Source organism: Camellia sinensis, chromosome 6, assembly GCF_055761805.1.
Source record: "Camellia sinensis isolate YWXY chromosome 6, ASM5576180v1, whole genome shotgun sequence".
Taxonomy (NCBI): Eukaryota; Viridiplantae; Streptophyta; class Magnoliopsida; order Ericales; family Theaceae; genus Camellia; species Camellia sinensis.
The window spans coordinates 82,528,529-82,600,617 of record NC_138966.1 but is presented as its reverse complement, the minus strand read 5'-3'; the positions used below and the strand labels follow the sequence as shown (position 1 = coordinate 82,600,617).

The window sequence follows — 72,089 nt, the reverse complement described above, 5'->3', positions numbered from 1 at the left end:
ATTTAAACTAACAATGCAAGTTAGAGTGATAAACCGAGCCTCGGTGCATGCAATACAAATGGATACAAACATGAAGTATGCTAAACAAAACATGATGCCCCTAAACTAACCATCATAAGCTAGTAAATAAAAGGGAGAAAGACGTCAGGTTCGAAGACGTACACATTATTACATTCCGCTCTCACGAAGGAGAGTCTAAATGAATAAACTAAGCTAACTAGCAAACAAAAAAAGGCTAAGCGAATTAAGCTAATTATTACAACACAACTAGTTAACTACTTTAATTAATTTAAATAATTACTACACAAGTGCAATTAAAAGAATTAAGTAATCTAAACAATCTAAATATTAAGCTAATTATTCCGCCTCGAGAAACGAGGGACGTTCATGCGCATGCTCGGTTTCCACCCCGAAAAGACCACTATTTTGCTTCCAGAGAGCCTCTATTGTGCAATAGAACACACACACTGTTGCTCACTTCCAGAATAACTTTGCTCTGCCAAAGGAACACACTGCTAAAATTTGCATCAGTGGCTGGCCAGCCAGTAAGAAGGGTTGTTGGCCATCAAAGGTGGTCTGTCGGCCACCTACCGGCCACTGCTGCCCAGTTCTCCTTGCTACAATAGAGGAAAAACAGAGCATATACAGGGTATTTCAAGGGTTTGTTTGCACAACTCACCCCTCATTCTCATGAGCAAATCAAAGAAGTAGTGGGTTTGGTTCACAAACCATCAATGGATGTAATTTCATTGCATGATGACTGTGACAACCCTCACCTCTGATTAGCGTTAAATTATGATTAAGTATGATAAGCAATTGATTAAGACAAAATCCTAAATTGTTGTGTGAGTGTGTTGTTTAGAATGCATTTCTATCTGTTTGTTACAGAATAATCTGTTCATGTTTTAATTTCGAATTGCAAATTGAAAGCCTTATCGACGACCGATCCAGAAATTGATTAGTGTTATATGTTAATTAGGAATTATATGATTTTATGGTAGGTTTAATTAAAATTTGATTTGGAATGATTAAATTAGAATAAACAATGCTAAATTAATTGAATCTAGGTTAACTACATGTTTGCCATTAGTGGGCCTTACAAGACCATTTATTTTAGTCTTGATTCATATGTGTTGGCACACCTCTTTTCATCCATCTTCTTGACAAAAACATGAGAGAGAGAGAGAGAGAGAGAGAGAGAGAGAGAGAATTGGAAGAGAAATTGATTCAACAAGAGTTTGGCTTGAAAATTTAGAGGAATTAAAGGAGAGTTGCACTTTTGAGCTACCACATTTGGAATTCAAGACTTAAGGTAGGAAATTCATTCCCTTAATTATGAATTTAAGTTGTTTCTTGGTTGGTTCATGGAAAAATTGGAGATTAGAGTCAAGAATTAGCTTAAAGTGTGGATTTGAGAGTTCATTTATACATGCATGATCATATCATGGAGTCTTGAAGTTGTTTTGCATGAAATTCTTCCATGCATGTCTAGATTATAGTTGTAATCTAAGAATTCATCATGTTTTTGGGAAGAATGGCTCATTTGATCATGTGTTAGAAGCTTTGAATTCAAATAAACACATGCATGGCATATTTACATCATGTTCTTGAATTTTGGGTTGAATTTGTGTTCAATTGACATACTTTTGGGCTTTGATTTTATAAAATGATCTTCAAAACATGTTGTATTATGAGTTTCTAAGTGTTTTCCAGAAAATTGGCCCAAAAGATTGAGTTTTGGCATGTTTAATTGTTGGTTTGAGCTTTGGAAGCAAATCTGGAAAACCCAGATTTTGGCTTCCACACTCGAGCGAAGGATTCCACACTCGAGCGACCACCTTTGAGTTCAGAGCTCCGCTCGAGCGACGGAATGCTGGCTCGAGCATAGATTGCAAGCTCTCAGGTTTTAGCATGTGCAGGCGTACGCTCGAGCGACGAGACCTACGCTTGAGCGAAGAACTATGTCTCACGCTCGAGCGAGCATCGAGCAAAAAATTTTAGCAACCAGTACTTTTTGTATTTTTACAGACCGCTCGAGCAAGGGAGTCTACGCTCGAGCGACCTCTCTGTTTTGGTAAGCTCTCTTGAGCGGAGAAAGCCACACTCGAGCGAGACCCCTATTTCACCAAATTTTGAAAAATGTTGTTAAGTACATTTTTGCATCCTCATTCCATCCTAGGCATTCCTAGGCCATGTTTAAGGCATCTTAATGAGGATAATGTTATAGAACCACACCAAGTCAAGTTAAGGGGCTAAGTTATTAATCCCGAGTGTGTAATCTAGTGTGTGTTCATTCTGCAACTGTGTAGGGTTGGCACCCGAGGACGCTGATTAGCCTGCATATAGCCCAGTAATCTGTGAGTAACAATGTTGTAAAGCTATGTTCAATTATAATTATTTTCTGAACGATTGACTATACTGTTTTCTGAAATGACATTGTTTACTGAATGAATGTTTGTCCTAATTTATGAACTGTACTCGTGGCATCCATAGCAACTTACTGTTACTATTATTGTTACTGCTACTGTACTATTACTGTTACTGCTACTGTTACAGAGATCTCTGTCGGTTCCAATGTTTGGAACTACTACTATTTACTGTTTTGATGGCCATCAACTGACTGTCCGGTCTATTAAGACCTATTGTACTGTCTTGCTATTGGATGTACCACGTATGACTGCTATGATTTCTAATTGACTGATACGACATGAAATATGAGCCACTGATTGAATAACCGATCTACTGATGCAAATGACTATTTTAATTGCTGAAAGGACATTCATTCTTGACCCCTTTATGCATTTGTTATTTACTGGGCTTTAGCTTACAGTTTATGTATGTATGTAGGTGGCCAGGCACCAGACCGAAGCTAGAAGCGTCAAGTTAAGCCCACGTTTTGTCAAGCCAACCATTGTGCCTCACTTTGAGGTTCCAAGTCCATTCAAGCCAAGGCTATTTTGGGATGTTTCATATTCACCATTTTGTCCCTGTTTTGTAACGAATGTTTAATACTTTTGACTGTACAGTTATGGTAAAGGGATTGGATCCCTAACATGTATGTTATGTGTATCTGATATGTACATATGTTTATGGTTATGAATGTGGACTAGTCCATAAAAGTCCTTTTCTATTCAAATTTTCATTAGACATCTTTTATTTACTGTTTGGCTTCCGCCAGCCCCTTACTCTGTACTATTGTTATTACTGTTAAGCAGGCCTTTGGTAATCTTGGATTACTGGCTGGTTATGGTACTAAATCCTTAGGGGCGGGTTTGGGTCGTGACAATGACTTATGAAGCCAAGTGTGCAAGTTCAGTAAATGCAATGAAAATGAGACTCCCAAAACCACCTCTCTATCATGTATGATCAAGGAAAGTGATGACCTTGGAACCTTGAATCATTTCATCAACAGTAAGTGTTTCCATGTGTTCAATTAACGTCTGACTGAACACACCAAATCATTAGCTTACTCACTTTTAGTCCTAAGTTTTAGTTACTCCATTTTAAAATTATCATCCATCCTTTAATCAATTAAGTCCAAAGGGTGAGTTTAAGTCCTCTAATGGAAAGAGGGCTCAAACCAAAAGTTGTTTTAGGCATGAAAGAGGCATCATACCATTGGTAATGAACCCCCTAAGGGATTAAACCATTAATCATAACATCTCAATCTCATGTTTTCAGCAAACAAGTAGTTTGAACCACTTTCAAAACAAAACAAAAGCCAAGAAAGGAGGGAGGTTGTAGAGATGATTAAGTGCTGAAAATGAGCGAGAAAAGCATAAATAAATGCTATTAACTCAAACAAGATGGTGTCTAAGGCCTGAAACACCAAGCTCATGAGGATAATTACACTATAAGCATGCAAAACAAAGCTCAAATGCAACCGACAGCCCAAAATAGTGCTAAAATAGTCTAAAACAAGTCCTAAAACATGATGGAATTGAGCTAACAATAGCTAAATTAATATGTTAAAACATGGCACAAACTAGGCTAGTAAGCAAGACATAAGGAAGGGAGGCTAACCCTTCCAAATTTGAACTTCAAACAATTATTTTGGCCACTGAAAAAGCTCTAAAAATTAGTGTTTAAAAGCGTGGAAAAAGATAGTAAAAGGGTGGGAAACACAAGGGCTAAGGCCTCTAGAACAAGGTACAAAGAAGGATAAACCACCCCTTAACCTTTAATAGCCTTAGGACCCAAGTTTCAGCCCACAAATATTGAAGTTTTACAGTCCAAAATCAGTTGGAAAACAACAAGTACAATAGTAAAAAAAGCAAGTAAAGGGACAAAGCTTTATACCTCTTGAAGAGAAGAAGCAAATCAAGCAACAAAACTAGGCAAATAACACCCTCTAGAGCTCAAACCAAGCTCAAAGACACCTTAGCTCAAAGATGAGAATATTTGGTTAAGGGTGTATAGGCAAAGATTAAGGAATTGTAGGCAAAAGTGTAAAGATTTGGTAGAGAGAGAGGAAAATTTTTGATCTCAGAATTTTCTAACCCTCAAACATTAGAGAGGGGGCTCCTATATATAGAAAACATGAAATTCCCTAAAGCATATCCAGCCCTACATGTGGGTGCAGATGGGTGCATCTGTGCAAACAGCTGGCACAACTGGCATAAAATATCTGCAAAAGACACTGGTGACCGGCAAGCCACATAAGTGGCTGGCAGCCCAAAAGTGATGGGCGACAGTCGGCAAGCCACCAGAAGCTACAAGCTTGAAGGACTAGGGCTTGGTCCAAAAATGAGGCAACAAGGGTGTAGGGTTTGAAAGGCTCAAAGCTGTGGCATTCTGCTGAGGACTTCAAGAACTTGGTAAGCATGTAAACTCATCATCAGGTGTGCATGCAATGGTGTCCAAGTTGTAAGGGCCATCAAAAATGGGGTGTCTACAACTTAGTAAACCTATTACTCTTGCAAACACTTAGTGTGAAGAAATTTTTCCATACTTAGTGAAGTTTTATCAATGTAAAAACTTAGTCATGATGAAGTTTTGTTCATGGCAAGAGTTTTGCTTATCTTTAGAAGCTATGTAAAAGCAATGTAAAGAGAGCGATGAAATGAACCTCAAAGAATGCTACGAAACATCCATACTTTCACAAAATTCAAACTTCCAGAACATGATCATAATGTTTGAAAAGAAGTTATGACAAAGAAGAAGAAAGGAAAAGGTGTCGCAAGCGCAAGAAAAGAAAAAGTGGAGGAAGAAATCATAGCAAAGTCACAAATATATCAAATTAAACCCTTCATCAGGGAGTCCATCAAAGTCACATCTTGGGGCAATTAGGTGACAAGAGCATAGTCTTTCTCCCTGAATCGAGCCAGGTTCTGGCGGTGTTGCTCTAAGGCACCCTCACAATCTCTGATGGTCTCTTCCAAGAAGGCAATCATGGCCGCATTATCTGCATGCTCAAGGAAGTCATCAACTACTTGGAACCTAGCCCTCATCTATGACAAGTCCAAGCCATTTCTTTCGAAGCCACTAAGATTTTCCTCAGCATTCTTTACAAACTTGCCGAAGGTTGTCTTTGGCGAGGTCACGAATGAAACTGGCAAAAGACTCTAATAGTGTTGCCTGTACCATTCGCCCTGGCACATTGAAAAAAGTACAGGTGCTCGGGTGTAATGCCTGAATACAAACAAGGATGGGAGCAACTTCAGCGGAAACCCAATAGCTCATAAAAGAAACCCTCGCTGAAGGCTATAAGGACTCTCTCATACCACTGCTAGCTTAAACTACGAGAGGAAGACTTACAGAGTGGCCAAAGTTTTGGGGATGACGAACCTCTCCCGAAGATGACTGCCCAGCAGCATTGGAGTAAGTGGATGCTAGGAGGTGGCCAGGCTAGCTGATCTTGCGAGATAAACCAAAACTGCCTCCATCGCCCCGCCGCTCCGAGAAAAGGTCATCCATGTGGTAATCCCCAACGTTCAAATCTGACACAATGGTGGTGTCTATCCCAGTATCAAAGTCTTGTGATACCCTAAGATTAGCTAGCACTTCAAGAAAATAAGTAAGGTACAAATCAGCAAGTTGCTCAGAAATTACTGAGGCAATTGGGTCAAAAGTACCAGCGGGAATAATAGCACCAAGAGTGGTCACATTGGCGGCTGCCTCTGCAAGTTGAGCCAAACTTGGAGGGCCCACCTTGGAAGCGGCCGCTACATCTTTATTTTTCTCAGCAACTAGGACATTTGAAGTTATAGTATGCTGAACTAGAGGGGACTGAGGAGGGTGAGAAAAGTTCCTTGATCCAGCCTCTGTTTGGGGTGGCTTAACTTTGAGTGACTCCCTTACTCCACGCTCCTCTCTTGGAGTTTTAGAGACGATTCCTCGCAGCCAATAGATGAATGGTCAGAATGTACAAGATCAGCGGTGTTTGGAACATCAACATCCTCAGTAGGCATGTTACCCTCCGCAACTTCTACGATAGGAGGGACTTGTTCACTTTCAATTGGAGGAATATCATGGTCATCTTCCATATCCTCACCCTCTGCAACTGGCTCAGTCTCTATGATTGGCAAACCTCAGCAACTTGTTCGACCTCAACAAGTGCTTCAACCCCAGCAACTAATTCTTCCTCCGTCTTTGAGAGTACGAATCTGCAGGTTCTAAGTCTAGTGACCCTCGAAGCAATAGGAAGGCTGTCATCATCATCTAAGTCAGAAGAAAGCCTGAAAACGGTCGAAGGGCCTCCGGGGCCCGAAGATGGGGCGGTTAAAGTAGTACCGCGCCCTGAAGCTAATAAGTCCTAAAAAGAAGAAGGCAATATGACCATTAGAATGAGGACAAAAGTTCATATAAAAGAATGCATAACATGTCAAGTGTTGGTACCACTCGTAGTCTCTTCCTAGATGGGGAGGCGCGGGCCTCAACAACTGATGCCACCGTCCCTTGGGCTGTCCTTAGCCCAATACGCGTCATTCTCACTGATGCACTAATAAGGGGAAAGAAACCTGCAAAGGCAAAACATGCATCGCCTCGGCCGAAGAGGATTCCTCTACGGTAGGTAAAGATAGCAGTTTGAAGCAGCAAAATAAACTGGTATGTTTTCCACGACCAAAAGAAAGATAGAAAGATAAGTCAGGCAGTGAGATAAGTTCCACAACGGGGACCACTGGATCACTATTATAGAAATTGAAAAAGGAATTGATGTTGCGATGCCAATACAACTTGTTGCTTGGGGTGAAAGCATCTTCTCTCCTAGGCAAAAGATGCTCTATAACACCCAATCCCTCTACAAGAAAGGGAGTATGATCACGTGTGAACCGATGGAAACTCAAATGGAAGTCTGTCTGAGAAGGAGGCATGTGTAAAATGCCTTGATCCATGCCAAATTTCCCGAGGACTCTGTCTGGTCGGTAAACGACACTAGACATGCCCGCCTCGTTCCACACCGGCAAATATCCAAGTCGCATCATAGTAACCACCAGAAGAGTTGCTAGGATGTCCTCAACATAAAGGTCAATATGCCAAGCCTCTGAAGAGTAGAAGAGAACAGCCGAAACACCTGGAAAAGTCTGAGTATAGGGGCGAAACACACAATCCTCCAGCCGATCAATGTAATTTATGAAAGGCCTATTGGTATCGACGCCAAACCATCTAGAGATACGGGGAAAAGAGTTGTATGCCTATCTTGTGACAACTCATCCCTCTGCATCTAGGATGGGATGACCCTCTGCATCTAGGACCTCCTCAGTATAAAAGGGCTCGTACTTCTTAAGAGCGAGACCCATGGCAAGGAATCGTCTATAGAAAAAGGTAATTAGAAACTGAGTGTGCACAAAACTCCACACATCATAACGGTCCATGGACCTCTCTATGACTACATGAATAAGATCAAGATAGAAGTATAGATTCCCCAAGAAGAGGAGAGCCAAATGAATCTGATTGCCGCTGCAAAGTTTGATAGCAAGGGGAAATACCAGTGGATTGATACTTTTAGCAGGATTACTGGGGAGAACAAAGAAAGAGATGAAGTAGCTAACAAAAGCGGCAAGATACAAGTTGCCACAGTAACCCAGGCCAACTATAGATTCGTGATTGCCTTCGGTGATGTCACCTACCAACGGTTGCATGTCTTTGAAAAAGTGTTTTAGCCAAGAGAGATGTTGTCTTGTCTCTCTTTGGCCTCTCCTGCACAAACTCTCTAGTTTTTGGGTCGTACCAAGAACCAAACTATTGTGCCTCTCGGAAGGCACCTTGAAGGGCAGTAATTATGGTCTGCTCCACAGCAGTAAGAGATGCAAGGTCAAAAATGAAGTCCCCATGGGCACTGAGGCGCAATAGTACAACAACATCTTCTAAAGTCATGGTTACCTCCCCCAAGCAAGAACGAAGGTGTGGGTGTCACGACTCCAACAAGAGACAATGACATCGGTATTGCTCTAAACTTTCAAAATGGACAAATCCTTTGAAACCAAAACAACGTTGAAGAGGTAGGCATCCTTTAAACGGCGTGAGAAGTCATCGGCTGCCAAGATGTCATCAACCCAAAGGGGCCAGTCGACCAAAGGGCCCAAATGAGTTCGATAGTAAATGTAAGAATACGGAAAGTCACTGCGCTCAACTCAAAATCGCAAAACTGATGCAGGGTTAACCATGTCGAGGTCGTCCAAAAAGGCTTCACCAAAAGGGAGCAAGGGTTCCTCCAAAGAAAGAGCATTTGGGGTAAAACACTCAACCACCTTCCAAAATGGGTCGGCGAGCCCCCCGAAGTAAGAAGCCCTCCTCCATTCAGAATGGGGTGGGACAGCCCTGTCAGCTAAAAACCTGGTGGTGGCCATGAAAAATGAATAAAGAAAAGAAGAGAAGACTTTGGAAGATGGAGACTAGAGAGAGAAGAAGACAGTAATATGGGATTTGCTGGAAGTGGGAGACCAATGGACCCAAGGGGTCTATTTATAAAGACAGTAGTGAACGGATGCTAACACGCCTCACCAGGACCATTATAACCTATCAGTCAAACACACATTTTAAGAGTCATCATGACCCTATAGAAAACCGGCGCAACTTCTGACCCAACCGACACAACCCCTAGGTTACTTGCTGACGTCATGCACACGCGGGAAACAAGGGGCATGTCCCCACGCACGCAGGGGGAAAATCTAAAGGGTTAGAAATTAAGGTCCAAATTAAGCATGGGTCTAAGTGCTGAGGTCACCCCTTTTAAGTGACCAAGAATGTGTAAAGGAGCATGGGCTAAAGCCCAAAGGAAGTGCGCCAACAAGTGGGGCGAAACAGGTCCAACCCGCCAAAAGGCCAAATAGACTCCATGAAGGAAAATGTTTAAGCGAAGTTGCAGAGGCAATTTGAAGTTGTAGAGGCAACACTTGCAGCGGTCAAGTTGCTGAAGCACTTTACCTTAGTCCCGCCATTCCAAGTCTTGTCAAGAGTGCCATCTGAACTTGCAACGGGAAATGGCCACCGCAGCAACTACAGCCGTCGTAACTAACTTGCGAATGGAGGCACCCCACTAAGGTGATAGCAGCCCTTGGGAGAAGTTTCACCTCCGCAAGTAAAGGCTGATAGTAGGCCTAGGACTGATAGCAAGTCCCATATCTCACTGGTTGGAGCTGATAGCAGGCCCAAAGGTAAACCAGTATACCGTGGCAACCCCGCGAAGATGGGAGCAGGATAGCCCAAGTGTAAGGGACTCCCTTTCTGTTACCCAGGTCATGGACCAGCCTTAGTCAAACAGGCAGGACTTAAGGAAGCCTCATTGGGCTTGGTACTAAGGCATAGCATGGCTGATAGCAGGCTTGGCTATGGCCTTTACCTTAGAAAGCTGGGGAGTTTGTGGTTAAGTGGCTACCGATGGAGGTTTCGCTGAGGTGAACACGAACATGGCCGATCGCAGGCTATAGAGTCCTAAGAATAAATATTTGCCAAACTAAACTGAGAAGGTAAGTGCAGCAATAAGGTTTTACCACTGCGAGTGCACTTGCCAAGGCTCACGATGAGAAGACGAGTTGCAACGGCAAATGCACTCGCAGAGGCGTCTGTAAGATTTTTGTTGAGAAAACAAGTTGCAGCAGCAAACACTCCTGCCGTAAGTGCACTTGCTGAGGCGATTGTGCCAAACAGTACACAGTACATGCAGAAGGACGCGTGTTACTTCCAACATGGTAGCTCAATGCAGAATATTCCATGTGATCCTCTAGGACACATTTCTTCTTTCTATTTGGTCACTTAGTGTCTTCATGGTACCAAGGAAAAAACCTATAAATAGGACCCATTTCCCAGCCCAAGAAAAGGCAATTTTTAGGGATTTGAAAGAGATACTGCCCATTTGTGCACTATCATTGTCTTCTCCTTGAGCCACTCATTTCACCCTCACCTGACTGCTCACTCTCCAACTTCCCAGACAGTTGCTGCTACTCATTCTCCAGCCATTCTACCATTGTTGGACCATTAGCATAGTTTTGACTCTCTAATCATCTTCCTAACCTCGAACCTCCCTACAAATACTATCCTTCTTTATTTTTTATTTAGGAGACTTATGTGTAAATCTTAATAAGTGGACTTATTATCCAATAAGCCTTATGATGATTAATGTCATTTTTTATCAAACACTATTAAAAAAAAGTCACTAATTATTAATTTTCAGTGACAATTTGAAAAAATTGTTATAAAAATGTCACTAATTATAAGTTTTAGGAACAGTTTAAAAAAATTGTCACAAAAAAAAGTCATTAATTTTAAATTTCAACGACAGTTTGAAAAATTCATCATAGAAAAACGTCACTAATTGTACATTTTAGTGATAATTTATAAAAAACCTAACAAAAAAATCATTAATTGTCAATTTTTAGTGATATATGCAAAAAATCGTCACAAAAAATTATTTTTTGCGACGATTTTATCATGACTTATTTTCAAGAAGATTTAGTAGTAATTAAGTCTAACCATTAAGATTTATTGAAAGTTTACATTTTTATTTTATTTCCCATTTACTATTTATTTTCCTGAAGTATGCGTGTGATGTTCTGATATAACTTGCCATGTCATTTTCTTTGTTTGAATTGGTACAACGATTCTTTGTGCAACTATTGGCTGATCGAAAAATATTAAAGTTGCAACTCATGGTGAAAGTTGTGGCTATACAGATAATGAATGATCACATAATGATGGCATATAACTGAATGTTAGTGAGGAGGACATTAAAGTAGAAAACACTTTTAAAGTAGCAATAGATATACAAATTAGGTACTTTTAAAAAGTAACTTTTAAAGCAAAGCAATTACAGTAAAAGGGATTAAAAAAAAAAAAAAATCGAACAATAATTTTTTATTATTAAAACCAAACATCATGGTGTAATTTGTCCTAATTATTACTTGTAATAACGTGTGATGTAAAACGGGGGGGTGTTTTGGAAAGCGTTTTAAACAAAAATATGTTAGACTTTTAAATGAGAAGCGTTAGAGGTAGGTTTGACCTTATGATTTGATATTTTAATTTTTAATTTTATATTTTTTTTATATATTATTAAATTACTAGAGTTGAATTTTAACTATAATACTCTCCATCATTACTGCTTTTTAAAATAGATGTATACCACCAACAAACTCGCTTTCCACTTCGAACAGGATGATGCGTTAAATACGATAGTATGTTGGTTCCGTGTTCACTTTTCTACTCTTCCTGGGCATTTTCTCTTACCATAGCAACCTCTATCCATAATGATGCACAGTTGTGATATTTTCCGCTAAAAGCTACTTGATGTGAAGTGAAAACCCCAGTTCATTAAAAAGCTATTTGATGTGAAGTGAAAGCCCCCAATTCAATAATATCCACATCAATCTTAAAAAATTTTGAATCAAATTATAACTTAAATTCACTTTTATTATTTTAACTAATCATCTTTTTAGTACTCACTGCATTAAACTCTCTATTCTAACTCAATCTTATTAAAATATTAATTTCTTATTGTTTTTGTTATTCTTTATTTTTTTATTAAATTGATGAGATGTCATCCAAACAATTCTTAAAAAATACAAAAAAAAAAAATGCCATTGACCAGTCGGCCGATTAGATTAATTTTCAGCATTTTTCTTCTTCTGTTACAGGCACTCACGGGACATCCGGTGGGATATCCGAGAAGACATCCAGTTAGACGATCGGTTTAAAGATTTTGGCCCAGTTTTGCTTCAAAAATATAATAAAAAATGATGTACCTAAAAAACAATGCCTCAACAAAGTTATTGAGTTACTGTAACAAATTTAACAAAAAGTTAATGTACAAAAAATTTGTTGAGCCAGATGGAGGAATAATTTTGTGATTTACTAACTATATTTCACCTTTTTGTTATTTTGGCTATGCTGATGCGGATGCTCATGTAGCGTGCGCCACTTTATTGCTGTATACCATATACATCTCTATCACAAAATGTTAATTTTAGTATCGTAACCGGTCAGTAATCTTAAGATTATCGAAGGCTTCTAAGACAGATTAACATAATATTAGGGATTAGTGGAAGTAAATATCAAATATACAACGTCCATTGAGCTGTGTAGACTTATATGAGACCAAAAAAAAAAAAAATTAACTTTACATTCATGTATTTACACATCATCATCATATATATATATATATAGGCTAGACAAAAAGGGACTTAGCCCTATTTACAAAATAAACAAAAACTTGTCTAACCAATCAAGAAAACAAAACTTAAATTTTAATAACATAGTCATAACCATTTGACATATCCGGAACCTTCATGAGAAGCACATAGGTTGGCTAAAAAAACATATTCCAGGCAGACGCCTCTAAGCCTGGTCACGCGCCTGATCACCTACATATATAAATAATACAGTGAGTTGGAGCCCAGTGAATAATAACAAAATAAAGAATTTTAATGAATGATATCCATCATAGAGTCAGAAATTAGAGTTTATATCAAAAACAGATTCTTATCAGAGACAGTCTTATGCATATTCAGATTTCAATCAGAAACAAATTCATATTCATATTCTTATTCAAATCATGTGCAGAAATCAGAGTTCATGTTTAATCATACATGGTACATCCATTTGCGTTATCATGTTTGTCAATTCCATTAAGGAACCTCCGTTACCGGGAAACTTGTAACATACTTGAGCCACGGTATTATTACTCTCAGGAAAGGGCCTTGAGACCACGGTATTATTACCCCCGAGCAAGAGCCATGAGACCACGGTATTGTTTCTCCTGGGAAAGGGCCTTGTACTTATCGACCACGGTATTATTACCCCCGGGCAAGGGCCTTGTGCTAAGGATGCCACGAATCCATTTCAGAAATTTGGACAATCATTCATTCATACAAAACATCGTATTTCATAAAACTGATCATTTCATAGCATCAGAAAATAATTAAAGTTAAACATAACTTTATAGAGTTATTACTCACAAATAGCTGCAGAAGTAGATTAGACAGATTGGACAGATCAGATTAATCAGGCAAACAATAGCGTGTGACCTACACAAACACATAACATATACACATTGAAACTCAATATCAATTCCTTGATCAAACTTGACTTTTTTTGTCTTTTTCTGTCTAAGTAGTCCGAAGTTCTACTATGCTTATTCTTTCTTATTAAAATGAATCGGGTTCTCATTTCACGTATTCTTTCATTACTAAATCATTCTTTTTTGAATGAACTAATTTCTTACTTGACTTCTTAATCAATCACTACTAAGTTAATGATTTATTCCTTAATCAACTAATTAATGTCAATTGTTAGCTTATTAATTTTCAATGAGCCATAAATCATGTCTAAATTGCTTGAAAGTGAAAGAGAACGAAATCGAAATATGTAACAACTTTACAAAATTTTCTGAAACATGACTCTTCGCTAGAGCGCAACATTGGTCGCTCAAGCGGACCCCTTGGTCTGCAAAAATACTAGTTGCTTGCATTCTACGCTCGAGCGACAACTTCTTCACTCGAGCGATGGAGATGAATTATGGGTTTTCCAAAATGTTGTTTAAACTTCAAAACACATTACCAAGGCTCCAAATTTATGCATAACTCACTCGAATATGCAAAAACATTCCCAATTACATATATTTAAAGTTAATTCCACTTATACTTCAAAATTCCATGATTTTAATTCAAACTTAGACCTTGGATTTCATGTTTAAAAATCATCTTTCAATTCTTTCTTTATTTTTATGAAACTTAAAATTGAATCTACAAGGCCCTTTCAAAAATATTTGCATGTATGAAATTAAATCAAAATCAAAATAATTTTTGATTCTCAAATATAAATTACAATTTATTTTCATATTTGTCCAAATTTAAATTTAATTCATTTTTTTCATTTCAAGCCAATTTCAAACCCAAAGTGATGAATTTCTAAATTAATCTCCATAAATTGAACATAGCTCCAATTTCTCATCTTCTTTTTAATCACATAAAATTGACTTTAAGCTCTTTCTATCTTCCTTCAAAACATGAAATTAAAGTCATAAACTCCTTAGAAAATCATTCACATGTATGGAATTGACATCAAAATTACTAATTTTATATTTTTATAAATTTTCTTCATATCAAACCCCAAATTCAAACTCATAAGTCTTTCAAACACGAATTAAAGTCTCAAACTAATTATTTTCCAACTTATTTTCATAATCTTAAACTTAAATTAATTTGTAACCTCAACTTAATTCATAATCATAGATATTCCAAAATATGTTTAATTTAAATATAATCTTAAAATACATTACATGCATGGATTAAAAATCTAATTATAAAATCAAAACTCTATCTAACTTTAGAATTAATTCCAAATTTTCATAATATTGATTTTCATAAAACATTTCATTTTCTCTTCAAAATATGAATTTGAATGGCTCAATTTCTTCAAAATCCAAGATGCATGTAAATATGGACTCAAATACTCATAAAATTCCCTTATGCATGTAGCAATGGAACTTAATTTCATGCAAGATCATAAAAATCAAACTCAAAATAATTAGTTTCCATAAACATGAACTTACCTTAATTTTCTTTATCTTTTTGCTAATTCCTTTTAATCACATGATTTTGATTTTAATTTCATTTTTAATTGTAAGTGTAATGTAAGGATTTTACACAAATTAAACATAAATTCCATACCTTAAGTCTTAATTTGAGAAAAATTAATTGAATCTCTTCCAACTCTTCTTGTTCTTCCTTCAAAACCTTGAGCTCCCCTTTTAATTTCTTTTCTTCTCTTTGGTTTTTTCTCTCTTGGTTCTCTCTCTCTCTACACTCTTGAATCCACTCTCTTTCTTTTGAAACGCTCCCAGCAGAGCACTAAATAGGTCTTATACAAACCCTTTTATCTATACACACATGCATACCTCTTCTTGTTGACAACACATAGCACACGTGCACACACTCAGATTTCTCAACACACACACATACTTCTCAGCACACATACCAACATATATTCTCAAATTTTAAATCATTATAATTTAATTTATGGTTAAGATTAATTTAATTAAATAACACTTAGTTTTAATAAATCTTAATTAACACATAATTAAATTAATCATACCTAATCACAAATCCCACATAATTTAATTTGTCTAATTTGACTTCTATTAGAGCCCAATTAATGATATTTAAATTCATCATTCTAAATCAATTTTCTAATCAAACTCCAAATATTAAATTGGACTTATTTTCATCCTCAATTTTGGTTTCTCACATTATTAAGGCCTTCAATTTTAGATTAACTTAAAATTTCCGTCAATAATTTACATATTCAAGCTACATGCCTTTCAGATAAATTTAATTCAAAATAATTATAATTTTCAATTCTCATGACTTAATTAACTCCAATTCAGACCCAATTAACACTACAGGAAATTACACTTTTGGCGACTAAATTTGGCTACTAAAAAAAATTTAGTAGCCAAAAGTTGTGGAATTGGCGACCAAAAATTATATTAGTCGGCAAAAGTACAAGATTTAGCTACTAATTTTTTTTAGTCGGGTATATTGATTATTGGCGACTAAAAAAAAATTAGTTGGTAAAAATGCAACAATTGACTACTAAAAAATATTTTAGTCGGTTAAAATGCAACAATTGGCTACTAAAAAATATTTTAGTCGCTAAAAATATCACAATTGGCGACTAAAAAATATTTTAGTTGCCGTATAATTAGTTTTGGCTACGAAAATTATTTAGTCGTCAAATGAAAAATAAAAATTTACTTTTTATCTTTTACGACCAAAAGTTTGGTTGCTAAAAATTAATTTTCAGCGACTAAAAAATATTTTAGTCGCCAAAGAACTAAAAATTACCCCATAGGCGACTAAAAAAAATTTTGTCCCTAAATGTACTATCTTTAGCTACTAAAAATAATTTAGTCGATATTTAATTTATTTTTAACACTAAATTTTAGTCGGCAATTATAATTAAAAATTTTAAAAATTGGACCTCAGATTTTGGAGAAAAAATTAATTGACTACTAAATATTTCGTCAGAGGAAAGGCCTTTATTTATTATTGGCAACTAAAAAAGTTAGTTGAGAAAGAAAATAAACTAGGTTTAAGAATTACACTCCCATACGCTCTAACTCTCTCATACATCTTTGTCTGTCTCACTCTGTGACTCTCTTTCTCTCTCACGCATTTGCTCTCCTCCGGCTCTCTCTCGCTTTTGTCTCCATCGTTAATGGAGCATCACCGCCATACCATCGCACACGAGCACCACTTCAATCCACCATTGGAGCATTACCCCAGGTATGTCCTCTCTATAGTCTCTATTCCCCTAATTTCAGCCTCTAGGGTTTTCTCCTTCCGTTTGCATACCTTCACCCAAACCCAACCCCAAATCGACCCATGTTAAGGTTGAGGCATCTGCTCATTCATTGTCCTTGGATATGGAGGATATGGGTTGAATTACTAAAATGGTGGAATGTTCGCTGGGTTACACCATAATCTTTTTCAAATTTGTCACACTGGGGGTTTGGGTTTAAATTTGGGAAGCTGGAAAAGAAGATGTGGAGGCCATGGTTTGGTCAATTTGGAAGGCTCGTAATGACCTCAAGTTTAATGGAATTCAAGTCAGATGGGAATCTTTGGTTCAGAATTGCTTTGTGGGTCAAATATAAGTGCAAGGATGTGGTCTTTGGGGTGAATGATCTAGTGTTTAACTTGGCAGCGGTGAGAGGTTTTAGGGTGTCGTTGGTGTTTGGCTTGTTCTCTTTGTTTTTTTTTTTTTTTTTTTTTTCTAACTACTGCTCTTGCTTGTTTGTTTTTCTCTACCTACTACTCTAACTTGGCCTGTTTTGTCCATGCTTGTATTTGTTGTTGTCTTCTGACCCTTTTGCTCACCATGTGTTTGACGAAATGTTCAAATGAAACTGGACAATGCTCATGTGTTTGACATCTGTTTATGAGGTTTGGTAGTGCCCAGATTGAATTTAATTGTTTTTTTCAATTACCTGTTCATGAGCTCTTATTAGGTGCAATTTCAGTTTGGGATTGAATTTCATTTTTTTTTTCAGTTTCATGAGCTAGGTACAATGCTCATGAGATTGAATTTCAATTTTTTTTAATTACATGTTCATGAGCTGGTATTAGGTGCAATTTTAGATGATAAAATAACATGCCAGTGGTTCTTCACTGCATTGTCAATTCTTCCTGGGAAAAGCCTAGCAATCATGGCCCACTTGTTTCCATACAGCCTATGAGCAGCCATTAGTCTCTCTTCTTCCTCTTCACTAAAAGCTTTTCTGTTGATCCTTAGGTCTAATTGGTTGAACCATCTCAGCCTACAACTCTTACGTTCATTGAAGTGTAAATTAATGGCTTCATTGAAGTGTAATGAAGCCATAGATCTCTTAAAGAGCATTGATACAGCTGTTATTTTTGGTCAGGTATCTTATTATTTCTCTCTTTCTTTCTTCTTTTTTTTCTCCTGAATTTTTAGGGAGACAAATTGTAAGATTTTGTGTAGAACAGGGGCATTTAATTTACACTTCAATGAAGCCATAGATCTCTTCATTGAAGCTGGCATTTAGATCAATGGCTTCATTGTTCTCTCCAAACCAATGGCTTTGGGTTCATTTAGATTAACGGTGTTGGGCTCTGCATGGCTCTCTAATTTATTTATTTGTTTTTCTTAAAACTTGGCACAGTTCAACCTTAATTTTGTGTTCTTACAAATTTTTTCTTTGCTGGTGTAGAAACTAGTGGACCCAACAAAGATTGATCGCTAGGCTATCGTGAACTTTTCCGCTCGCTGCGATATCCATGGCCTTGTTAGGGATTTGATCAAATGTGGAGACATAAAGGGAATTGTATGTCCTGTCATTTATGCTAGCTTAACTTAGGTTCAATACTACATGATTTAAAATACAAATCTTTTTTGTTTTGTTTTTGTAGCAAATTGATGCTCTGTTCAATGTATTTGAAGAGAGTCCACAAAATAGGCGGGCCCCACCTCTTGTTAGAGTGGAAAAAATGTTTGAAGATATACAATCCAAACTTCCTAGGGCTCCTCAATTTCTTCTCTGTCTGCTTCTAGAGAGGAAGAACTCTGATCTATATGGTTTGTTTGATTTGATTTATTCCTTTATCACACTTTTTCTTTTCTTTTTTTTCTTTTTTTTACCAGCCACTACAACAAATAGTACTTTTAATAACATATTTTTATTGTAGTTTTTATTAAAATGTTATTAATTATGGAGCATTTATAGCATTTTTGTGATTAAATGACTTGAGGTGCTAACTTTAGATATTTATAGCATTGAATTGTAATTTTTAATAACCTTTTATAAATATTGTGAAAAATTACACAAATTAAGGATTAATGGCATTTAAAAAATGTTATTGTTGGGATAATATATACAAAAAAAAAAAAAAAGATATATTGAACCCATAAAAAAAACATTATATTGAAAAACCCAATAAGTTTGGCGCGAAAATATCGCACACCTAGATTAGAGATAGAAACCTACTACAAGGCAGGTTCCTAATTTCCCTCATTATGGACTATGAGCAATCACAATGCTAGGGCTTCGATACAAGTTGAAGGTAATTCTCTCTCTATCTATATCGCTCGATTTATATACGTATAAATACATCTATATACTTATTAGTTTTGTTTTGAGAGGGAATTGGTTTTTTTCTTGTTCATGGTAGGGAATTGGTTTTTTTTTTTTTTTTTTTTGTCCGACTTTGTTTTGATTTAGAGAAAGTGATGCAAAAGTGGGGGCAAGGACTAAGCCAGTATATTGGCCATGATTAGGCTCTAATAAATTTAAATTAGTGATCATATTTTATAATGGTGGATCTCGATAATGTGCTATAGCAATCCATGGTTATTAAGGCAAGGTTGAATCCCTTGAGTTTTTGGATTGTTTAATTATCTATACTTATTTGCTAAATGCTTCCACTGATTGGGAGGTTGATTATTATTTTGCAGTTGGTGTCTTCAGAAAGAAAGGTACCAAACTATATGAAGCAAGCTTGAAGAATGAGAAGCCTTTAGATCAATGGCTTCATTTAGATCAATGGCTTCATTGTTAAATTAAGCAAGTGTTTTAGTAAATAAATTTAATTTTCCCATCATCTTTACACCTTCAAAATATTCTGTAAATGACATTTGATGTAGAATTTTGTGTACAGAGGACATCTTTTTTGTATGATTCTCTGTTTGTATGGAATTATTATTTTGGGTTGGATTATATTTGATTTGTATAGAATTTGATGTTAAAAGACCAAATTTTTGTATGGTTGAAACGAAATAGAAATAGATATATGTATTATTTTGTTTATATACAGGGTGTAGGTTGCACGAAATAAATACAGGTTGTGGAGAAATTAATTATAATAAAAAAAATGCTAAATAAAGTTTTTGGCAGCTAAATGTTTAGTAGCCAAAAAAAAAAAAGTGAATTTGTTAGTGACTAACCAATTGGTAGCGAAAAAGGAAATCAATATTTTTAGCCACTAAATATTTGGTAGCCAGAAATAAATGAGACTTTCGGCGACCAAATGGTTAGTAGCAAAAAATAAAATAAAATGAAAAATAATTTTTTTGGCGATTAAATTCTTTAGTCCCTAAATGTAGTAACATTGTGACTAAAACTTATCTGCGACTAAAAGTTTTAGTCACTGAAAATTAAATTAATTTTATTTGAACACTTTTGGCGACTAAATATTTAGTCATTTAGTCGCCAAAATATCACCTCCCCGACTACTCAAAGTTTCGTAGCCAAATGTTCACTTTTGGCGACTAATGTTTTCGTTGCCAAAAGATAACCTTTGTCGACTAACCAAAGTTTAGTAGCCAAAACGTTCACTTTCAGGGACCAAAAATAGTTTAGTCGCCAATACTATCGTCGACAAAGTATAGGCGACGACTTTGGTGACAAAAAAAATTAGTCGCTAATTAGTTTCGGCGACCAAAAATGGAAAGTGTCATTTATTGTAGTGTAATCAAGTCTCAATTTCACAAATTTGATCGAATAATTAATTAAACTCCCACATGATCCGATACTCAAAATTAAAATAATTTAATTCACCATTTGTACTCTCTTGAGCCATTTAGGCTTTCAATTTCAAAATTCCAACATAAATCCTTAATAAAATCATATACAAATCAGTCACCATAATTTTCATAAATTCCAAATTAAATCAGCATAATGAATAATTAAAATTCAAATCTCCTTAATTAATTAAGTGCTAATCATTATACGTAGTGGGGTTGTCACAGTATATATATATATAGACGAAATAGAGTAGATCTACTTAAATCTGAAGTTGTAGGAGGAAGAGCTCGATCGCCTAGGGTTCATCTTCGTCATCACTGTCATGGACCACCGCAATCTCCACCAGTTGAGGTGGATCGAAGCACCCTGTATATAGATTTGTGAGGCACATTTCCGGCGAAGCTATTGGTGTGTAGATCTCTGCTCGGCATAAGCATTTTTTCAATGAGGGTGGTGAAATCTGGTGGCTAGATCAAGCGGTGGAGACGCCAATGGCATCGGAGGTGGTTGTAAACTTGCCGGGGTAGAGGTCCACCAGAGGAGGCGTCAAAGGATGCAACAGAGGAGAGAGAGAGAGAGAGAGAGAGAGAGAGAGAGGAGACCAATTTTGATTTTTTGGCAGTGTATGTCATATATATATACATGACAAAATGGTATTTTGGTCATTTAACCTGAACTTGTCTTTATGAACAAGTTAATTCAGCGCCTAGACCTCTCATCAAACAAAATTCAAAATTGGAATTTTAGTTCGAGCACCCTAATTTTTGGCACTTTCAATTATTATTATTTTTTTCATAGCTAAATATTTTAAATAACTTCCAAATTTTAGACATGAAAATGGAAGAGACATGTGAATTTTACATAATAATTTACTAAAAATAATAAATATTATTTACATTTAAATTTAAAATATAAAAAGTCTCACAATAAAATTTGACTTTTGGCTTCATGAAGGCTTAGGCCAGCCCTGGACAATGGTGAAAAAGCCCTTCTCCTTCAAACAATAATTCCAAAATCTCTTTCTTCAGCAGCGGCTTTGCCACTTCCAAAAGTCATGGCTGTTATTAGATCGTACACGGATACTTCTTTATTTTTTTTATGTAGGAGACTTACGTGAAAATTTTAATAAGTGCACTTATTATTCAATAAGTTTTATGATGATTAACATCATTTTTTATCAAATATTATTAAAAAAATATCAATAATTATTAATTTTCTGCGACAATTTGAAAATTGTCACAAAAAAGTTACTAATTATAAGTTTTAGCGAAAGTTTAAAAAAATTGTTACAAAAAAAGTTATTAATTTTAAACTTTCAGGAACAGTTTAAAAAATTTATCACAGAAAAACATCACGAATTGTGCATTTTAGCGACAATTATAAAAATCGTGACAAAAAAAGTCATTAACTGTCAATTTTTAGTGACATGCAAAAAATCGTCATAAAAAATTATTTTTAGCGATAATTTCACTAAGACTTATTTTCAATAAGATTTTATGATAATTAAATCCAATTATTAGGATTTATTGAAAGTTTCCCTTTTTATTTTATTTCCTATTTACTATTTATTTTCCTGAAGTATGCGTGTTGACACGGAACCCATGTTCTGATATAACTTGCCATGCTATTTTCTTTGTTTGAATTGGTGCAACGATTCTTTTTGCAACTGATGGCCGACAAAAAAAGAAAAATGAAAGTTGTAACTCTTGGTGAAAGTTGTGGCTATACAGATAATGAATGATCAGATAGCGATGGCATGGCATCTAACCAAATGTTAGTGAGGACATTAAAGTAGAAAACATTTCGTATTTTTTGAAGTAGCAATAGATATACAAATTAGGTACTTTTAAAAATTAACTATTAAAGCGAAGCTATTAAAGTAAAAGGAATTTGAAAAAAAATATATATATATTGAACAACAATTTTTTGTTCTTAAAACCAAACATCATGGTGTAATTTGTCTTAATTTTTACTTGTAATAACATGTGATGTAAAACTGTGGGGGTTTTGAAACGCCTTTTAAATAAAAAATGTTTTAAATCTCTAAATAATAAGGAACTCTAGTGGGAGTTCTAAGAGTGGGTGGCATTTTATGATTTGATATTTTAATTTGTCATTTTGTATTTTTTTTTACAAAAATGCTTCCTACCCCCACTGGGGGTCGACCCCCAGTAAGGTGTCACTCCGGGATTGGCCAAAAAAAAAAATTGTTTTTTTTTTTTTTTTTTTTTTGAGTTTTCAGCCAGTGGGGGCGCGCCATGTCACTGGGGGCGCGACCCCCACTGGGGGTATGCAGCGGGACTGTTTTTTTTATGCATTATTACATCACTAAAATTGAAATTAAAATTCTAACTCTAACACTCTCTATCATTACTATTACCTTTTAAATTAGTGATTGATGCGTACCACCAACAAACTCCCTATCCACTTCGAAGAGGATGATGCATGCAATACAATAATATTCCTGTTTGGTAGGGTTTATTTTCAATTTATTTCAATTTTTAACTTAATTTAAGTTATTTTGATGTGTTTGGTTCAGCTTAACAATACAGCTTATAGCTTTTTGTAAGTCAAAATCAACTTATTCTTTGAATGGGGGTGGAGAAGCTTAATTTATAAGTCAAAAATTAGCTTATGTTCACAGCTATAAACCATAGGCAATAGGCTATAAGTTATAATCACTTTCACATAACTCTACCAAACGGGGCTAATATGTTGGTTCCGTGTTCACTTTTCTACTCTTCATGGGCATTTTTTCTCACCAAAGATCTTCTAGAGTGTTTTTTCTAAAGTTTTTTAAAGTAGTATATTGTGTGATTGAAATTTAATACTAAAAAATTAATGTAACTTATCATTAAATCTTAACCACACAATACACCATTCTAAAAAATTTAAAAAAAAACAAAATTCTAGAAGATCCTTGCTCGTCTTCTCTCTTACCTTACCTTAGCAATCTCTACCCATAATAATGCACAGTTATATGATATTTTATTTTCCATTAAAAAGCTATTTAATGTGAAGTGAAAGCCCCATTCATTAGAAAGCTATTTGATGTGAAGTGAAAGCCCCCAATTCAATAATATCTATATAAGTTGGGTTCTCTTATAGCGTGCGCCACGTTATTACTGTATACCGTACGTAATTTTATCATAAAATATATAATTTTATTATAAAATTTCGTAATATTAATTATAAAATATATAATTTCATTACAAATTTACATTAAAAAAAAATCATAATCACAAACTTTCGTAACGTCAACCACAAAATTATAAACATTTTGTTCAATCAATTTGTAATAAAATTACACACTTTGCAATTAATATTATGAAATTCTGTGATAAAATTATACATTTTGTGATAAGATACATATAATATACACCCTAAGGAATACACACCATTACATTTTCTATATTTAGTTTTTTATAACATCAATCCTCCTTCCTTTTTTTTTTTTCTTCCTTTTTTATATAAAAATTTATTGTTGCGATGATATTATATAACACATAATATTACTATTTAATAATAAACTACCATGTAAGCTATATATATATAGGGGTGGTTTTGGATGACCTAAATAAATGTATTTTTTGATTTTTTATAAAATATGAGTTGAGTATGGGTTGGGTTTGAAATGATATGATAGAGATGCGATATGACTTAAATAGGATAGTGACCATTTAACTTTTTAATTTTTTTAAGTTATGACAAATAAGACCTTAGATTTTTATTGTATTTTGTTGGATGTAACTAATTTTCAGTAATAGGATTATTTGGATTTTCGAAGAGATGTTAATTTTATAATCAATTGTGAAAGTGTTATATCAATATATGTTTATGTTAAATTTAAAAATAATTAAATTGTCTATAAAACAATTTGTAAGACTTCCTAGTACATATTTTCCGGGATAAGACTTCCGGATATGTTTTCCATTTTCTTTATTGCAGTGATTTTTTGTTTTTGTTTTTGTTTTTATTTTTGTTTTTTTTCTATTTTCATGTCCTAGTTTAGAAAGATATAAAAATTTACACTTACCTAAGCTTTACCAATATTTTTTATTTTTTTTTCAATCGATACGAGAGCAATTTCAAATATAAAAAATATTTACATCATCAAATAGGCTACTAGTCGTTAATAATTAAAAAGTCAACAATACCTAACATAATCATGTTTAGGAATGAACTATTTTAGTTGATTTTTTAATTTTTTTATAAAAAGACGTGTAAAAAGTAAGGATGGCAATAGATAACCTATTTAGTGGATATCCACAGAAACCCGACCCAAATACATGAGATTTCTCTATTTTTTCTACCCGTTGGGTTGGGTAGGTGATATTGTCTAAGGAAATGGCTTCTGTCCAGTCCTTAATCGGACTGGACCGTGTTGTTGGGCTTGTGGAAACCCACCACGGATCCCGTTTTGATAATCTGAACCATTCAATGTGTAGTACTCGTCGAGTATTATATGTCTGTAAAAAATCACGTTGATTGGATATCGATAGCTATATGATCAAAACAGATTTTTGTCAACCGTTAATTTATTCACTATCCATTTTTTTTATACAAAACTGATTTGATCACATAACTATCGATATCCGATTAACGTGATTTTTTATAAACATATAGTACTCGACGAGTTCTACATATTGAACGGTTCGGATTATCAAAAAGGGACCCGTGATGGAACCTCACGAACCCAACAGAACGGTCCAGTTCGATTAAGGACTGGACAGAAGCCATGCCCATTGTTTAAATCCCCATTAGGGATGGATCAAGGATGGGTAACTGCCCATTTTCCCATATCCCTGTCTACAATTAGGTTTTTCATTCTCACTCTCTCTCATTCTCTCACTCTAAATTCTTCAGATTCTTCAAGCTTACAGAGATTCATGACTTTGTAATAAATTTTCTTACGAGCCAAACAAACTTTCCATGCAATCAATTATTCAAAATCAAAATAAAATACAGAATAGACAATAAAGCATAGCAATTGATAAACCAAACCACATGGAAAGAAAAAAAGAAACAAACCAAACATTGATATTAAATTAAAAGTAATAATAAATTTCATAAATGAATCATAATACAGAGACCAATCATGTATTCACACTTTCTCCAAATCCTTGCATTCCAATAATTTTCTATCTCCAGAAAACCAAAAGGAAAAGAAAAGAAAATTTATATATAAGTCAAATAATTGAGAAACAATAATAATAATAAGAAAATCAATGAAACATGTACTGTTGATGATGATCTCGGTTTCTCTGATCAATCGATCTTAACAGTATTTGTTCTCTATCCTTCCATGGCAGCGAAACGAGATCCTTTGATCATCATAACCTTAAACTCCTTAAAACTAATCGTTCCACAGCCATCACAATCGAATTGTTTTTTAATTTGATTGTTGCAAGATTGGTACTCAGAGATGGAAATTCAGGCACGAGGCGATTGATACTTAAATCGATCTCTTGAAGAGATTGTAAGCTTTTCATGTCTGGAACACTCCCATTGAAGAGATTGTCAGCCAAAACAACGCTCGTGAGATTTGTCAAAATTGAAATCGATCCAGAAATTTCTTCGGAGATGAAATTCGAACTGATATTCAATTTTTCGAGTGATTTTAGTTGGTTGATCGTTGTGGGTAATTGACCCCATGAGCCTAAGGACACTAGTGAGAGTACTTTCAAATTGGACATCTTGGTGAGGACTGTGAAGAATGAACCGATGGAGAATTTATAGAGAGAGTTTCCTAAGAAACAAACAAGTTTCCTGAGGTGCGTTTTGCTGGAATGTGGGATCGGGAAGGGGAGGTTCTGTTTCCCACGAGAGAAAATTCTGTTATGTGATTTTCCGAGCAGACAATCACTAGATATGGGGATTAAAGCAGGTAACAGAAGCTGGTCCAGTCATTCCATCCTTGAAGGGCTTTGGGTATTCAAGAGTTTGTTGGCAGTCCATATTAACATATTTTTTTTTTTTTTTTTTTTTTTTTTTTTTTTTTTGGGTTCCTAAAAACTTGTTTGGTTGTTTTAAGATTATAAAATTGATTACTTTAAATAAGATTTTTAATTAATTAATATGTATTTGATTTAGTTGTTGAACCAAAAAAATAAAAATGAATGTGTATTTGGCTTTGGCTTTGGCTGTGTACATTGAAAAAAAAAAAAAAAAAAAAAAAAAGGGGTAAAGTTGGGTTGGGAAAAACCAAACCCATTAGGGGATAGAGAGGATAGTCCCCATGGGAGATGGGGAATGGAGAGTGGGGAAAAATTACAATAAGGAAATGAGGATGAAGAATTAATATCCACCTCATTACCTTTCATTGTCATTCCTAGTAAAAAGGTAAAAAGAATAATTTGATAGAATATTTTATTTTATTAACTATTTTAACCTTAATCCATCCCAAACATCCTAGTACAACCCCATAATTGAGAAGAAATAAACCACCACCACAAATAGTAGTTAAACCTCATACCACAAACCGTGTTAGACAACTACTGAGTTAAATATTCAATAATAACAAAGCTATTTTTTAGCATTTGCTAAAGGTATCAAGTTTTTTAGCATTGTATTCTAAAAAAATAGCTGTCAAGCCCAATCTAGTGATGATGTAATATCTTCTTCTGCCATCGCACAAACCACTTAGAGCATCTCCAATGCACTAGGCATATAATACTTGTTAGTTAAAATGCCTAATGTGATTCACTTTTTTCAATTCAAATGCACTAGGTATATGATTAGGCATTTTGCCTCAACTCATATTCACTAGCTACATGTAGCTAGCCTTCAACGCTAGGCAAAATGTATTCAATCATTAGGATCATTTCCCTCCATCTTTATTGTTGACGTGGCATTCTATAAAATTAATAGTATTTGGATAAATAGCTAAAATAAAGAGCATGGTTGGAGTAAAAACATAAAACAGTTGATAGGCAAAATAAAATATATACTTTATAGTAATATTCAGATAGGTAAAATGCCTACTACCGTTGGAGATGCTCTTACTTCAATATCAAGTAGCATCCCTTTCTTTATTTAAAAAATAATAAATAATAAAATAATAATAATTTTGTCCAAAATTTGCAATCAATAACAACAAAAAAATTTAAAATTCTGAATAATTTTCTAAGTACTTCTTTGGTGTCTAAGCTTCTTATTTGCCATATAGGCCAGTTTGTTTTGGAGTATAATGGATGGGAGGAGATTAGGATGGATGTGGGGTTATTTAGCCTCCGTTTGGGAAGTGGGTTAGCTTTTTGACTTTTTGGCTTTTTTGGCTATTTTAGCCTGGGCTTAAAAGCTTGGTTTGGGAAGGACTTTTTGGCTTTTTGACTTTTTTGAGTTTTTTTGTGAGAGAAGAAGGTAATGATTATGGGTTGGATGTGATGTTTTGTTTGTTATGGCTAAAATAACCTATTTTATTTTTTGTGGCTAAAATAGCCAAAAAAGCCTGCAAACCCACTTGTCAAACACAGGCTTAGTGTTGTCTTTGTTTGTAGTGTTGAGGAAGAGATTAGAATGAAAGAGAGGATTAAGATGGAGGTTAGAAGGGGGATTCGGATGGAGGAGATAGAGGTGGAGGTAGTATTAGAAAAATAGTGAGGGGATTAAAAAAAAATTTATTTTTTACATATTGAGAATTTTTTTTTAAACATTAATGTTTAATTTTTTATATTTTTTTTATTATTTTATATAAAAATAATTTAACAATTTCTACGTTAATAACTATCATCAAAATAAACATAATTTTACTTAATCTCTTCACTATTAATCCTCTCATTATTAACGTTCTCACGACAAATCTCTTCCATTATACTTTTGAAAACAAACGGGATCATAAGGCTCTCTAGAGGATGCCCTCACACTCTCCAAAATAGTTTGCTGTCAGTTAGCCTCTCTGTGTATTGTCAACACTGCTTTTGCTTTGTATCAGGAGAGCAAAGACAACCAAACATGATGCAAAGGAGTCTCTGCTTTCTCAATTCCATCAGATCTTCTAGTTTCTCTTCTTTATCTAAGGTTGCTCTTTGACTTCTCCTTAGTATCTGTTCTTAACAATCCCAAGGAATTTGAAAATAAAAACAAGAATAATATTCAAACAGAGGATAAAAGAAAGTCAAAAGAATATTTTGTTAATGTTATAAGTTTCAACTATTATATGGGGCTGCTTATAAGGATTGTTTATCAGTGTTTTTATTCAAAAATAAACAGAAAAAAAAAAATATATGCTATAATGCTTGATACAACTTTATTTATTATTTATAAAACAAATATAACTTAAATGAATTAAAATATAGATATCGAGAAGTTAAGAAGAAGAAGAAGAAAAAAAAAAAAAAAAAATTAAGAAAGAAATATTTTTAACGTCTGTTTTCTTATTATCAAACAGCCCTTTGGATGGTTGTATCAAGGTTTTTGTGCTGAATGATCTGAACAACCATTCCATCAAACGGTTTGAGTAATCACCGATCAGAAAGAAACAAAATGAAAACTGTATACAATCTTCTTGTTTCTATGAATATATATATATATATATATATTTGTTTTTATGTTTTTATGTTTATTTTGCAGATTGGAGCTTACTATGCATCTCGGGCTGCATCTTCCCTCCAACAAGCCTTCGAACCATCTGCTCACCGGTAACTGCATATATCAGAAATATTTTATAAGGATTTTTTTTTTTCTTTTTTTTTTTTTCCAGATAGGAGAAAGATTTTATAAGTTAAAAACTGATAATTAAAAGGTAAATAATTAAAAACATTTCTCTCATAATTTGTTGGCAATCAACTTTTTAGTTTATTTAAATTATTTTTCCCTGATAAACTCTAAGTAAAATTACACAAAATAATCTAACATAATTTGTTAATTATACAAATGAAAAAATAATCAGCTTGTTTGGTTTGGATTTTTAGGATTTACTTTTTAGAAAATTGAATTTTTTTTTTCCTTTTTTTTAATGAATATTTTTAATATTCTATGCAGTTTGTTTTTAATTTTTAGATACACTTAACATAAATACACTTAAAAAGTATAATATTTATAAAAAAAATCTTTAGAAAATTCACTAAATACCAAAAAAAAAAAAAAAAATGAGAATTCAGTACATTTTTTGTATTCTTGTGTATTTATTGATTTTTAGATTTTTTTTTTACAAATATTTTACTTTTTAGGTACATCTAAGTAATGTACATTTAAAAAAGTAAAAAAATTGTTTAAAATTTTAAAAATATTCACTAAAAACAAAAACAAAAAACTCAATTCTAAAAAATTAAATCCAGAAAATTGAAACCAAACAAACTGAATGCATTTTTAGTTGTACACGAAAATTTATATTTTTTTCTTATTTGTTCTTGTGTCTTTATAATATTTACATTACTTTCAGCGCTTTTAATCTTTCTAAAAGTAAGTTAGTATAATTATATTAAAATTATGAAACTTATTGTATTTTCTCCAAATCTATAGAAAATGTCAGTATAATATATCTTTTTTTCATTAATCAAAATATCAGTTAATCGTTTACTTCTTCGTCTTCCTGAATCGGCTTTGTGGTATGAAAAGCAGTAGTAGTGACGATGAGGACAATGATATTGATTGGAACAATCTTGGATTCAGTGCCAAGCCGACCGATTATATGTATGTGACAAAATGCTTGGCAGATGGGATTTTCGAACAAGGCCAACTTAACCCCTATGGAAACATTGAATTGAACCCTTTTGCCGCAGTCTTGAACTATGGCCAGGTGAGAAGCTCCACCCCCCAATTCCCTCCCCAATCTCAACTTCAAATGCTTTCATGTTTTGTTACTCTTAATTAACTCACAAAATGTCACACATATTTTACGTATAATTCCTATCCCTCGAATATGATTCTTGTAGTTCTTCAAATTGTACAAGATTCTTTTACCATACACATTTACTTGGCCAAAAATGGTGAAATAAGTGGGAAAAAAGTAAATCCAAGTCTGTGTGAATAATATTTGAGAGCTAAAATTATTGACTACTCAAGAATTTGGACAACTGAAAATTGTGGACATTTCAAAAAAACAAAAACAAAAACAAAAAAAAAAACAAAAGGAAGAAGGAGAAAGAGAAAAAAGGAAAATTTTGGACATTGTAAACTCAGCTAATGTAATTTTTTTTTTTTTTGAACGAGGCTTATGTAATTTGGAAATAATGCATTTACTTGACAAGTTAGCATCGAAGTGTTTTGGTTTATCGGTAGAAGTATTTCAAGAGTCCCATAATGACGAGGAAAAAAAACATACGATGAAATCTCATAATAGAATTTTTCTTTGCTGATAAAAAAAAAAATTGGGAAAAGATTGACCCTTGGACTTTCTAGGTGGAAGTTGTACAAGAGTAGCCAACTGAAAAAGTTAGGATCAAAGTTTAAAGTAAGTTTATGTGTTGTCCAGGAAAAAGTAGTCCAGAGACAAAGTAATATTATACAATTTTTTAATTTTGTTTTTTATAAATTTTATTTGCATAGTTATGTGATGTGCATTAACAAAAATTTAAGTTGGACTACTAGAGTCATTTGATAGGAATAGCTCAATGCTATTTTATCTTCTCTTTTCTTTTTTCTTTTTTTCTTAATTGTTAGTTTGACATTACTCAGTTAATAATTGTGTCCATTACACAATAACATAAATCTAAAAACAGAAGACCATATGCCTCACATATAATACTATAATCACGTAAGAAATCAGAGAACCTATTAGAGAATAATCATATTCTCGCATGTAAAATAGTGGTAACATCCATATGCAAAAATGTGATTTAATAAGGTGTCTCTATAATTCATTTATTTTGGCACCTTGTATTGTTGGTTTGAAAATCCAAAACAGGGGTTGTTTGAAGGAACAAAAGCATTCAGGAGAAAAGATGAGAGGGTCTTCCTCTTCCGCCCAGATCAGAACGCAATCCGAATGCAGTTCGGCGCTGAAAGAATGTGCATGCCCTCCCCCTCCATTTCTCAATTCATTCATGCCATTAAACAAACTGCTCTCGCTAACAGGCGTTGGGTAATCCTTTCTCTCCCTCACAACAAAATATGCATGTATACCATAAGTAATTTTTTTATGTAGTATGTAATTTTTATTTATTTTTTTATTTTTGGGAAATTTTGATTAGATTCCGCCTATGGGAAAAGGGTCTCTTTATATAAGGCCTTTGCTCATAGGAAGTGGGCCTATACTGGGTTTGGCTCCATCACTTGAATATACCTTCCTTGTCTATGCTTCCCCAGTTGGCAACTATTTCAAGGTCTCATCTTATCTTTCTCTCTGTTTCTTTATTTTTCTTTCTTGTTCCTTGATAATTAACAGAGAAGTTTATATATGGTCTTGTGTTCTGTATATACAGGAAGGTTTGTCACCATTGAACTTATATATCGAGGATGAATTCCATCGTGCCACTCATGGTGGAGTTGGAGGTGTCAAGTCCATCACCAATTATGCCCCGGTAAACAAATCCATTCATCTTCTCTATGTGAAATGCCAACAAGTTATCAACATCTTCAATTTTACTTTATTTTTATCTGAATGAAGGATTTTTTTTTTTTTTTTTGGGTAAGGCAATTGGGATTGGGTTATCGTTTTCATTTCATAACGACGCTCCTCAGTTGTAAAAATATTGATTCTCCTTTACATAATGCTCTCCAACCGTATGATATTATGTGAATTTTGAAATATGGGAACCTGAAGGCACAATTATTTCATGGAATTAGACGGCTTATAAGCGTGGGCACACACTGTGTGTGTGAAATAGTTAGATAAATCATGACAACAATTAAATTTGAATAAGTTAGATCTAAAAAGAGCTATTTTGGCAATCAGATAAGGACAATTTCGTAGAGGAAAAAATTGTGACCAAACTTCATGTTCTGACCTGTACACTTTATACAATAGTATAGATGAATGCAAATCAGTTTTTGAAGTATATACTAGTTAATTTAAACATATTGTCATACTATGATTCTTTGGCAAAAAATAATGTTTGAACGCCTTTTATGGCTCATACTGCATTTCCAAGAACTAAAATAAGGTTGTGGATGCATTTTTTTTTTTTAACGGATCCTCAACTAATCATAATCGGTTTTTTTTTTTTTTTGGTTGGTGTTGTTGTTGTTGTAGGTTTTGAGTGCATTAACTAGAGCAAAGAACAGAGGATTTTCTGATGTGATATACCTTGATTCGGTTCATAAGAAAAACATAGAGGAGGCTACTTCTTGTAACGTTTTTGTGGTGAAGGTAATGTTGAACTTAGGTTCTTGTTTATTTGTTCAAAAAAAATAAAAAATAAAAAGGTTCCTGTTTATAAAATTTCTTGTAAATTACGTTAGTAACCATTTTTCCTTCCTTGAATATGGAAGTGAGTATGAAAATTATCTACAATTGCAAGCTTTATTTCTAACTTTGTCCACCAAAGACTTTGAATCATGTGAAAACTACATTGTTCTACATCAAGGTAAAGAGACAAAATGATTATTATGGAGAAGGGAGAGACCAAATGATTTTATTTTATTTTAAGGTTTGAGTAAATTATAAATACACCTCCTGAGATTTGTTTAAAATAAGGATTGCATCCCCTGGTTTGAAAAATTACAAATACTCTCTTATCATAATTTTTTATTTAATAGAATTAACTAAAAAAAAGAAATTCCTAACTACTCTCATAGACAATAATAAAATTACCTAAATTATTAATTGAAATAAATGTTTAACACCATTAAAAACTATTAATTGATTTCATGATTTATTAATAAAATGGGCTATGGCAAGTGTAATTTCCATAACCACATAAGGCAATTCATATTTTAAGCAAGTCATAGGAGTGTATTTGTAAGTTACTCTTTAATTTTTGGTTTTCAGTATTTATATTTTACAAAAAAAAATTTTAACTTACGTTTCTTTTGATTGTAGTTCTTAGAATTAAACAACTTTATGTGGAGTGTAGACTGAAGTATATATCACCTTCACAGGGCAATCTTATTTCAACTCCATCTACCAGTGGAACTATTCTTCCTGGGGTCACACGAAAAACCGTTATAGACATTGCCCGTGATCATGGTTACAAGGTAACTGATCTAGCAACACATAACAATTATATTAGTCAAATTTCTTACCTACTGCAAATTTATCATTTTTTTGTTTAACAATTTCCCCAAACCAGGTTGAGGAACGTGCTGTTCCGGTGGAGGAATTGCTTGATGGTGATGAAGTTTTCTGCACAGGAACTGCTGTTGGTGTTGCTCCTGTAGGTAATATCACATATAAGGGTAGAAGGTATGTGTGGCTATGCTAGTTACATTTTTCTCTTGGCATCATATGGTAAAAAACACAAATCGATCAAAAATGAATCATGAGCTTAATTGTAAAAACTTCAAAACAAAATTCTTTTAGTTTTCCATTTTAGGTAATTATGCTGTCTAAGATTTCAGATTTGATTTGCATTTGAAGTGGATTAAATCTTTTGTCATTTAATTGTTGACTCTTCGTTAATATTAAGTACTGGAGAGGGCAGATTCTTTTTTTTACTATTAGTGGATGATTTAGAATCAAATTTTAAAAGATTTTAGGATAATTAGGATAAGAAGGTATTATGCAAATTAATAACATTGATAATGTGAAGACACTACCAACAAAAAAAAAAATGCTAATAACAATAGATAAGGATTGAAGGCTTAGAAACATCTTTAGCACTTCCAAACAAAACTTAACCAAATGCTTCGATTTTCATGTCTTTGTATATGCAGAGTTGAATACAAAATAGAAGGTCAGCTTGTTAGTCGAGATCTGTACTCCATACTTGTAGGGATTCAAACAGGTATTATAGAAGACAAGAAGGGATGGCTTCTTGAGATCGAATGAGCTTTCTGTGTCCTCACAATTGCAGCAACAAAATAAGTACTGATGTGATGCCTACTCTTTTGCTGGTTTATTCCATTTAATGGATATGGATGTGCAATATTCGAAACGACTATGGGTGATGCTATGGTACATTTTGGTGTACCATACATTTAGTTATGAACTTATATGATTTTATATCATAACCTATACCATATTAGTCATAACTATCACCATATTAACTCATAACTTAGTTATATTTAATTATTTATTTATACCATATTACTTCATAACCAGGTCATAACTAAGTTATTAAATAATTTTTCTCTTAAGTTAGGCAACCGGTGTAACAGGTTACCAAACCCAACAGAGCAAAGTCAGAAGCCCAACAGTCCCGAAGCCAGTTGGCCTCCCTCTCTGGGCTCTTGCTCTTGCTCTTCTCTTCTCCTCCCTCCTCTCTTCCACCATAGCTGGAGCTTCAGCCATTGCTGAAGACCACCAGCCCCGTTGGCGTCGGGACCACCACTCTCTCAGTCGTGTACCAGGTTACCAAACCCAACAGAGCAAAGTCAGAAGTCCAACAGTCCCGAAGCCAGTTGGCCTCCCTCTCTGGGTCGTGCTCTTGCTCTTGCTCTTCTCTTCTCCTCCCTCCTCTCTTCCACCGTAGCTAGAGCTTCAGCCATTGCCGAAGACCACCAGCCCCGTTGGCGTCGGGACCACCACTCTCTCAGTCGTGTACCAGGTTACCAAACCCAACAGAGCAAAGTCAGAAGTCCAACAGTCCCGAAGCCAGTTGGCCTCCCTCTCTGGGTCGTGCTCTTGCTCTTGCTCTTCTCTTCTCCTCCCTCCTCTCTTCCACCATAGCTGGAGCTTCAGCCATTGCCGAAGACCACCAGCCCCGTTGGCGTCGGGACCACCACTCTCTCAGTGTAACATCTGTCTTCCTTGCTCTGTTTTTGTGTTTTTGAGTTATATGGTTTGAGTTATGCAGGTTTTATTATGGTGTGCAGATTTTAGTGTGTGCAGATTTTATTTTTGAGTTATTATGGTGTGTGCAAATTTGAGTTATGATGGATACATTTTTAGAAGTGTTTAAGAAGTGTTAGTCCCCATTACATGTCTGATATGAACATGGCTTCCCTCCATGTCCATGCTACTTAGTTTGATTGAATTAAATTTACAACCCTCATACCCCTATGGTCCTGGTAATGACCTTAAACTGCCCATCATAGTTTGTCTAGTAAAGATCTTCAAAGGTACAGAAAGATTATGCTATTGCACTAACTTTTTCATAACATGTTTTAATGCAAAGAGAAAATCTTTTCAGTAATTTGACAGGTTCTAGCGAAAATCGAACCAAAACCAATTGTGTGATTGGATTGATGTGAGGATGGAGAAGAAATTGAAAATAAAATGAGAATCTAACAATGTGATCTATTATATTGGTTTTGGTGAGGACTCCCAAAGGCTAAAAGTACATGCACATAGTGATTAGTGGCAGTATGTGGGCATGCATATGTGGTTAGATTTCCATTTTGCTCTATTGGCACGTGCCATCACCAACTAATGATACAATTACATATGGATAGTAAACCCCACTTTTAAGATATTACATCTTTCATACTAATTTAGTAACCGCAACATATACACGGTGCTCTAGACGGTAACATGTCATCGGATGGTGATACTAAGTGTTTATCACCGTTGCATTGAATATGTTTCCTCTCTCTCACAATATCCACACAATAGCCATTAAAGTAACACTAAAAATGATGCATCATTATCACAGTTCAGCAATGTACTGTTTCAAAATGTACCCATCTGGTTACACTCTAATTCGAATTGTGACTTGTCTCTATGTTTGACAGAAATTGTGAAGAGTATAGAAATCTAGGTAAAAGTAGTTATCTCTAAACAATCAAAAATCACCAACGATTATGTTTCACAAATAGTTCGCTGCAAATAATTAACCATGTTTGAGTCTTAAAATGAAAGTAATCACTACACACGTTGGCGTCGGGACCACCACTCTCTCAGTGTAACATCTGTCTTCCTTGCTCTGTTTTTGTGTTTTTGAGTTATATGGTTTGAGTTATGCAGATTTTATTATGGTGTGCAGATTTTAGTGTGTGCAGATTTTATTTTTGAGTTATTATGGTGTGTGCAGATTTGAGTTATGATGGTTTGTGCAGATTTTATTGGATCTTGAATGCTTATTGAGTTATACGGTTTGCAAATTTTATGGTGTTTTATGGGTTGGGGTTTTCAATTTTCCTTTCTTTTGTATTTTCCTCTGCTTTCTCGTTAGCCACACACACACACAGAAGATGTGCGTGAGTGTGTTGAAATCAAAGGTATGATGGAAGAGTCTGACAATAAATAAATAAATTAATTAAAAAATATTATTGTCAATTTTAAAATTTCGACAATATTGAAGTTTTTTTGGCAGTCATGGCAAATCTTTTGTGCATGCTTTAGTTATCTCTTTGGGGTCTTTGTGCATTTTGGACTATTTTTGGATTTTGAATTTGTGAAGCAATTTGTTGAGAGAAAATAATAAGGAAGAGATTTTTGTGAAAAAATTCATTCTCTATTTCATTCACAAATCCCTTTTTTTTTCTTTTTCTTTTTTTGTGAAGATTTTTTTTTTCTTTTCATTTACAAATCTTTGCACAAATCCTTTTATTTCTTGCAAATTCATGGTATGTTTATGTATGCCTCATATATACTTACATTTACATCACTGTTGCTTTCTTGTTGGTGCAACCCAATTGAATTTGTTGTAGAATCTGCAATGGTTTGTAATTAATGTCCATGAAAAACAAATCATAACATTTTAATATATAATAATAACATACATTTTCGTTCTAATTTTAAAAACGTTACTAATGCATGATGGATAGACACTCGCATGTTTGTGGCTCCCATTTTGTGTGAGATCCATAAACATGTGAGTATTTGTATATCATTATGTGATTTATTTTATATCAGTAGTATTTTTTAGTCCTTAATCTTTTGAATAATTTCGTAAAAATCTCAAAACACAAGAATCTTGAAAATTGTTGTGTAGTGAAAAAATAAAAAAGTGAAATGCCAATTAAATATAAGTTTTAAATTTCTTTTCTCTTTTCTATTCTCTTCTCAAATCTTTTCAAAATTTAAAATTCAAACACAACTTAAAAAAAATTAAATTCGCAACAAATGATAGAGAAGGCAGAGAAACAAGGACCTATTTGGGTTGTGGTTGGGAGAGAGCAATTAATGCTTCCTTTCTAATCAGTGGGACAGTCACAGACATCATTCTCAACCAAACATGCACCTCCATGGAAACAGAAAATGTCACCACATGGTGCCCCTGCAAGCTCGCAGTGCTCTCCACTATGCCCTGTTTGGCACTGGCATTTATAACTCTCACCCTGAACTATCTCCTCGCAAGTCCCTCCATTTCCACACCAAAATGAGTTAGTCCCATCACACATTGTCATTTCCTCATCACAAAACCTCCCCCTATTAATCAAAACAATAGAACACAAGAAGTTCCATGATGTTTCAATTCCATGAATCTAATCAACTAAAAAACAATGAGCATCAAGTATAGAGACAAAATTCTTTCTTTAAAAAAAAAACTAATAAAATACAGTACTGACAACACTACATTTATTTTGGATAGAGTCACATTCTATCAAAATAAATGTAATATTAATACTGATAGTATGACATTTATTTTGAAAGGAGTCACACTCTATTAGAATGAATGTGATATAGGCCGCATTTTTTCAATATACTTTTGTATGACAAATTTATGTTTATAACATTATTAATTATATATCATACCAAAAAAGTGCTTGTTGAAGAATTTCAAGAATTTCTTATATTGGTGTTTGGTACATTAATGATTCAAGTTGGTATGAAAACTTCCATTGAAAATCATATGGTTATAAATTGAGAAATAGTTTCAAAAATTGCACAAAATATAGTGTTGGCAGCACTGCATTCATTCTAGATGAAATTATACTAGAATAAACGTAATGTTGGCAATACTACATGTTGTACATTTTTCTATGAAAAAATTGTGTTCGTAGCATTACTTGTTTCTTTTTCTTCTTCTTCTTCCATTTATTTATTTATTTTTTTAAATCTTGCTAAAGAATTTCAATATTTTCTTATAATGGTGTCTAGCACAAGAATGATTTAAGTGTTGTATGAAAACTTCCATTGAAAACCATATATATATATATATATGAGTTTGAATGAATCAGGCAAGTTAGATTTACCCTTGGAAAGGTCGATCACCATCTAAAATGGTGGAAGGGTCTGGAAGATTGCAAATACAGTAGCCAGTGCTGTTGCATGATCCAGTTTTGCATCTGTCGTCATCACACGGTAGAGCAGCAGCAACTTTCACAATATTGGTTGATCCAAGAAACAGAGATAGTATAATTAGATACACAACTCCCATGCCAATTGACATTTCAAGAATATGAGAGAGAGAGAGAGAGAGAGAGAGAGAGAGAGAGAGAGAGAGAGAGAGAGATTGTGATTGCTTCATCTCATTTTTTGAGATTTGTGTGTAATGAATGTGATAGTCTTTGGATTTAAGCAAGGTGTCAAGAGATAGAGGAAATGGGATTTTTATTTTTTTATTTTTTGGAACCTTACCAAGTAGTAAATCTTATATACCGGTAATTACCTACAAATTACACATATCAATTAAGACGGATAGAATGCCAAAAGAAGTCAAACTTTAAATGTTTCAATTTTCCAGTTCGTCCTAAGATAAGCCTTTTATTATTTAGTAATACTACATGTTTATTATATTTATAAATATCAAAATGTTGTCTATATTCATTCTATGCAAGGACTCACAATACGGCAATTCAATCTCAACCCTTCCTTTATAATCCGAGCAACTCTCTTACCACAATTTCTGAGATAGGAAAATCACCTATTGTTTCAATGCAGAAACTGAGGCTGAGCTTCTAAGTACATGCACTTTGTTTCTTTTCTTTTCTTTTCTTTTACTTGAATTCAAACATAAAATAAGCTAAACTTCTTCTTGAATTTTTTAACTTCTGCACAGACCAATCTATAGATATATGGAAAAGTATTATTAACTTCTTATTGAATTTTTTTTTTCCTCTCTCAGCTTTTGCCTTCATCAGAGCTCCCGTGGATCACTCTGACCACTCTTACTGTTGTTCACTCCGGCTGCGACATCACTTCGGCTGCTCGACATCCTTCTCGGTTAGTTTAGAAAATATTCAACACACTACTATACTTCTATAATTAGTTCTCTATACTGGTATAAGACAGTATATAATCCTTGAAGCTAAGCTTCTATATAATTCTTAAAGCATATTGATATTAACTACCCCTGTTTGGCTCCCATTTTTTTCTTCGGTTTTTAATTTTAGTAAATTTTATATGCAAACATATATATAGGTTGCTAATATAACAGGTATGGATCCAAATTCATTAAATCTACATTTCAAGCTCCTACTGTATCATCCCAAATAGATAGACAAAAGATGTATATTCTACATTTATATCTGGAGGGATTGTAAGCACTTTGTACAAACTTCATTTCCTTCCACCATCAATCTACTTAGTGACAAGTAACAAAGGGTGTAATAGAGATTACATTTTCCCCTCCCCTTATCAGACTACATTTTCATGTCCTAAATACACTAGAAAATTGGCATTTCAAAAAAATCAAAATCAGTTCTCAATTCAATTTCCAATAAAACTGCAGAAAATTGGGTATCTTATATGATTTCACAATTCTTATTTTTCTTTTCAATCATCTTCTTAACAACAAACAAATCATTTTTTGTATTGTAAAACAAAATGGTAAATGAAGGACCAACCTCAAAATGAACCAACCAATTGTTAATTCCTGCTCCAAACCCCTTATCAAGATGGTAAGCCGGGGGAGACCCATCCAAACAAACTGCACAATATCAGAATCCCAACAAATTGCTTTCCTAAACATTTATAATTTTCAAATGCTTTATGTGGTTCAAGCCATCCCCAAACCCATGCAGAGAATAAAAAAAAAATTAGCAAGATAAAATATGGGAAAGTGAACCACAACATAGCTAAAACCAAAGCAAGTAAAACCAGTTAATAAAGATATTCAACCTTCTGACTGTATACCTAAAGTGAGACTTGAAGGAGCAAAGGAGCTATACATAACCATGACATCGTTTTTTATTTTTTTTCTACAATAGTCCCAAAAATAAAATAAAAAACAATGTCGTTTTTATTATCAATTCGTATGGTGCCAAAATATTTGGCTCCTTTTTGCGACAAAAAAATTTCCTTACCAAATTACAAATTTTGTCCAAAAAAATTAACTTCTTTAATCTATTTTTTATGCTAATGTGACCTAAGCTACTGGGGTATCATTTTTTGTTTATGATTAGAATTTTTTTTAGTGTCTTTCCTTTTTACATTGGAAACATAGTCTTTGTTAACTACATTATTATAAAACAAATCCATTCATGTGTGCATGTCGTGCATTTGATGAATGTACTATAACCTTTAAGATTTTTGTTTGTTTGTTTTTTTTCCTAATCAAAGATATTATGAGTTTATTTTTCTTGTCTTTCTTTACAAGGAATTCTGATTGAAGCCTAATGGATAAGCCGACTGATCCTCCAAAGCGCCCGATCACTCCATTCATTTTCTTTTGGTATTTCGTTAATATCTATTTGTATGTAGTTATATATTTTCCATTATACGAATTCTTATATTCATTTTCATATGTTTATAGCCAAGAACAATCAATGGAGTTAAAAAAAACCCAAATGAAAGTAGACGTGAAGGTAAGTGCAACGTATTCTTGTTGTTTGTAGTATTCCTTTTGTACTTGTAAGCTTGTATGTAATTGTTCATATGATTTTATGCATGTAATGTAGGATATTGGGGACAAATGGAATCAACTTCCTGAAGAAGAAAAAAATAAGTATATACAAATGGGAAAGCTGCAATCTGAACAATATGCCCAATTAAAAACTGTGGTCCAACAAAAGCCTCCAAAAGTAAAAATTCAAACCCGAATTGAGCTTACATCAATTTGTAAGATTATTAGAAGGTTGGACAAAGCACAACAACAAGCAGTGAGTGATATGGGGTTTCATGGCATCCTAAGCCTTAGGTGCACGCACATAGATCATGACTTGTGTCATTGGTTAGTTCAGAACTTTGATCCTTCAACTCATTCATTGAATGTCCACGGTCTTCGAATGCTTCTCACCGTAGAAGATGTTCATGAGTTGATGGGATTACCTTCCAATGGTCTACCTGTGAAGTTAACAGAGTCCGTAGATGAAATTACAAACCTATGTGATGAAATTGCGATGAAGAATAAATTTGTTCCGCTCACATCTTTGAAATCTTATCTGCTTGAAACAAAAGATGCTGGAACTGAATTTAAAAGGAAATTTGTCTTATACATCATTGGAGCCCTCTTGTGCCCCACCACAAAGGCAGGCGTACACCAATCATTCATTAAAATGGTTAAAAATGTTGAGTCCATCAGTCAATTCAATTGGGCAAAGCACACCCTTGATTTTCTTGTCGACCGCATTGCCATTGCCAAGGTCAAAGAGCGGTCTGCTATGTGCGGTTGTTTGCTTCTTCTAATGGTACTTCCCCTTGATGTGTAATTATTTCATCTATTATTTTTTATTGTATATTGTCTAACACACATTAAAATGACTTCTTTTTTTGATTTTTTTTCCCATGTAGTTATTTTACTTGGAACAATTTGCTCGCAAAAGGGAGTTGGTGGCTACTTCCAACTCCATTCCTCGCTTATCCTATTGGGGCAATTCAGAAATTAAGCAGGGTTTGAATCAAATTAAAGCTTTGGGAGGATATTTAAATGTTGAGGTAAATATTTACAACACATGACTTTTTATAATTATAGCTCAATTTACATTACACCTGTGACATTAACAAGTTATTGTATATCTGTGAATAGGTGGCTTTGCCTAACATTGGTGAAAAGTCCAATGCAGCAACTCTTAGCCAGGGAAGAATTGACAAGAATGATGACTCCCGATTGGCTAAAGTTGAGAAACAAGTCATTGAAATTCATGCCCTTTTGGTCCAAGGCCACAAGGACACAAGGCAAGATGAGGATGACAAACGTCTAACCAAAGTGGAGAATCAAGTTGAAAAAATTCTTGAGTTGTTAGAAAAACACATGCCAGTTGATGGAGAACAAGTTAAAACACCACCAACCAAACTACTTGCGGAGCAGCGACTGGTCAAAATGGAGAACCAAGTTGGTCAAATTCTTGAGTTGTTAGAACGATGCATTCCAGTTGATGGTGGAAATGTTAAAACACCACCAAGCAAACTACATGAGGAGCATCGAATTGACATTGAAATGGTTGGTCTCGATGATAGTGGTATCGAAAAGGTTGCAGCCAATTCCCCGAAGTTTGTAGATGAGGATGAGATAAGGAATATGAATGACAAAAAACCAATGGAAACTTTGCATTTGAGAAAAACAAAACCAATCCTCACACCACCAAATGCAAAGGCAGTTGCAAAGAAACGAGCCAAATTAGTTGGTGGGAAAGCATTAAATAATGAACAACTTTCTATTCCACAAAAGGGGAGATTGCGCGCAAAAAAGAGCGATACAAAGGCAGTCGAAATGAATGCTGTAACAATGTCATCATCATGTAGTGTTGTTCGTGGTCCTCAGACTCGAGGGACCCAGAATTGCAAAGCCAGTCAGTGGTTGCGTACACCTTTTGTGAAATTTGATGTAAAGAAGAAAAGACCACAGTTGAAGCCATCGTCAACTGACAACAACATTGACAATAATATTCATGACAATCTCGATGAAGTAAACTAAATGATTGTGTCTCAAAACATATTTGATATATGTGTAACAAATAGTGCTTGTTTCTTACTTTTCTTTTACTTGTATCAGCTATTTGATAATTTACTTGATCAACTTGGGGGTAATGTTGTTCCTGAAATCCCAAAGGTTTGGAACTAACTATTATAGTATTTTTTGTATATGTGGTTATTTTGCGTTAACATACACTAACCATCTTCATGAACATACACTAACCAAGCTTGATTTGTTTTATGCACTATTCTTCTCAATACCTTTACAAGTCATCCGTGCCTTTGCCAGACCCATTAAATGACTATGACAGTCTCGTTCTACGATATGCATTTGATGAATCTCTTTCAGAAGGGTACAATTTGACTACCTTTAACTTGTTATGTATGAAGTACTATACCTTCTAACTCACATAGCTATCCATGTGCTAGGGAATATCTTGTACGAATGAAACTGCACTACGTGGAAGTACAATCTGCCACGCGGAAGGAATTGTGGTCCTTGAAACCATATCAGTGGATATCCTCGTGTGTAAGACTTTTCTCCTTCTCCTATTTTATTTGCTACCATTCCATCATCCAAGTCACTTTACTTTGCCTATTCATAAATTTCATATATTTTGCACTGCAGATTATAAATCTCATTGTTGTGAAATTGACAAATAAACAAAGGAAAAAGTTTCCAAATAAGGATCACAAGGTTTGGTACTTTCCGACCCATGTATCGGTAAGTATTAGCCATACCTAAAGACTTTTTTTATTTAGGCACAAGTTATTTATATGTTAAAATTGAATATGCAGCAAAAGATTTTGTGTCAACCTTCTGATGACACAATGAAAGATATAGTAGAAGATTATTTTGGAATTTACAGATACACTGGCCCCCTTCATGCTTGTGAGGAGGTAACATGATAAAATACTACTATTACCCAATTTCCAAATTTACCATGCACAATAACATTTGATCCATGTTATGTATTTATTTATTTTTTGCATGTACATTCGACGTTATATTTTTAGATTTACATGCCCTTCAACCATAGAGAAAACCACTGGTGGTGGTGGGTGGTGGGTGGTGGCAAGTGGATGGCGGGTGATGGTGGGTGGTGATGGTGGGTGGGTGGGTGACGGTGGCGGGTGGTGGGTGGTAGCGAGTGGGTGGTGGTGGTGGTGGCAAGTGGGTGGCGGATAGCGGGTAGGTGGCGGGTGGTGGTGGTGGTGGGTGGGTGGGTGACGGTGGCGGGTGGTAGGTGGTAGTGAGTGGTGGTGGTGGTGGATGGTGGGTAGTTGTGGCAGGTGGGTGGCGGGTGGGTGGTGGTGGGGGGTGGTAATGGGTGGTGGTAGCGGGTGGGTGGGTGGTAGGTGGCTGGTAGTGGTGGGTAGTTGGTGGTGTCAGGTGGTGGATGGTGGTGGCAGGTAAGTAATGAGTGGTGGTGGCAAGTAGGTGGTGGTGGTGGTGGTGAGTGGGTGACAGGTCGGTGGTGGCTGGTGGGTGATGGTAGCGGGTGGTGGGTGGTGGTGGCAGGTGGTGGTAGGGGGTGGGTGGTGGTGGCGGAAGACGGTAGTGGAAAATGATGGCGGGTGGTGGGTAATGGGCTCTACAAACCTAAAAGGAAATGAAAAAAAATGGGGGAAAGACGGGGGAAATTGAGGTTTTTAGGTTTAGATTTTCGGAATATTTTTAATATTCTTAATATTTAATTTTTTAAATATTTTAATTTTTTAATTTTTTAAATATTTTTAATATTTTTAATGTTTATACATGCTTAAAAAATTAATTGACAAAAAAATTAATTGACAGAAAATAATTGACATAAAAGTTGTTTGAAAAAAAAAATGATTTGAAAAAAAAAATATTCAAAAAAATTACTTAAAAACAATTAATTGAAAAAAAAAACATTTTTTTATTTGAGTATTTTAAAAATAGTTTGGTTATGACTGTTGATCAAAAATACGGATATCGAGTTATGAGTTATGTATTTGATTATCAATTATATATTGAATTAAGTTTTGAAAACGATTTTGAAAACTCATCACCAAACAAATTTTTTTATTTCACATGTCACATCAAACTTTCAAAACTCAATTCCACATACAATTCAAAACTCAATTCAACACTCTATTAAAAAACCATAATCAAACAAATTTTTTGTAGTAGAGGAAAGGGAGCGACAATAGTGGTGAAAGTGATGGATAAGAGGTGGTGGTGGTGGTGGTGGTGATGGCGAAGGAGATTAGTGATGAAGTTGTGGTAGTGGTATGGGAGATGGGAGATGGAGTGGCGGCGGTGGATGAGAGGTAATAGTAGTAGTAGTAGTAGTGGTGGTAGTGGAGTGGTGGCAATGGTAGTAGTCATGGTAGTCGTAGAGGTAAAGTGGCGACAGTGGAAGTAGTGGTGGTGGTGGAATGGCGTTTGCAGTAGTGGTGAAGGTGGTAGAGGAGATGGGTGGTGAGAGAGAGATGAATGAGAGACAGATAAAGGAGAGAGAGAGAGAGAGAAAGAGAGACAGAGTGATGAGCGAGATAGAGACAAAGTGGTCGCTAAAAGTGCATTTTCTTGTAGTGGATCGATAAATCGAGAGGGAGCTCAGTAAATAGAGAAGACGGGAGGGAGAGAGTGAGAAACGCAAACATAGTGGTAGAAGAGAGAGGGAGAAAAAGAGAAAGAGAAAGAAATAGAGATAGAGATAGAGAGTGAGAGACAGAAAAGAGACAGAGAGAAGAGAGATACACGAGAGAGACAAAGAGAGATAGAGAGAAGAGAGATGAACGAGAGAGACAATGAGAAACATAGAGAGACAGAGAGAAAGATAGAGAGATGAGCGAGAGAGACAGAGAAAGATGAGAGATGAGAGAGATTAAGAGAAGAGAGATGGGCAAGAGAGATAAAGAGAAGAGAGATGAACGAAAGAGACAGAAAGAGAAGAAATGAGAGAAGAAGTAGATGAGTGAGAGACACAGAGAGAGAGAGAGACAACTAGACAGACAAATAGAGAGAGAAGAGTGATGAGTAAGAGAGAGAGGGAGAGAAAGAGAAGAGAGAGATGGAGATGAAAAAATGGATGAAAAGGTATAGACAAAGAGAGAGATAGAGAGAGAGAGAGAGAGAGAAAAGAGCGAAAAGAGATAAACGAGAGAAAAACAGAGAGAGATAAGTGAGAGAGGTAAAGAGAAGAGAGAAGAGAGATGAGAGAGATAAAGAAAAGAAAGTGCCGTCTCAAAAAGTCACATTTTTTGGCGACAGCAAGTTATGCCGTCTCAAAAAGTCACATTTTTTGCTTGAGACGGCAAGTTGTGCCGTCGCAAAAAAGTTCCGTCTCATAAGCCCACTTTTCTTGTAGTGAATCGTAGATAAAAATTTTCAACACATTTTTTATTAAAATTTAGTCAAATTATTTATATGTATGTCTATGTGTATATAAATATTTTAAAATGTATATTGTTTGTATATTACCCTTTTTATTGTATTTAGTAAGTAAATCTAAAATAGAGATATGTGGTTAGTGGTTTTGAGTTGGTTATGATCAAAGTTAGGGGTTATTGGTGAAAATGATGTTAGTTATAAGATGTGGTTATGAGATATGTGATGGTGGTTATGATCAAAATGGTATGGTTACGAGCTAAAAGGTATTGGTTATGAGATGTGGTTATGAGATATGTGATTAGTGGTTATGAGTAAAGTGGTGTGGTTATGAGCCAAAGAATGTTGGTTATGAGATATGTGATTAGTGGTTATGAGTAAAGTGGTGTGGTTATGAGTCAAAGAATGTTGGTTATGAGGTATGTGATTAGTGGTTATAAGTAAAGTGGTGTGGTTATGAGCCAAAGAATGTTGGTTATGAGATATGTGATTAGTGGTTATGAGTAAAGTGGTGTGGTTATGAGCCAAAGAATGTTGATTATGAGTATGTGATTAGTGGTTATGAGTAAAGTGGTGTGGTTATGAGTCAAAGAATGTTGGTTATGAGATATGTGATTAGTGGTTATAAGTAAAGTGATGTGGTTATGAGCCAAAGAATGTTGGTTATGAGATATGTGATTAGTGATTATAAGTAAAGTGGTATGGTTATGAGCCAAAGAGTATTGATTATGAGATATATGACTAATGGTTATGAGATATGTGATGTTAATTATGATCAAAGTGGTGTGACTATGAGCCAAAGGGTGTTATGAGATATGTGATTAGTAGTTATGATATATGTGATGTTAGTTATGAGCCAAAGAGTGTTGGTTATGAGATATGTGGGTAATGGTTATGAGATATATGATTGTTGATTATGAGATATGTGATTTTGGTTATGAGCAAAGTGATGTAGTTATGAGTCAAAAGGGTGTTTGGTTATGAGATATGTGGTTATTAGTTATAAGATATGTGATATTGGTTATGATCAAAGTGATGTGGTTATGAGCAAAAGGGTGTTGATTATGAGATATGTAATGTTGGTTATGAGTCAAAGGGGGATTGGTTATAAGATATGTGATTAGTGGTTATGAGTAAAGTGGTGTGGTTATGAGTCAAAGAATGTTGATTATGAGGTATGTGATTAGTGGTTATAAGTAAAGTGGTGTGGTTATGAGCCAAAGAATGTTGGTTATGAGATATGTGATTAGTGGTTATGAGTAAAGTGGTGTGGTTATGAGCCAAAGAATGTTGATTATGAGTATGTGATTAGTGGTTATGAGTAAAGTGGTGTGGTTATGAGTCAAAGAATGTTGGTTATGAGATATGTGATTAGTGGTTATAAGTAAAGTGATGTGGTTATGAGCCAAAGAATGTTGGTTATGAGATATGTGATTAGTGATTATAAGTAAAGTGGTATGGTTATGAGCCAAAGAGTATTGATTATGAGATATATGACTAATGGTTATGAGATATGTGGTGTTAATTATGATCAAAGTGGTGTGACTATGAGCCAAAGGGTGTTATGAGTTATGTGATTAGTAGTTATGATATATGTGATGTTAGTTATGAGCCAAAGAGTGTTGGTTATGAGATATGTGGGTAATGGTTATGAGATATATGATTGTTGATTATGAGATATGTGATTTTGGTTATGAGCAAAGTGATGTAGTTATGAGTCAAAAGGGTGTTTGGTTATGAGATATGTGGTTATTAGTTATAAGATATGTGATATTGGTTATGATCAAAGTGATGTGGTTATGAGCAAAAGGGTGTTGATTATGAGATATGTAATGTTGGTTATGAGTCAAAGGGGGATTGGTTATAAGATGTGGTTATGAGCTATATGAGTAGTAGTTATGAGATATGTGATTAATAGTTATGAGATATGTGATAGTGGTTATGATCAGAGTGTTGTGATTATGAGCTAAAGGATATTGGTTATGAGATGTAGTTATGAGATATGTGATTGTAGTTATGAAATATATGATATTGGTTATCAACAAAATGGTGCTGGTTATGAGATATGGTTATGAGATAAGTGATGAGAGCTCATAACTAAGTTATGATTAATTTGATTATAGTTATGAACAAATATGATTTTAGCTCATAACTATAAAAAGTGACCTGCTTACCAGGTCACTTTTAATGATGTGGCTCAATCTGAGCCATTGATTTTCGATGTACCATACATTTTTTAAACAAAATCACTGCTGCAAATCAAGGATTTAGCGGCGTTTAAAAAACGCCGCGATAGGTCCTAAAAACGCCGTCAAAACATTTTGTGACGTTTGGCGCCAAACGCCGAAGACGCGGCCGTCGCTATAACTTTATGGCGCTTGAGAAACGTCACTATATGACTATAGGTGGCGTTTTCTAAAATCGCCGCTAAAAGTTCTACAAACATTAGCATGACGTCACCATGCTATTTAGCGACGTTTTAAAACGCCGCCGTATCTCTTTTTAAAAGAAATCCAGCCTTTGGTGTGATATTTAGTGACCTTTTTAGAAACGCCGCGATAGCCTTGTTTTTTTTTAATTTTTTTTTTGTGTGTAATTGAACTAAAAAATCCCTGTAATAAAACTGAAAAATAACACTTATATAAAGTTGCTATGTTTAAAAGCTTTTCTATTACATTAATGTACATAAAAGTAAGTGGTGCAAGACTCCCAACTTAACATTGCCATTCAACCAACATACATATCCACAAGAAATGCCCAAAACCAATTAAAACAAGCATATCATATGAGCTCCACACATACAAATTCTCAATTGAGTGCTGAAAAAAAAATACAAATCTCTCTCTCTCTCTCTCCTGTAGAATATACAAAAGTTTCTCATCCACATCCTGCAAAGAAAATCAGAGCCAGGTTCGAAATTGAAAAACTGTGTCATAGGCATATAGCAGTTTACAAAGCATGAAAATACATTCGAGTGCATCAAATTTCTTACAGGATCGAGGTTTCCCATAAAAAGGTTAGCTCCAACATCCAAGCTCTTTTTATCTTGATACGCCTGGAACCCAAAAACAAGAAGATAAAACTATTGATCAGATTTTAAATCTAGTTCAAACAAAGGCTCTGAAAGTCAAACCATGAAATCATTAATGATGGCTTCTGTGGCAATATCCTAAGCATAAGCATAAAGAAACAATATCCTAAGCATAAGCATAAAGAAACAGAAAATGATGCATAACAAGGATATAACATTCCCACCTTATTCACTCTTATTGGCTTCCCATAAAGTTTAATCATATTCAGAACTTTTATTGCCTGCATTGTGGATTTAAAAAATAATAGATAAATAAAATTAAAAAAAAGAACTGATCATACAGCTATGAGCAAGTAGGGAAAGCAAAACTCAAGAGAACAGTAAAATAAATGCAAAGAGCATAACTGATGAACAATAAAGAAAGTACAAAGCAATGAAGCATAAATATGACAAAAAATGACCAAACCAAAACAGACTTCAGCTCCAAAATTGCAGTATAACCTTGAAACATAATATTTATCCAACAGAAGGGAGACCAACATGCTGATAAGACATTCAAAGGTGCAAGTAGCAAGATTTTCCTCCGAGAAAAAACAGTGCTCTTAACTAAATGATGAAAACAGAACACCAATTACCTCTGGTGCCCAAATTTCTTCATACTTGCAAGCAATTAGCATTGAACTAATGCCGACCAACTGAAGCTCCCTCCTTGGGACAACATTCATTGAAAGGTACCGATCAACTATGTTAATTGTGAGGTAAAGGGTCTCAGGCATTAGTTCAAACATCCTGTGAACCTCTGTCAACCAGTCTATGAGAATTGATCTCATCTTTGAATTGATTTCAGGCTGTGAATCCATGTAATCGTGAACTCGACTCTCACCCTACCATAATAAATTCCCATTATTGAGCAAAACATGTCGATAGATAGAGAAGGTAAAAAGATAGAAAAATAAAGGCCAAAATAGTACCTCTGTTAACTTGTAGAACTTGTAGATGTCCTCAACATACTCCACAACTGCCAATTCATTATCAACATCTGCTGCATCAATGTCTACTAAGTAACAAGGAATAATATACATATACAAATAGAAAAAGTATGTACAGAGGGGAAAGAATTGACGATGAAATTAAAATTGAGAGAAGTCCACACTAACAACCTTACTTCGAGCAGTGAGGATCGAAGTCAAGGTTTTGACCTCATTCCTAGAAGACCCAACTCGCGACTTTCTTGCAATGACAGCAATAGGCTTTTTCAAGTCTGAAAAATGAAAATAGAAGAAATTCATAGATCATTTTGTTTGATGCAATTTTTTGTTGGACCTTTTCTTTAGATTTAATTGCTACTTGCTTAATATGGGCAGACAGCACCAATTAATCCTTTTAATCAAGAGCTCCAAGCCATCAGCATCCCAAGGTGTCCCACTTGGAGGAATGGGGTAAGCACTGGTTCAGTTGTCAAGCATGTCATCTTTGCTAATATATAATAGTACAACACTAATTTTGTGTATATTTTTCATTTCCCTAAACTATCCAAAGAAAATTAAATTATGCATTATTAAAATCCTTTTACTTCTATATTCATTTAAGGGTAAATGTTCAAGTAAACACATTATTCTAAAGAACTCCCTACAACTGCCTAGAACTCCCAGTTAATTTTAAAAATTCCCCTTCCTAATTAAGAGGCTACTTAGTACACCTCTCTCTCTCTCTCTCTCCCTCTCTCTCTATAATGGGGTCAAATCCTTTTGATGTTACAAGAGTGGCAGCATATCAAGAGGTTTTAGAGGAGAGTTCAGGCATTGGCAAATTATTCCTAGTACATGTGACACTTCTCCTATCATGGCCAATCAGTTCTCTAATGCTCTACTCTCCAACTCCTCATCTGCTAGATGTTTTTTATTCAGCTCTAGGAAATATAATATGTTAATAATCTGTTATAATACATTATTGGTGTTGAGTGATCTATTGATTCATGTTTGTAATGCCAATGGCACAAACTATACACATGGTTCATATTTCAAGAGGTGTTTGAGATGTTACTGTCTTATTTTGTAAAGAACATGCTGCATTTTTGTCATGTAAATATTTACTTTCTTACTAGAATGTTGTGTTTGATTTTATATAATTATTTTTACTACAGATTTTTATATCTCGAGACAAAGGGAATAAAAAAGAAAACAGAAAGTAATCAAAATCTAAAAGTATGAGGCAAAGGCATCTTAGAAGGAAAAAAGCCAAGGCACAAGACTGTCAACAGTCCAAATTTCTACAATTATTCACTAATTTCCTACACGAAATCACTTCATGTCTTAATAGATTTATAAAAGTGAGAAATTAAAAACTAGTGATATTGGTACTTTTACATTGTTAGTTCTTCTTGAAGATAAAAAACTAGCTTGAAGATAAAGAGACAACAGATGTACGATAAAATGCAACGACACAGAAGAAGAAATTAGCAAAGATGAAAGAACTAGAAATGAATCAGAAATCAAGGCATAATTGAAAGAAAATGAACTAGCAGAAATCCTGAGAGAGAGAGAGAGAGAGAGAGAGAGAGAGAGAGAGAGAGAGTTTCCTGTCATCATATATCCACACTCAGCCTTTAGTTGCAAAAAAAAAAAATTGACTAGTAGTGTACACTGTACCCACCTCAGTATATGTGATTAGGCATAAACTAAGTCATAATCAAGTGACAAAAGCAATTGGCTGATGACTGCGTAATGTTTTCCCTTTCTATGATCACACTCCACCACCAGATGGTATGTTTATATTTTGGACCCAAAACTACCAGTTCTTTAATACAAATTTAGCTCATGATAGTCTCCAATGCTAACATGGAGGGGGAAAAAATATCCACTCAAAACTATCCTAGGTCTCATAGCTAGCTATATTCAAGGAGATGCTTGAAATACAAGTAGCCAAAATTGGAAAGAATAAACCTTCTTGATTGGCTTTAGATGTTCATTGCACATAGAATTGGCAGAAAAGATAACTAATCTAATGCATACAATAAACACAGAACAATGCTTAAGATTATGATGTGGACGACACGGCGCATGCACTTGAAATATAAAATATATACCTGGGCAATCACAAACTCATAGTTGCTCTTAAAGCGCTTCCTTAATTCGCTCTCGGATTTAGCCAGAATATTCTGTGTACTGCCATTACTGATTCCTGATATAAGAGCAATCAAAGCAGTAGTATCAAAATTTATGAGATCAGCTTGACGTTCAAGTCCTTTTGTGGAGCAAATTCAGCATCATTGACATTGACATCCAAGGGGCCTAATTTCATTCTAGAAATGAGAGAGAAGAAAGAGGTAGCCAAGTTGAAAGGAATGCAGTCCTCTCTGGTGGGGGTTGCAGCAGCAGCAGCAGCAGTAGCAGACAGGAGCAGGAGTGAATCCTTTAACCCCCCACTTTCTATCTGTGGAATGGAATCCCTATCCCTATCCCTATCCCTATCCCTATCCCTTGAAAGATCAACCTTCATTTGAAGGACACATGGAGGAGGAGGAGGAGGAGGTGGTGGAGGTGGATATATCCAGTCACCACCACCCTCTAATTCCTCAGAAAGATGGAAATGGAGAAAGTGGAAACCCAAGTCAGACTTGCCCCAGTTTTTGGGACAAACAACCCTTGAAGCTTACCTTACAGAATAATTCAATCAAAATCATGGATTTTATTCAAGATTATTTTCACTGCTTAAAAAAATTCAATCAATTCGAGAATACGCAATAAACATAACAAATGAAAGAAAAGATTATAATACCTGCTTCTATTGCTGCCACTGCTTCCAGTGCTTCCACTGTCAAAGTAATGAAGAAATTTGGGCCCAGCATTAAATCAAGTAGAAATGCTCTACAAATTGACTAGGAATGTTAGGCCGGGCAATAAAATTTCAGGAATGTTGGACCCAACATTAAAATTGAGCTATACAAAATGGGATAGTTAAACAGAAATTTCCTCACAATCTACGACATGAATAAATTGTGCCTTTGCACTGTCAAGTGGAAAGCAACAGTATAGATCACAGATTGCTTTCAAAAGGATAACCTAAAAAAGGCATGAAAACCACATAAAAATTAAGTCTTTAGCATCCACAATTGACAACAATTGAAACTAATAATCTCAAAACTTCATGGACAAAATTTGAGAAAATTAAGTATAGCATAACATCTTCATCAAATTAGTAGACACTGACCATTGAATCTAATTGTCATAAAAATATACTAAACATGAATTCTTGAGGTGTTGCAAAACAGAGAGAAATATAGAACAATCTCAAATTCCATAAAAGCAAACCAAACTACGATGATATTCACTAACCTTATGTAGCAAAGCTTCTCTCTGATATCCCTAACAGTCTCAAAGTCAGGAATCTTACTTACCACACCTTCACTAAAGACTCTTATACTCCAATCAAAACAAAAGCAATTACTGTGAAGAACATTAATGGAAAAAAAAAAATACAATATATTTGTATAAACATAACAAAAATCTAGATAAAACACTATAAAGAGAACACAAATAAAAGCAAAGTGGTAGTCAAAATCTTTACCTGTTTTGCCCCAAACTACAGGATCAATAAAGGGGCCGATCTTGATAGTTCAACCCATTCCCTCTTATCACTAGTCCAATATCCAGATCTGACAATGTGTGATCAATAAGAGTTTTTAAACTTGGAAATAAAAAAATAAAAACTAATTTCTTTGGATCTAGATCAAGTTTAACAAAAGGAGGTACAACAGATTTCATTAACTAAGCTTTTGCTAAATCAAGTGCAGGAAGAAGTGTGAGCCCATATTTTATTTATCTTAACAATGAAATCTAGAGCACAAGACAAGCATGCACATAAGAACATAGTTTATTAATTGATGACATGTTCTTCAGAGTCAAGAATTATCACATGAACTTCACATATGCCTCTGCACGTCATATCATCCTACAAAACATAAAAATGTTTGGTATCTTCTAGAACAACAAGATTCAACAAAACCACAAAGCCTAAATACCTTAACAATCAAAGATGAACTGCCTTAGCTGTCCTACAAAAGCTTAGTTGGTCTATCACATTTTACATAGTAATTCAATAAAATCTTGTTTACAAGTTTCAAGTGGAGCCCTTTCCAATCTCCATCCATCTGTTCTGCCCCTTTACATGTCATCCACTAGTTTCAAATGAAGATAGATAAGTGAAATAAGAAATTCAATAGGCCTAATATGAACTCTAGAAAAGCGATTGCTATAAATGCTTATTTTTTTTAATTATTTATATATGATCATGTAGACATTAGATTAATAATACTATCATAGCATATGACACCTGGACACCATATAACTGTTCCAACAATTTATTTCAGCTTTCAGCCACTAACATGTGAGAAAATAACACTTACTTTTCTCTTATAAATGAGGAAGTCTCACTAATATGCTATTAGTTCTTTACTTCTTACTTTGTTGGCAAATATTTTCAGAAGACGTGCATTTGATTACAGTCTAAACTAGAAGCAAAAGTTGTGAAGCAAAAGTTGTGAAGCAAATTGATCATTATTTTATCAGTAATCAATAATGAGATTTCTAGATAGCTCAATTGCCTACACTACATCTATATCAGTCTTCATCACTACTGTCAACTGATTAAACCAAACTGGAATTCATAACCCAATAGAGCTCCATAGAACAAAAAAAATATACAACACAAATCTGACTAATAGTAAGTTATATAGAGTTAACCAATTTAGATGAATTGAGACTAGCATTTATTTATATTAGAAAAATACATAGAATGGCAATTACATAGAAGAGAGAATACATATAGAACAGAACCTCTTCAACTGCCTTCTCTCTAAGGCTTCCCCCAATTCTCGATCCTTCTCTGCGCAAACAAAAATCAACAACCAAATCAACATTGTACTTTAACAAATCAAAAATCGAAAATTTACCTAATAGTGATTTGAGCAGAACAATAAGTAAAACTAGAAACGAAGAAGATAATGATTTAAGCAAAAAGTGGAAACAGAGCATAAAAGAAGAGATTCACAGAGCTGAAGAAACATCTAAGAAGAAGAGTTCCAAACAGAGCACAGAAGAACATCTAACCTCTGATCGAAGAAGACGAAGATCACGGATCTGAAGAAGAGTTCCAAATCATGGTGCTCAAAATCGAACTTCAAAATCGCAATCGCTCTGTGCTCAAGAAGAAGAATCACCGAATCGAGAGAGAGAACTTCGTATTGATTCGATCCTCTGCAAAATCAAAACGATTCTCTCTAAAATCATGCAGAAAATTTTGACTACAACCAACTGATTCACTGATTTTTTAGATTACTAGGAATGGCCATTGGTCAATCCATTTCTCATTTTGTCTTCCAGAACTTGAACTTAAAGATAGCTACCAAAACAATTAACAACACTACGATGAGTTCAAATTTCAGTAATCACTGTCCAGTTCTGTTTGACCACAAACCATACTAAACATCATTACTATCTCAGATTTCTTCTCACAAAGCCACAATGGAAGGGGGGAAAAGAATATGTGTGGCACAAGCAAGTCCCACTTGTATAATTAATGTGTCTAAACTCTGAAGTTTTGTTATTCCAACTAACCTAATGAAGCACTAATTTTCTTAATTTCATTGCAAGAAAATTCTATCTCCTATATGAACTTCATGTTACTTGATTACTAAACAATTACCATCAATTAGGAAAAAAATCTACATACTTCTGAATATAATAAAGATGTTCATGCATTAGCAGATTTGGCTAAAATGCTAAAATAGGAACAACAACAACACTAATGTATTTAGCAAAGGTTCAGCCAAGTAGCAGAAATTTATACTAAAAACAGTAGTTCTCAATAGAGAGACAAACTTATAATTCAATAAGGAAAAAAAAAAATCAATCCCTCAGCATCTGAAAGGTTTAGACGTATTTAGAGAAGGTAAATCTAACAAAAGTATTCAATGTAGTAGCAAAAATGATGTCAATGACGATATAAAAAATAAAAAAATCCATCAGATGTTCGGTTTTAACTTCTTTCCATTATGTTGTCTTGAGTAATCTTTGTGTCTTTGATTGCTTTTAAGCTTATAACATTCATGACCCTTAAAATTAGATAAAATGGCCATTCGGTGCTACAAATTAAAGGTTATCATCTGTCACAAGAATCTTATATTCCTCAAATCCAAGAGCAACATTCACATTGTCTACTCTAAGCAGGAGTTTGCTGTCACTACTCGCTACATTATGGCACCTGTACAACAGAGAGAGAGAGAGAGAGAGTAGCTCACCGATCCGAATCGATTCACCGATCTGAATCGATTTTGAGAGAGAACTTCGAAATGGTTCTGATGAATCACCGATGTAAGATCTTCGAAGCTCTGACTTCGATTTTGAAAGATTTCTGATGAATCACCGATGTAAGATCACCGATCCGAAACGATTTCGATTTTGAGAGAGAGAGAGAGAGAGAGCGAGAGGGCGAGTGAGAGTCAGATTCAAAATAAAGGTGAAACAGGGAGAGGAGATGTAAGATCTTCGAAGCTCTGACTTCGATTTTGAAAGATTTCTGATGAATCACCGATGTAAGATCACCGATCCGAAACGATTTCGATTTTGAGAGAGAGAGAGAGCGAGAGTGAGAGTGAGAGTGAGAGTGAGAGTCAGAGTCAGATTCAAAATAAAGGTGAAACAGGGAGAGGAGCGTGCGGGACAAAACCATTTCAAGGCGTTGATAAACGTCTTCTATTCATGAAACGGCGCCATTTTGATTAGAGAAAAATGCGACGCTTATGAAACGCCATTAAATATTACAAACAGTAGCGTTTTTAAAAACGCCGTTAAAAATACGCCGCCAAATCTAATATTTCCTGTAGTGAATGTACTATAGACTTTCCCTTTATTATAATATTAACGTTTCATGTTTGGTTGATGTTTCACATAGGTAGAAAACATCAACACCAAACTATATTATCAAATTATGATCCAAAAAAAGAAAACTATATTATCAAATTGTCTCAAGTTAATTATCTAAACAGGATTCAATTAACCCTTTGTGTGCTACACTACACCGTGCCTTGTATGTTAATTTTTAATTTTTATTTAGTTATTTGTGTATTTATGAGTTTTTTTACTTTAGAACTTGAAACAAGGTTCACTACATTAATATTATAGGTGCCACAGTTAGTAAAATATATTTACTTGTATAGAATTATTTAAATTAAAAGTATTATTATTTTATATGTACAGTACATGTGTCAATGTTAGAGTGGATCTAGTCATTAGAACACTTGATATTGCAAGATATGAGCCATGTTCTTCTTCTCCGAAGTTAAGAGAAGTTACAAAATGAGAAGAATGTGGTAGGAGGCAAGATGTATCTAGAACAAGTGGTTATGTATGGTGAAATATGCAGCACTACAAGACTAATTCAGAAGTTCTGAAAAAATAATGTACGAACATAAAAAAATTATATAAAATAACATGGCTTAAAACTCGTTGCATCTCACCATCGTGATTATATTAAAACTCATGCACTCTTTTAAGATTATTTTTGCTAGGTTATATGTTCATCCTATGTAGAAATCATTTTTAAGTGTTGACGTTGTGCTTCCGCAGAGATGAAAGCGTAGAGGATTGTAACACCCCAACTTTTATTACTCGAATAACATTATCATAACCTTTAATCAGTTCATTTCAATAATGATAGAAATGCAAAAACAATAAAGAATGAATAAATTACAATATCCTCTCTCGTATACATAAAATGAAATACAGTAATAAATGCCCATAGACTTACATCAACGAACAACGATAAACTAAATAAACAAAGGGATTAACGCTCTTTACAACGCATTGGCATTCTGCCTATAATTATAATGTCCCCTAGCCAACAAATAAAGAACTTCAAGTCTTCTGCAAGTCTTCACTCCATACCTAAAAAATTATTAGTAACGTGGGATGAATACAAAGGTTCAATAGAGATCCCAATGATCCTAAACAATAGCAACATATAAATATCTATGATCATGAATGCTCCACGTGTATATATATATATATATATATAGGTAATGACATTTCGTATTCCAAAATATATTTGCGTAGTACATTTTCTCAAAGATCGTCTTTAACAGTACAAGAACAACCATTTTAATTCAAAAGAATCTCGCAATAACTTTTGTTTATCAAAAACAAGTTTACACATTCAAAACAGGCTCTCATACATACCAACTATCCCCATTATGGATCTCGACCCTTTATTACATTATTACAATCTCATAAATCGATTAGACAAATAAATTCGCCATGTGTTCCAACACACTACAGTAATAAGGACAACTACTAGATTTTATGGCCTTAAGCACAAGGGCAAATAACACACACACACACATATATATATGAAAGTAAACTAAACAAAACTGTGATTGTTGATTTTTGACCTCACAACCAAACTAGATCTCCTAGCCGAGATCTAAGGAACTTAGCCATAGGGTATACGGAAGAAAATATTAAGCCCAACACCTACATACAAGAAGACAACAAACATCGCTGGCTCGTCCACCCAGAGACACTTTGATGATCACGTCAGTCAATTTATCTCAAAGATAACAACTCAATTACAATAATCACAAAGTAAAACATACCTTACACCAACGGAGGTGCCTTACTTTTATAGTCAACAGTGCCCTCATCCCCTAAAAGTCTTACTTCATAAGACTCTATCATTCACAAGGATAATATTTATTTTGGACTTCTATTATTCAGGTTAGAATGAACTCTCTTCAGAGTCTTATCTCTACCCAAACAGAGAGCCACAAACCATCTAGAACTCTTGTCATGTTATTCGAACATCTTGGATTCAGATATGATAGCACTATATCTTAGTATCTCAGTTCATCCATGTAGACGTCCCCGAACGCCCCGGGAGGATGAGTCCCGTTCCGTTCATTTGGGCTCACTACAGTTCGGACTCAAATGATTGTCACGGTTCCAAATCTGAACCAAAAGAGTCCAAATCCGGCAAATCGTTTTGAGAAAACAGATTTTTAGAAAAGAAGTGCCAAACGTGGACTGCTTTGCCAGATACAGAGTCACCACCTAAATATTTTAATTTGGGAAATTTAGGAAACCCTGACTCGTTTGCCTAAGGCCACGTGTCCGTCATCACCAAAGTTGCCTCGGCTCGGGAACTTGGGTACGATTGGGGAAGGTCACTTTGTGAGCACCCCTGCTCGCCCGATCAAAGATCGGCCTCTACTAACCATGATATCTATTTTTGAAAATATTATGCGTTCTTATTCCGGTTATTAGCCTAGATTTACTATGTGATGCGCACAGCATACAAGTATAGACTGGATCGCCTGAATTGGAACAAAACATTTCATGTTTGTTTGTTTGAAAATGGTTTGATGGTGCTACCCGCAAGTAGGTTAAGACGTGGATTTGCCACCCTCGGGTGGGCTTTAAAAAAAAAACATGATTTTGCCACTATCTAATGGGCTTAAAACTCACAGTCAACGAATTGTTCCAATCCAAATAATCCAACCTTTACCCACAGGCATTCAGGCAGTTATATCGCATAAGCAATTAGCCTCATGGTAAGCATGCTATTCATAGCAGTCACTCACACGCATGCAAGGATGCTAAAGCATAAAACTTACCGAGTACTCCGAGCCAAAACAGAAGCTAATTAGAAATCCATGCATGATCCTAATTATACAGAAATGCCTAATGCAACACATGCAAAAGTGCAACTATAGCAGGCTCGGCTATTCTAAACATGACATATGAAATGCTACAGCTAACATGTATTCAACTTGGAATTGAAAATACAATGCAGTTAGTATGATGCGCCGAGCCCGGTGCGTGCAAAACAGATAAATGAATGCAAACATGCTATCATACTGTATGCTAATTGAAACATGCCCTAATCTAACCATCATAAGCGGGTAAATAAAAGGGAGAAAGACGTGGGGTTGGAAGACATACATCACACACACGCACACTAATTACAGTTGTGCCCCCGCTCGGAGAGTCCGAATAAATAATACAGTCCTGAATAAATAATTACAGTCCAAATAAATACAAAACCCTAATTAATTAACAAATTAATCTAGGAAAGCAGTAAATTGGCACGCAAATCCATGGACTGCCTCAGCTCTGTTCCGAATGATGGATGATGCATGCTTGAGTCGCCTTGCGCGAAAATCCACTGTGATGCCCCGGTTCGCCTCTGTTTGCAATTGTTCTCGGGATGCGTGCCAAGCTCCGGAAGGCTGCTGATTTCTGATTTGCTGCAACAGAGAGCAACAAAGGAGCATGGAAAAGTATTTTCACATATGTATGCATGACTACTCTTCAGGGAGTGTAGTCTTCGATCCTCGTGCCACCAATCACGCATCTCGATGCATGATGGCCGAGGAGTCGATTTGCACGACTCAATATGAAATGAATACACATATGGACATAACAAGGCCTAAACTCCATCATGGATAATCCGGAATGTCGGCGACAGGGAATTGAGGCACGTTCCGTCACTCGGAGTACGAAACATACATCGTTTCCCGCGCTTGGGCTAACTCCTATCCCAAACATTATGCAATATGCATGATATGCATGAATGAAACCCTAACATTTAACCTAGCATACACAATGCTATGAAATGGCATATACAATGCACGATGTAACAAGGCATACACAATGCTCTAACATACAACCTAGCATACACAATGCTATGAAATGAAATGGCATACGCAATGCACAATGGACTTACACCAACATGAGTGGACCTCAGCCGAACTCACATCAGTAGCCATTAGATGAAAATGAGATTATCGAAATGCGTGCACACATGCACGCAAATTGAGGACCGAATCTAAGGCATCGAATGCCACTCTACCAAAGCATGGCAAGGCATGGAACATGATATGCAAACATGTGAATTTCAACGCTGAAATATGATACAAAACAGCCCTGAAACATGGAAACATGGCACCCGATGCATGGAATGAACCCCGAAACTCGAAACTAGGCACATGGAATGACTTACAGCTATACAAAGCATGCATTATTTGATCATGAAGCATGAAGACAGAGGCAAGACAGTCCCAAAACATGCATATTTCTAGTTTGTAACAAGTCTTAAAAATGAACCCAAATATGGCTAATCTATCATGCAAAAATGGCCCTAAAAGAGAGATTAAACACAAGGGACAGTAGCTGGACCCAAATGGAAAAGAGCCCTTCAACAAAGTTGAATAGGGGCTCAAAAAAAGGACTTTACAATTTACATCAAGCCACGAAAATAATCACAAATAAGGCCAAACTATCATGCAAGAAAAGGCCTAAAAGAGGGGTAAAGAGACAAGTGGTAGCTTCTGTTCTCAAACAAAGGAGAGCCCTTCAATAAAGTTGAAGAGGAGCTCAAAAAAAGATATTTCACAGTTTATGGAAAAGTCCAAAACAGCTCACAAATAAGCCTAAAATACTATGCAAAAATTGACCTAAAAGAGAGATAAAGAGGCAAGTGATAGTAGGAGACCTCAAACAGAGGAGAGCCCTTCAATAATGTTGAAGAGGGGCTCAAAAAACGTTATTTTACAGTTTATGACCAAGTCCAAAACAACTCAGAAATAAGCCTAAAATACTATGCAAAAATTGGCCTAAAAGAGAGATAAAGAGGCAAGTGGTAGTAGGAGACCTCAAACAGCCGGAGGTCCTTGATCAAACATGAAAAGGGGGTCAAAATATGACTATTTACAGTTTGGGTCGGAGCCCAAAAATGCTAGAAAGTATGGCTTAGATACAAGGCAAAATAAGGCAAGAAAAAAGGAGAAGAAGACTTACCCTTGAAGACCAATGAACCAGCAGCTCTTGGACCAAATTTCTGAGCCTTTAACCTCTTCAAAACAGTCCCAAAGTGCTGGAATGAAGGATGGAGGCCTTGTGCTATGAGGTGTAGGGTAAATGGTGTAGGACTTAAGGGGTTTTGAGGCTTGGAAGAGAGTGAGAGGGAGAGATCTAAGCAAGGCTTTAAACAAATTTTTTGTAACCCCCCTCAAATGCAGCTGGAAGTGCTGGTTTTATAGAGGAGAGGAGTGGAGAAAAGGGGGAAAAATGAAATTCAAATTCCCCCCCAAAAGACCCCCCCATCGGATATAGGATCTGGGGGGAAACAGAGGGTGCAGCTGTAAGGAACCAGGTGAGAGGGTCAGGGCCGGCCAGGTTCAGAAGGTTCAGGAGGCCGGCCGACCACCCTCCATGGCCGGCCGACCAAGGGTCAAAAGGGTCAATGACAATTGCTGGTCGACCACCTCAAAAAGGTGGCCTCCCATGTGTGCACAACACAACTATGTAGTTAAAACCCAGAGAATGTGAACCAGGAGAGAGAAAAACCCATTTTTTAGAGGGGTTCAAAAGGGTCAGGCACAATTACTGGTCTTGGTGGCCTCCCAGGTGTGTACAACACAAATATGGGGTTTAGGGTTCAAGAAAGTGGCCCTGGGGTGGTCAACATTGGCTTTCAAGTGAGGAAAACGGGTGTCGGAGAGCGATGAAGGAATAAAGCTGGATTTTCAGAATAATTGATGGCCTCCCACCCTCTTACAAGCTTCCTAACTATGAAAATAAGGTCCCCACCAAAAATGAACCAAAACGGATGCAAAACGGAGGTTCGGGGACCGAAATGCGCGGCCTGAAGCCCCGAAAATGAGCTGTTAAGCACCGGAGGTGGCGTTCGACCATGAAGTTGCTCTCTCAGGCCACAGTGTTCCTCAAAATGGAGGAGATAAGGTGTATACCAAAAACCGGAGCAAACGGAGGTGGTTAGGTGGTCCCGAACCGAGGCACACGGTCGTCGGCTCCGAAAAACGGGAAACCGGGCTCCAAAATAGAAAAAATGGCCTACGACCACGAAACGTAGCCTACGACCACTGAGAGATGATCTACGAGACCTCTCTCTCCCTTCGGGAATAGAAAACAGAGAAAACAGAGCCTGGTTCCCAAACCGAGGCAAGACACGAAAGAGTCCGGAAGTTTAGAGGCAAGGTTTGCAGCCGGGACTCTGAAACTTCTGAACGAGCACAATATGCAATATCACCGAGCACTCAACTGGTGACATCTGAGTCTTAAGGTCGGTCAAAAATGGGGTGTCTACAGTTGCCCCTCTTTGACAGAACTCGAAAGTCATAAGTGACGGGAGTGAATGTCAAAGCCTAGAGACGACCCATTTTTGACAAGGCCGAAGACTTAGACAAACAGGCGAGATAAACAGAGATGCGCCCGCAGGCGTGCCCGCAGGTAGGGGCAAAATGCAACCGACAATGCAAGAAATCAAAGGTATCTCAATGATCATGCAAATGCAGCAAGCTGTAATGAAGAACATATTCACAATAGATGCAACAATTTTAAGCAAGAATGCAAAGCAATAACCACATTTCATGCAGTTAAGAATACAAAGAATTATTCAATTCTCGCCACGTCTCACACGGAGAAAATACAATACCTGCGCGGTTCATCTGGTCGCACCAGGCTCGAATGAACCGTACATGCAATATCGTGCCTCATGTTGCTGGGGATCTCTCGCTTCTTCTTGATTGAGCCACAGGTACTACTTTTCTCCCTGACTATGGTCGCAGCTTTCCCTATTCTCCAACAGAGTGACAGACTAGGTTGGTTCAGTATCCAGAATTGAAGCGCATACACATGCTATCTCAATCTATGGGGCTGCCATACAGATTTCAAGCCGAGGATATACCTCTGGGTATTTAAACCAGACTTTAGCCTCGGAAATCCCGAACCTTTGAGTTCTAGGCAAGAGCCATTCGAACTCTAGTTTCCACCGTCTCAGTTGATCTCCTAGGAACTCACTGCTAACACAGGCAGGTGGCTATACCAGACCACTGGAAGTCGTTCGGGCACGACAAACACCAAAGGAATTGCACCTTTAGAGGATTTAAGGTCTCCTAGACTCGGGAGTGCACAAGATAGTGCGAATAAAGATGCAGGATTTAAGGTCTCCTTAGACCGGAGGATTTAAGGTCTCCTAGACCAGACAGTAAAATAGATACGATGTAATAAATGTGATGCAATAGATGCAAAGGGTGAACACACGCCAACCACGCTGGACTCGTGAGTGGAGGAAGAACAAAGAAAATCAATCAGGAGCGCGTTCCATGCAACCTAAGATAAATTCCAAACACGCTGAAATCGTGTGAGGAAGGGGAGGCTCCAAAAACAACGTGCCCAGTGCGTCTACAACGCAACCTGGGATAAATTCCAAACACGCTGAAATCGTGTAAGGAACGGAACACTCTAACCATGCTGAAAACGTGAGAAGAGGTCCGAAAACAATTACTCAAGTGCGCACACAACGCAACCAGAGATAAAATCCAAACGCGCTGAAATCGTGTGAGGAACGGGACACCCAAACCACGCTAAAATCATGAGAGGAGGTCCAAAAACAACCCGCCCAGCGCGTCTATAACGCAACCTGGGATAAATTTCAAACACGCTGAAATCGTGTGAGGAAGAGAACACTCTAACCATGCTGAAAATGTGAGAAGAGGACCGAAAACAACCGCTCAAGTGCGCGCACAACGCAACCTGAGATAAAATCCAAACACGCTGAAATCGTGTGAGGAAAAGAGCACTCTAACCACGCTGAAATCGTGAGAAGAGGTCCGAAAACAACCGCTCAAGTGCGCGCACAACGCAACCTGAGATAAAATCCAAACACGCGGAAATCGTGTGAGGAACGGAACACTCTAACCACGCTGAAATCGTGAGAAGAGGTCCGAAAACAATTACTCAAGTGCGCACACAACGCAACCAGAGATAAAATCCAAACACGCTGAAATCGTGTGAGGAACGGAACACCCAAACCACGCTGAAATCGTGAGAGGAGGTCCAAAAACAACCCGCCCAGCACGTCTATAACGCAACCTGGGATAAATTTCAAACATTCTGAAATCGTGTGAGGAAGAGAACACTCTAACCATGCTGAAAACGTGAGAAGAAGTCCGAAAACAACCGCTCAAGTGCGCGCACAACGCAACCTGAGATAAAATCCAAACACGCTGAAATCGTGCGAGGAAAAGAACACTCTAACCACGCTGAAATCGTGAGAAGAGGTCCGAAAACAACCGCTCAAGTGCGCGCACAACGCAACCAGAGATAAAATCCAAACACGCTGAAATCGTGTGAGGAACGGAACACTCTAACCACGCTGAAATCATGAGAAGAGGTCCGAAAACAACTGCTCAAGTGCGCGCACAACGCAACCAGAGATAAAATCCAAACACGCTGAAATCGTGTGAGGAACGGAACACTCTGACCACGCTGAAATCGTGAGAAGAGGTCTGAAAACAACCGCTCAGCGCGTCTACAACGCAACCAGAGATAAAATCCAAACACGCTGAAATCGTGTGAGGAACGGAACACTCTAACCACGCTGAAATCGTGAGAAGGGGTCCGAAAACAATTGTTCAGCGCATCTACAACGCAACCAGAGATAAAATCCAAACACGCTAAAATCGTGTGAGGAACGAAACACTCAAACCACGCTGAAATCGTGAGAGGAGGTCCAAACAACAACCGCCCAGGTGCGTGCACAACGCAACCTGAGATAAATTCCAAACACGCTGAAATTTTGTGAGGAAGGGAAGGCTCCAATCACACTGAAATCGTAAGAGGAGGTCCAAAGACAACCCGCCCAGCGTGTCTACAACGCAACCTGAGAAAGTCCCGGAGGACAACGATTCTAAACACAGCACGACACAAAAGGATATAATATGCAAATAAACGTAATAAGTGCAATGATACAGTACATGTTACAAGCAATGTAGAGCATGATGTTTAGGGAATGTAATAAACAGACAAAGCGGCACTCTAGAAAGCACCTCATGGAGTGAGTGGCTGTAAACCGCTTTACTCTGACGGGGAATGGTACTCAGGGAGAGCATTTCTGATCGCCATTCTGGTTTAAAACAGTGAAACAATCAACATAGTATCCTGTTCACTTTGAACACACAGCTCGTATCAGCATACTGCTTATTCTGAACACGCAACTCATAACACAATATTCTACTTATTTTGGAACATATGGCTCACGCAGGACACCGCTGATTCTGAACACACGGTCCGTTCTGAACACAACTCATTCTGAACTCACAGCCCATAACACAGTATTTTGTTTATTCGGCACACAACTCATACAAGACACTGCTCATTCTGAACATACGGGATGCAATGACGAAACTTGCCGAAGTTGAAACAATCTCGGATGCTCGACATTTTCCCTCTTTTCTTTTGCTTTGTAGCCCGGAACTTTCATAGCTTCAGATGGGTCCTGGTTTTACTATTTTCACATGACCTGGGTTGAATCCCGCGGCTTTATGAAAGAACCAATCCTGATTTGCACAAATGTGGAGAACGACACGGCACTCTGAGCACAAAACGATTTTTGAAATTGAAATGAGAAAAGGGTTCTCAACCGGGTATTGAGCCTACAACTGACGACATCCAAAACGACTCAACAATGGAAAACAAAGGGTAAACAACCTAAACGCATCGAGACACACTCGGAACGACTCAAAGCAAGAATCGAGACAAACAAAACGAAAGACACGACACACAGACGTGTTACAAAGACGAGAGACCTATCAATTTGCGAGGAGCCAGTTTCTCCGGGCATTGTTTCCCACCCTTTCTCATTTGTGATTCTCACATCACTTGGCCCTCAGGCTCTGTTTTTCTGAAAAAGCCCTGTCCTCACTTTTTCTCTCAGTACACATCTCTCTATTCTTCAATCTCTCATTTTTTATCCCTCCCCTGGGTGGTTGATGGATAAACAGAAAGTTGCGAGCTCTTGCCCAACATAATCAGTTCGCGGCTATTTCCTCCGGTGACATCTGTCAATGCGCCGGATGAGGGAATGCAGTATCTTGATCCATTCCAATCTTGTGCTTCGCACTTGGCTTGATATCTCGCTGCTTGGAGGATGAGAGAGCTTTCAGCCCTTTTGTTGTCGCCTTCAGTTGTGCCTTTTCTGGTAGGTAGAGTGCCCTTTTTGGCAAGTATGGCGCCTTTTCTGGCATATATGTTGACAATGGGGAAAAGACAGAACACCTGACTCAACTGTGCCCCTAGTTCATCATCTTGACCATTTTTTGTTTTGGCTTTCTACTAAAACAATTTTGACCAACATGAGAGTTAGATTAACATGCTTGTTCGATTTTCTGATTTAAAATCATGCAAGTTAGGTTATAAGCACTGAAAATTTTCCTTTTTTGGGTCCAAGAAATGGTCCAGTTTTTTGAAAAGATGGAACAATTTTTGAGAGATCAGTCAACCTCAGTAAAAATTCTCAAAAACTATTTTTGCAAACGGCCAATGCTTAACAAGCACAAAACCTACTTTTGAGACGCACAACCTCGGATCTGGAGGAAAATTGCCCCTTGCTGGAGGGGAGCTGCATGGCAACGGAAAGTTGCCTATTGTTTGAGCGGCACTGCAGCGCATTGAATGGCAACGAAAAGTTGCCCCTTGTTTGAACGGCACCGCAGCGCATTGTAGTCAGTCCTCAGAGCGACGAACACAACCAAACTCTCGGATACAAAGAAGGCAAAGATGATCAAAACCATTTCATGGACACAATCGATTTTGGAAGTGTTTATGGCTGGACTTCATAATAAAGTTGCCTACGTATCCCAAAGATGGGAATCAAGCCTTACGTAGTTCAGGGTTAAGGTACACTCGGGTATTAACCTCTCCTTTTGCGCTCTAACTTTTGCCAAGGCCGCCCTTCCGGGTTTTCAACCTAGCGAGCTTTGTTTTTCTTTTCATTTCTTTTCATCTTTTTTTTCTTTTTCTTCTTTTTCTTCTTTCATTTTCTTCATTTTTCTTCTTTTTCTTTTTTTTCATTCTTTGCATTTTTTTTTTGGTTTTTTTTCTTGCTCTAACTTTTGCCTGGGTCGCCCTTCCGGGTTTTCGGCCCAGCGAGCCTCTCAAGGGTAAAAGTGTAGCTTGGTCCATGTCAAATGGTTCTGAGATCTCGAATCCGTCTGAATCCAAGAGAGTGGCTGCTATTTGCTGATGATGTAGGAGTCCATCCAATGTGGGGGCTGAATTTGCCCCTAGTGTTGTGGATCGGGACTCAGTTGTCCTTCAGCGACACCTTCTTATTTCTTTCCTTCTGGGATTTGGCCTTCTTGCTAGTCTTTGTCTTTGACTCTTCGAGCACATCCGACATTTTGCCCCTAGTTCGAGGGGTGCTTCTGATCTAGCTTCGCAAGCTTCTTTTGACCTTCTGATCTTCTTGATCCAACTTTCCTGGCCTCTTATTCGAGGGCTGCTTCAAATCTGGCCACACAGGCCTCACATTGTCGTTAACCGTTGAACATTCTGAATGCAAGTTCAAGGTTTGAAAGCAAGCGGCCGAGTCTTGAGGCTGAGAGCGATCCTAGGCTGCACAATCTCAAGAGCGATTCCACACAGGTCTTCACAGGATCGCGCAAAATATTTTTTGAAATCTTTTAAGAAAGCGACAAATCGCTCGCGCTGAAGACAGTGTGGAGCCAATCTGGATCAAGCCAAGATCCTTCTCAGTAATCACATTAACAAGCATGATCTCATTCATTAAGGGCCTAGTATGCCTCTCTTTCTCTCAATGGATCAAATTTTTGCAATACCCGAGGAATTCCTTCCTCTTTGTTTTCACCACAGTGTTAGAAAAAGTTTTAAAAAACTTAGGTCAATGCAATGAGTTCAAGGCACAGAAAAGACACAGTTCTGGTCAAATACTGCCATCTCAATCAGAACTTCTGGCACAACTGGCACACGGCAGAAGCAAATACAAGAGCGTGAAAATTATCGCTGTTCCATTCAAATTTGTTGGTGTAACTGGCTCCAAGCAGGAACAGACTCAAAGCAAAACGAAAAGACAAACACAAAACAAAATGGTGATGCCTGAGGTAACACCCCCGGAATCACCCGACCTTTGTACAACAGGACTGACTCGATACAACAAGACAGACCCTTAATCAAGAAGACTGACTCGAGACAATGAGACAGACTCAAAACAAAACTACAGAACTGACTTAACACCCAAGTCAGAAACTACAAAACTAGCATTCGCGAATGTTCAAAATAGCGCGTGCCATACGCCACATCCGAGGTAAACCGCGCGCCGCCCGTAGGTGGTCGAACCCCTAACCAACTCTCAGCAGCAGACCTGGACCCCCTATTTTTATTTTTTTTTATCTATACATTCTGTCTGCGAGGTCGTCCAGGTCTGCTGTTGAGAGTTGGTCATAAAAGCTATCCCTATCTCCCATAGGTGGTTCATCGTACCATTCTTGATCATTTTCTCCCATTACCGGTGATTCATGAGAGACGACATGCTGATAGTTAGGGTACTGACTTTCATCGACAAATGTCTCTTTGCTGAATGGATATCCTGGGATGGCTAAATTACAATGCATCTTCTGATGTCTGTCTTCCCAGACTAGATGTCCATAATTTCCATTATAAGCTAATAGAGAGTTGCTAGCAAATTTTCTCCATTTATTGAGCTGGTCTTTGAGTGAAAATCTTCTGCATGGCCAGGGCCTCCTGTTGAGAAGTCCTAGGTATCCTGGGAATGTAGAGGTTCCTCTGAGGTACATTTTGTGTTTAGCTGGATTGCACCATATTCCCTTCCACTATAGTAATCTGCTATTTATCAATGCTTCTACATACGGATGATGTTCCTCCATTATGCACAGTACTGCATGAGCAAACTTATGTCCAAAACTACCTGTCTGATCTGGATCTGTGAAAATTAGTCTGGAGACAAAGCTGTAATCTAATAATTTTGCGGCTGTTAGATAACGAGTTTCGCCCCTAATTTCTATCTCCAATGGCTCGAAAGTAGCTAGATTTATCTGGCAAAGGCAAATGCTGAAGTCTAGGTTACACTGACATCTACCAAAATGTTCTGACCTCTTATTGCATTTTTCTTCGTCTAAGCAGGGCTGCTCTTCATCTTCATAGGTATAGGTCCATTGATAACCTAGGCCGGGGTAGTCAACTCTTGCTATGGAGAGGTCCTGAAGAAATTGCTGAATAATGACTAGCTCGCTATTTCTGTTATCTTCGGCTAAGGTGTAAATATAGGGTTTTAGGTCTTCTATTGCTTGGTTTTTCTCACAAAGAGATCGAATGATAGAATGCCTAAAGAAATACATTCTAGCACTCAATTGATCAAATTCCTCACTGGTGAGTTGTTTGATTTCTAGGCTCGGTAAGGAGGTAGGTGTTCTTTCTGGAGCTAATTTTTTATGCTGGTTGGTTAGGGTTCGAACGGTTGCTCTCAATTGTTTTTTTTCGTCTTGGAGCTGGTCTAGCTCTTCACTGACCTTCTTGCCTTTATCCATAATTTTCTTGAAATTTCTGGAAAGGCCTTCACAATGTCTGCACATCTGGAGAGAATTCTGAGAATCTATTTGAGGGTTTGAACTACTACTGCCTGTACAACTGCTTCCAATTATCTGGCTAACTGGAACTCCACTGGTAGCAAGGATGGTTGACCTCATCTTGCTCAATGTGTCCAGGTAATCTTTAGCTATCTACCTAATAAAGTAACTGGTTCTTATTTGTCTTCGGGCATAGGTACTGGCTGACTCAAAATCATAAAATCCTTTAAACTGGGGTATAGGAAAATATTTAACTAAGGGTTCTACTTCTACCCAGTCATGGTAAATTCCAGGCTTGGTTCCTTTAGCTACTACGTAGAAAGAAAAACTTTTTGATAAAGGTTTGTTTTGGATTTTTGAAAAATATATACTGAGAGAGTTTAGGGCTGAAAGGCGTTTAGCTGGATGGTTCTGATTGGTCCAAAGGTTATCTAAAAGACACCGTTAAACTGGGTCTAACTCAATCCCTGTTAAAGGTCTGAACTTGGTTCTGCCTTCATGAATGGGAAGAGAAAATCCCCCAAAGTTCATGGTTTTGCTATTCTCCATTATCTGCACAAAAATTAAACTGGTTATCTTCTTTTTCTAAATAAATTTTCCTACTTAACCAACCTGTTAACCTATTATCACTTCCTTTAATATGTTCAAACTCTACTTTATATCCTTGTCCTACTACACAATCTAAAAATTTTGCCCATCTTCTAGTACTTAATTTACGCTCGTTAAGTTTATTATGAAATCTAACTATTGCTTCACAATCTGTTCTAATTGTAAAAGGTTTGTATAAAAATAATCTAAATTTATTTATTGCGTATACTACTCCTAATATTTCAAAATCTAAGCTGGACATGGTTGTATCTTTCTTTTTAAACTTTCCAGAACTGTAGCTACAAATGCGTTCTTTATTTTTACTATCATACTTACTAGGTTTAACTAATAATATTGTTCCCCATCCTAATTGACTTGCGTCTGTTTCTACTACTATATATTCTGATTCCAAGGGGAGTTGTAGGTCTGGTAAATTTTTACATATGTCTTTGATTT

General features: G+C 36.1%; 3 protein-coding genes and 2 long non-coding RNA genes across 9 annotated transcripts; 3 read left to right on the top strand and 2 right to left on the bottom strand.

Moving 5' to 3' along the window:
- The first annotated feature begins 16,505 nt into the window (after positions 1 to 16,505).
- Positions 16,506 to 19,710, top strand: LOC145792735 (uncharacterized). 3 transcript variants are annotated; one of them, XR_014332527.1, is made up of 5 exons: positions 16,506 to 16,721; positions 17,731 to 17,860; positions 18,170 to 18,283; positions 18,369 to 18,534; positions 19,411 to 19,710. It is a non-coding gene; the product is annotated as an uncharacterized LOC145792735 (long non-coding RNA). The 3 variants fall into 3 exon arrangements; XR_014332526.1 differs by having other exon boundaries at positions 18,369 to 19,710; XR_014332525.1 differs by having other exon boundaries at positions 18,170 to 19,710.
- An 8,573-nt stretch (positions 19,711 to 28,283) lies between these two features.
- On the top strand, positions 28,284 to 34,549 carry LOC145792734 (branched-chain-amino-acid aminotransferase 2, chloroplastic-like). 2 transcript variants are annotated; one of them, XM_082874090.1, is made up of 10 exons: positions 28,284 to 28,498; positions 29,051 to 29,118; positions 30,041 to 30,218; positions 31,326 to 31,502; positions 31,612 to 31,743; positions 31,843 to 31,941; positions 32,613 to 32,729; positions 33,461 to 33,556; positions 33,652 to 33,764; positions 34,235 to 34,549. In XM_082874090.1, exons 1-10 carry the CDS (start codon positions 28,433 to 28,435, stop codon positions 34,347 to 34,349), a joined length of 1,161 nt encoding a protein of 386 aa, XP_082730216.1. In that variant the 5' UTR covers positions 28,284 to 28,432; the 3' UTR covers positions 34,350 to 34,549. The 2 variants fall into 2 exon arrangements, with proteins under 2 accessions (XP_082730216.1, XP_082730214.1); XM_082874088.1 differs by having other exon boundaries at positions 30,038 to 30,218.
- Positions 34,550 to 40,372: 5,823 nt separating this feature from the next.
- Positions 40,373 to 44,306, top strand: LOC114271712 (uncharacterized). Its single transcript, XM_082876206.1, has 11 exons — positions 40,373 to 41,019; positions 41,101 to 41,152; positions 41,246 to 41,974; positions 42,078 to 42,221; positions 42,313 to 43,191; positions 43,279 to 43,335; positions 43,470 to 43,552; positions 43,629 to 43,728; positions 43,828 to 43,923; positions 43,998 to 44,099; positions 44,217 to 44,306. The coding sequence occupies exons 1-11, from the start codon at positions 40,964 to 40,966 to the stop codon at positions 44,304 to 44,306; spliced, it is 2,388 nt and encodes a 795-aa protein (XP_082732332.1). The 5' UTR covers positions 40,373 to 40,963.
- A 4,852-nt stretch (positions 44,307 to 49,158) lies between these two features.
- LOC145793387 (G2/mitotic-specific cyclin-2-like) lies at positions 49,159 to 50,670 on the bottom strand. Its single transcript, XM_082876205.1, has 7 exons — positions 50,560 to 50,670; positions 50,224 to 50,472; positions 49,813 to 49,869; positions 49,691 to 49,726; positions 49,550 to 49,612; positions 49,426 to 49,445; positions 49,159 to 49,180 (listed from the first exon to the last, which is right to left on the bottom strand). Exons 1-7 carry the CDS (start codon positions 50,668 to 50,670, stop codon positions 49,159 to 49,161), a joined length of 558 nt encoding a protein of 185 aa, XP_082732331.1.
- Positions 50,671 to 50,748: 78 nt separating this feature from the next.
- Positions 50,749 to 55,745, bottom strand: LOC145792314 (uncharacterized). 2 transcript variants are annotated; one of them, XR_014331699.1, is made up of 6 exons: positions 55,696 to 55,745; positions 55,423 to 55,471; positions 54,155 to 54,242; positions 53,366 to 53,401; positions 52,674 to 52,768; positions 50,749 to 50,849 (listed from the first exon to the last, which is right to left on the bottom strand). It is a non-coding gene; the product is annotated as an uncharacterized LOC145792314 (long non-coding RNA). The 2 variants fall into 2 exon arrangements; XR_014331698.1 differs by lacking the exons at positions 54,155 to 54,242; positions 55,423 to 55,471; positions 55,696 to 55,745 and adding an exon at positions 53,923 to 53,986 and having other exon boundaries at positions 53,366 to 53,649.
- Positions 55,746 to 72,089: the final 16,344 nt, after the last annotated feature.

Excerpts from the sequence above, each read along its gene's own strand:
- LOC145793387 (XM_082876205.1), bottom strand. The coding sequence starts at position 50,670 with ATGTATATTATTCCTTGTTACTTAGTAGACATTGATGCAGCAGATGTT. Across the intron at positions 49,870-50,223 it reads AAGAAATTTGGGCACCAGAG|GCAATAAAAGTTCTGAATAT; the intron begins GTAATTGGTGTT and ends TCCACAATGCAG. Across the intron at positions 49,181-49,425 it reads GATGTGGATGAGAAACTTTT|TTTTATTACAGGGATTTTTT; the intron begins GTATATTCTACA and ends GTTATTTTTCAG.
- LOC114271712 (XM_082876206.1), top strand. The coding sequence starts at position 40,964 with ATGGATAAGCCGACTGATCCTCCAAAGCGCCCGATCACTCCATTCATT. Across the intron at positions 41,153-41,245 it reads AAATGAAAGTAGACGTGAAG|GATATTGGGGACAAATGGAA; the intron begins GTAAGTGCAACG and ends CATGTAATGTAG. Across the intron at positions 43,924-43,997 it reads ACTTTCCGACCCATGTATCG|CAAAAGATTTTGTGTCAACC; the intron begins GTAAGTATTAGC and ends TTGAATATGCAG.
- LOC145792734 (XM_082874088.1), top strand. The coding sequence starts at position 28,433 with ATGATGCAAAGGAGTCTCTGCTTTCTCAATTCCATCAGATCTTCTAGT. Across the intron at positions 29,119-30,037 it reads TTCGAACCATCTGCTCACCG|CAGTAGTAGTGACGATGAGG; the intron begins GTAACTGCATAT and ends TGGTATGAAAAG. Across the intron at positions 31,503-31,611 it reads CTCTCGCTAACAGGCGTTGG|ATTCCGCCTATGGGAAAAGG; the intron begins GTAATCCTTTCT and ends AATTTTGATTAG.